The 71,152-nt window shown below is 40.0% G+C and overlaps 1 protein-coding gene across 1 annotated transcript; it reads left to right on the top strand.

Annotated features, from left to right (window-relative positions):
- Positions 1–38,376: 38,376 nt before the first annotated feature.
- GPR149 (G protein-coupled receptor 149) lies at positions 38,377–66,494 on the top strand. The gene is made up of 4 exons (XM_009634421.2): positions 38,377–39,351; positions 40,356–40,545; positions 43,445–43,905; positions 65,922–66,494. The coding sequence occupies exons 1-4, from the start codon at positions 38,383–38,385 to the stop codon at positions 66,492–66,494; spliced, it is 2,193 nt and encodes a 730-aa protein (XP_009632716.1). The 5' UTR covers positions 38,377–38,382.
- The last annotated feature ends 4,658 nt before the right edge of the window (positions 66,495–71,152 follow it).

Here is a 71,152-nt window from a genome sequence, read left to right as displayed (position 1 = left end):
CCCCCAATTCTTCTTTTCTGTGCCCCTCCTTTTTTTTGTTACATTTTCCTCACGCTTCCCTTAATCCACACCTGTCTTAAAAACTTCTGTGGTAATTTCAGTAGAATGGAGACATAATACACAATTTTTCTCGATGACTGTTAGTTCTCTCTTTTGTATAACACAAACTGTATAGTGAAGATTTGTTAGGTTCTACCCCCTGTGCAAGTATTCAGACTTTTTTTCCTCAGAAGCCATATGTTATTGTTCTAGATCTCATCCATAAAGCCTGGATTCAGCCCACTTAACTCTAGGTATCCTAAGTGCCTAAATTGATACTTGGGATGTCCTTGTATTTTGAGTGGAATGAGAGACAGGAACAGAATAGAAAACAAGTTTTGGATAAGTGTATTCCAACCTCTGAAGTTACATGGGATTAATTTTAGCCCTTTATTTGAGGATTTTCATGGTATAAAATTTCATTGAAAAGAATAGAGTGAAAATCATTTGCCATTGTCAGATGATCATTGCACTGCTGATCTTCTCCAGTTACTGATCATTTTGATCTGCAATAGGGCTATATTATATCATTTAGAATTGTGGCGTTACTCATTCAGACTATTGCATTAGGGCTTTTTTCTTCAAGCTGGACACTGCCAGCTCTCTCAGTCCCTCCTGGTACGTGAGATGCTCCAGGCTTTTAATAGCCTTTCTGGCCCTGGGCTGCACACGCTCCAGTACGTCCATATCTCTCTTGCACTGGGGAGCCCAGCACTGGACCCAGCACTCCCAACGAGTCTCACCAGTACTGGAGTAGAGGGGAAGGATCACCTCCCTTGACCTGTTGGCAACACTTTTCATCATGGCTGTTGTTGGCCACATTTACCATCAAGGGTCCATTGCTGGCTCATGGTCAGGTTGTCATCCACCAGGTCCTCTGCAGAACTGCTTCCCCGCTGGTCAGTCCATGGTGTGTACCCTGCCTGGGCTTATTCCTTCCCAGATGTAGGACTTCGCATTTTCCCTTGTTGAACTTCATGAAGTTGCTCTCTGCCCAGTTCTCCAGCCTGGCAAGGTCTGTCTGAATGGCAGCACATCCAACTCTCCTCCCAGTTTTGTGTCACCTGTGAACTTGCTGAGGGTAAAGTCTGTCCCAGGGTCTAGGTCATTAATGAAGAGGTTAAACAGTATTTGCCCCAGTATTGACCCCTGGAGTACACCACTAGTAACATGCCTCCAACTGGACTTTGTGCCGCTGATCACAACCCTCTTGGTCCAGCCATTTGGCCAGTTTTCAGTCCACCTCGCTAGTCACATATCTAACCTGTACTTTGTCAGGTTGCTTATGAGGACGTTATGGGAGACAGTGTCAAGAGCCTCACAGAAGTCGAGGTAAGCAACATCCACGGCTCTCCCCTCATCTTCTAAGCCAGTCACCTCATTGTAGAAGGCCATCAGGTTGGTCAGACGTGATTTCCCCTTTGAAAATCCATGGTGCCTACTCCCAGTCACCTTCTTATCCATCATGTGGTTCAAAATGGTTTATAGGAAGTTTTTATGTGTAACCTTCCAAGGGATTGAGGTGAGGGACTAGAGTCAATATTGCTTTCTCTGAAGATAAGGAAAATGTTGTTTGCTACAAAGCAACAAAAATTCCTAATAGATGTATTTCCAGTTTATAGATTTCAGAGTGGTTGTTTTGTGGGGTTTTTTCTTCCATAAAAACAATTAGATATGAATGATCTAAAATATTTAAAAGTGGCAATTTGCAAGGAAGACTAATTGCTAAATGTTGAATTTTAACATTTTCTTTCTGCATTTTCAAGTGGCTTGAAAAGATTAAAAATTCATAAAGTGAAACCAAAATGAGTGAAAATGTGAAATATATTGCTTTGAATAGCAGAGCTCTAAGAAAGCTGTGTTATTAATACAGCTATTCTGTCTTCACTCCATGAAATCCTAATGAAGCTTGAATGATGTGTTTGAGTTTTGTTAGTTACTTATAGAAGCAACATTTCATTCAGATCAATAGGCTTAGACTGTTTTCCAGTACGACAGGAACAAAAGCAATCATGGCTCATACTCACTTTTATGTTCAAATTAATGAATGTCCAGGGTGCTATTCCCAAAATCTTACGTTTTTTGAAAACTAACGAATGTTTAGAAATTCAATGCATGTAACTGCTATTAGAACTGGATAGTAAGGTGGTTCAAAACAACTGATTGGTCTCTCAAAGCTGGTTTAGATTACTGGCAATCTTGTTTTAATATGTCTCATTTTCTATGTTTATAAAGATAGTCTTTATTTATTCAGAGTGATTTTCTTACAGAGATTTATTTGCAGAAATGCATGCCATAAAAAGTAAGTAGTTTATAAGTCCATCTGTCTTGCCAAAAATTTGGTTTGGAACATTTTAAAAAGAAAAAATTCTTAAAACAACTATGCAAGGGCTGTCCTGGGTAGCGCCCACAATTCTCTTTTCCTAAGAGCTTTCTGTTATATAAAAAAATGTTTAAAAAGGGAACTTCTGACACTTCCCTCATCTCACCTTCCACCCATGTCTTTTCATTTGCTTTTTCAAGAAAAGAATAAAAGAAATGTAAGATACTGGTTTCTTTCTTAGCCCGTATAATTCAATTCTCTTTCTCTAGCTGTGATTTTTAGGCTGGAAGAGGATTCTGTCCACTGCACTGTCCCACTGCCTAGTTCAAGATGGTCACCAACCACTGCTGGAGTAGTACCCTTCCAATATAAGAGGAACAACTCGAAAACAACATTTTTCTTGCAGGACCACTGCAATAGCTCATATTTTTATGCAAGTGTCTAGCAGTATTTTGACTTGTTTACTTTTTTTTTTAGTGTCTAGATTTTCTGATTATTTGCCCTCACAACATAAAAGACAAGAAAATAAAAAAAGAATGCCAAATTCCTTATTTCATTAAAAATGTGGGTTTTGCAAGGCCTTCCACACTACTACTCTGTAATACCTACTGAAATTGGCCTAGTTTATTTTTAGACAGAATTAAATAACTGTTATTCTTTTGTTGGGTTTTTGTTGTTGTTGTTGTTGTTGTTGTATTAGGGATAAGATACAAAAGCTTTTGATTTTATGGAATTCTCTTTTGCTCTTCTACAGCTTATAGCTTTTATAGGTTCACACTACAGTTTCAGATGAAGCTTAGTAAGTAGCAGTATATCTGAATAACCTATCTTTTTTTTTTCTTCTTTTTTAAGTGCACATTGGGGAAAAGGAAAAGAGAATGAAACTACTCACTGATGCACAGAGCATATGGTCAATTTTTGTTTGGCAACTGGACAAACAACACAGCTGTTGCTGAAATACAATTTTTCAGATGTACTTCTATAGGAGTTTGCCATTAGACATTACTAAAAACATTTCAAATTTCTTTGTGGAATTCCTATATACACTGAACTTAGTATCTAATTTTCTGTTGGTGAACATAACGAGTGATTTTATTTTGATTTTTAAATCTGTGATAATTTTGATCAAGATAGAAGCAGATGCTGGTTCATGTAAAGTAGCTATGGTAATTATTTCTTTATTTTCTAGTACACTGGACTGCAATAAAAATGAATAAATTAAGTAGGATCCCCCTTGTAGTAGCGTATTGTGGGATCCCAATAAATGAAACATTTTTTAATTCTCTTTCCCCTGTTGGTCAGTGCAGCTGGTTTTTCATAGCTGTTCTTCTAGAATTCAGAAATTGTTTGGGTTTTGGTTTTGTTTATTCATCATGTCTGAGATAATGAATTGTCCATGAGATAAGTAAGTGTATCGAGGAACTGTTATCAGCTACTCTGCAGAGAGTACATGCAATTATTGAGTACTCCAGACAGTTTTGTTTTTCAGTGATGAGTTTGTAGTTAGGTGTTGATGATTGTTGACACAAAAAGGTCAAATGCTGTGGCTCCAACCAAGCAGCATGTGTAGGTAACACACGAAGGATAGCTGTGGAAGATAGAGTTAGGGGATAAAAGAAGACCTGGTATAAATGTGCAGCACAGTTTCTCAGGACAAGATACCACTAAAGAGTATGTCTGCTGAAGACCTCTGTCTCAGGTATTCTCTTGATGCATTTTACTGTATTGTCTGCATCTCAATTATATATTCAAGAGCCGGGCCATTTCGTTTGTAGCCATGAATGTTAGACATGCCACTTTTTTTCTTTTAGTAGAGAATTAGACTGGAGGGCAGCCACCACAGATTTTCTACTGTCTGTCATCTGGGCTCCATCAGACGGTTTCTACCACTGTGCTTGGCTTCTGTGAATGAACACCCAAACGGGATGTGTGCGCAGACTCCATGGGACGAATGGGCTGATCAAGGTGCATTTGGGGATGTGGTGGTTTCAAGAGGTTTACAGGATCCCCATATTCCTAACCCTGATACTCAAAGGGAAATTAAGGTGTCCATTTCACTGAAGACTCCGTATGTCTTGCCACAGGTAGAGAGAAAAGATGTGAATCTTCACAAGGATCTCCACCCTTGGTGGTGGAGAACAGTATTCCACAGATGACTATAAAGCTTCAGAGACTAGTGGAAAATTATACTAGATGTGCAAGGAAGAGCAGAATGCCAAAGGTCTCTGAAGAGATTGTTGTAGATTAATAAATGAGACATCTTTTTGTTTTTTCTTTGGAACCCAGGTCTCATTCTGGTTGCAGTATAATTAATTTCTTTTTTAGTGTAAGAAAACAAGACATAAAGTAATTCTGTGCCTGATACAGCAGCTTTTGCCACTGTGTTTTGAACTTGCCATATATTTTATATTCAGGTACAGGCAATGCCCTCCAAGAAAAATAATTGAATCCTTAAAAATGTGAGTGCATAAAGAGTACAGAGTAAATGCATTTACTTTTGGCCGAAATTCTGGACAGCACAGTACTTGATCCAAGGGAATGAGAAGGCTATTATCATCCATTATCTTTCTGTGCTTAAAGGCAAATTTTTCTAAGTGCCTTTCGCCTGTGTGAATGCTGATACTTTCAGCATAAACATAGATTTTGATGTTCCTTTACAGTGGTTGACTGTATCACTTCATGTTCTTAAATGTAGAATAGGCTACAAACTACTCATGGACAGCGACTTTTGTCAGGCAGAGCAATTTCAAGCTGAAAGGTTTTTAGAAATAAACAAAGAGTTTACGACGAATGGAAAAATGTATTATTTACAAGAAAGTACGAGGCCTCGGAGTTTGGGAACTTCAGGGATAAAAGATAATTGCAAAAGCCAAACAGTTGGATCTGGCAAAGAAAAAGAAAAGAATTACTATGAGAGTCCCTAGTCATGTAAATGAGAAGAGTGTCATGGAAGAAGTGAGGCCATGACCCCAGTAGATACTGGAGATAACTTAACTAAATGCTTTCAGAGATGTTGAATATAGGGACAGAACAATGGTAGAACAGGAACAAAATGTAGTAATACAGTGTTGGAGAGCACTCTTTGATTTGGATAGTAGGTTATAATCTGTTATAAATCTAATTCTAGGGGATTTGTCCAGAACTTGTGCCATCAACTTTAAGAATAACATAGCATACCAAGCCATGGATTATTTGCTCTGTCACTATCAGTATCAATCATATGGTAGTTCAATAGAAATTTAGAAGTATTTATGAATACTGAGCACTAACCACCTACCACTTAATGCTGCCTCTGATGGACTTGGTCAGCCATACCTTGTTTTCCTATTAGAGGAGGTAAACTCAGCAACTTATGTGAAAATGGCAATGTTTTTAAGGATTCAAGAGACCCCTTTGAAGCCTGATACAAGGGACATTTCAGACTCCCCCTCATGCCCATCCTATGTCATTGGCACATACTGCTAATGCCATAGCACTAATGCCATTTCATTCCTTCCAGGACACTTTGGGTCCTTGCTGAGGCCCATCTCTGTCTAGCCAAAGCTTTACAAAATAAAACTTCTCCCATTTGCAGTTAACGTTCCACACTGATTGAATCTTTGCTAAAATCAGTATAGTAACTATTACAATATTGTGTATCAAATTATATTGCCTACTGCTGAATATTAAAAATGTAATATTGCTTGTAATGCACAGCGATGATGTGTCACAGCTGCTCTAGTATAACCAGCTCTAGGTCTGTCTTTTAATGGTTTTTTTCTTTAATGCCACATTTTTGTGTAATTCAGAATTTACAGAAATCAGCATTACAAATTATCTCACATTGGTTTTAAAAAATGCTATTCGGTATCATGTTCTTACTACTGTTTTATTAGTCTGTGCATATTTAAGTGAGATTAAATGTATGATTACTTTGTGATTTTATGTCAGAATATTTATGTCAATTTGACTTTCCTGGCACAAAAAATGCAATGGAAATGAATCAATTATCATTTTTGTTTCACAGTGAAGATCTGCATATGAATCACAGAAAATTTCTTCTGGTCCCATGATTTCTGTAGAAAGAGTATTTTGTGAGGAGCATGAATGCGATAAATGGATTCCTAAGCAAATGCATGAATTACTTTGATAAAGCAGTGTATTTGATACATTCATAATGGACAGATTCCCTGCTGGTGAAGTGCATTGTAATGGAAATAAATAATAAATTGCCAACGGGAATTCAGTTTATACACCACAGTGATCTTCATACATAACCTTATCTGTGGGTCTTCACTGTGTACTTAGGTTGGAGTACGTAATGGCATCCTGGAGCAGACAAGTCTCACAACTGTCAGTGGTGTTTTCCCCTTTCCTCCTCCCTCGTACCTGTCAGCTCCTCCATTTGCATGCTAGCACACTGTGTTATTTGTGATTTTTGGAATGAAGAATGAGGTTCTGCAAGAGTAATGTTTGTAAATACTGCGTGGTAAAATTGGCGATGTGTATCTTTGCTCTGGTTTTGTGGGAGAAGTAAGCTCCATAGTAAATGGAAAGCGTTGCAAGTTTAGAAGGGAAAACAAGGACTGAGACTGTGTTTTGCCAGAGATGAGGCTTTGTGTACTCTGACAGGCGTTCAGACCACATTACCGTCCTCGATGTATGACTAACAAAGGAGCTTTGGGACTTTGCAGACCTAATTATTCTGAGAACTCACTGTCCTCATATGTATTCCTGCCAAATTTAAAGGTATGGCTCTAAATGTTTAGCATATAGGCTGCTTTCATTAAGAGCTGTGGTATAAAGAGCAGTGTAACATGAAGAAGCTTGGCTTAACGCTTAGCCTGATGGCTGCTGCACCCCTCCTGTGCCCCTGGAGGGTTGGTCACTGCTCCCTTTGGGCTGTAGTTTGCTTAAGCCGGTGTCTCACAGCTGGGCTGGGGAGACGGTCTTCATGTGCTGAGACACATCCGAGTCTTCATCTGCTCTGAGGAGCTTAACTTGGGTTTTATCTATGGAGTTCATTTTCATTTGGGAATATAAAGATTTCTTGGTGTGATTTCTCGGCCTGATTGTCTTCCAACAATCATTGTCCCTACCTGAAATGAACTCAGGGGCCCTGAGCCACAAAGGGGCCCTGAGCCACGAAGGATACATGCAGTTTTATGCAGATGCGTAGTACTTCCTGACATTGTTGCTGAAAGTTACACAGAAAATAATGGTGTGCTGGGGTGAGTCTGTAGTCTCGCGTTATGTGAGTGCGAATGTATGCACACACACATAGTCTGTGACCATGAGCTAATTTGCCACTGTAATCACTAATTGGGTGTCATAACCATCTGGAGCTGCATAGTGCATTACTGGGGCAGGGAGAGGTACAGACAGTGGAGTAAAGATTTTTTTTTGCTGTTCAGTGTCATACCTGTATGCTGACAAAGGTTTAAACATCAGCTGTCAATGTACGTTTTTTTCATAACATTTGCTACAGATTAAACCAGCAAGTTTTTAAAACAACCACCTGGCCATATTCACTTGAAGACTCTCTAAGAGCCAACTCATATGCTTTTCCACTCTTGAATTATTGCTAATTGGTTTTGCATTGGCATAGTCATGAGCTCCATGCATCCCCAAGGATCACGTTGGCCATTAAAGTAAAGCTCTTGCTTTAATATTCACTTAAATATCAGTTGCTTTGGAAAGGCTTGCTCTGTGTTCAGTCAGATGTCCAAGCTAATTACAATTTAGGAATGTTCTCTTCTCTTTTCTATACACATGTGGCCCAAATTCAACAGATCTGCCTCTGGCATTTGTATTTTAACAGATGGGATTTCCACTTTGATGGTGATGTCAACACCATGCTACACTACATGTTAACATTACAGGCTAACACTACATGTTAATTTTCTTAAGATAAATGACATGCAAAGTGTCTTGTCTTCATCATTCATTAGAGACATCATGAGACTTTCGTATTGACAGATACATTCATGTGGCACAAAGGACGTTGATATTCATTATTGTTTTGTGATTATTGGCACTTCACGAGGGGGATGAATGTAAAACAAGAGATTGTCTTTATGTTAAAGGGTAGAAAATTTTAACTGGAATTTGTTTACCCCCCGGACATAATGCAATAAGTTTTGTACTTCAGCTATCCCGTAAAAATTACTCTTGATTTATTCTTTGATGCTTTTTCCTGCAAATTAAATTCCCAGCAGGAAATTTGGTTTCAATCTTTCAATGCTTTGCAAAACACTATAACTGAATGCTCTGTTTTAGTGAGCAGAAGGTGAAGTATTTATTTTCAGATGGGCTAGAAGAATTTGGGAAAATCATCTACCAAGACATGATCTCTGTTTTAAAATAAAATAAAGAAAAAACAAAACCACTAGATTCCCAAGGCTGAACGACAAGAATTTGAGTTAATATTGAAACTAAAGGCATATAACTATTTTTGATACAAAGCATCTTCAAATTTTATTCTGTGGATTTTCTGTCAGTTGATTATCTCTATGCAGGGAGCAAGTGAGAGAACCATATGCCAAGTATATCCCATGTCAGACTTCATCTACGCTCCGTTCACTCTGAACCTTTCCTGTCAGGGTGAATGGGAGAAATCTCATACTGCTCCCCCTCAACTGACACACATACAAACCTGATGCAAACGTTACAATTTCAGTTACGTTAATTTACACAGGTGTTTTTTTTCTTTTGTTTCAGGTTTTGCTTCATTTACCAGCATTCCTGATTCTGAGGTGCTCGGATCCAGCTGTGAAGTTAGTGGGTAAGGGAATAACCATGACTGCATGAGAAAAATGATGGGAGGGTTGTTGGCTTGCATGCTTTATTTTAAACAAACAACGAATCTTTGGGTACTTCAGTATTTTAGGACATGTGGAGCCACTTCGTGTTTGTGTACAAACATTGTACAGCAGTTTGTGCAAGATCAGGTATGGTTTAGGTACTAGGTGAGGTCTGCAGGATTTTTTATTAAAATCAGCATTTTAGAAATTATTGATATTTAGCATCAAATTTTTTTTAAATGGGAGATAAAGAGACAATTAGGATTCATACTTGTTGTGGTTTAACCCAGCAGGCAGCTAAACACCACACAGCCGTTCGCTTGTTCCCCCACTCTCCCGGCAGGATGGGGGAGAGAATAGGAAAAATAGTAAAGCCTGTGGGCTGAAATAAAGACAGTTTAATAAAACACCGGAGGATAATAATAATAATAATAATAATAGAAGAATATACAAAACAAGTGATGCACAGTGAAATGGCTCACCACCTGCTGACCGATGCCCAGCCAGTCCCCAAGCAGCCATTGCTCTTCCCCAGCCAACTCCCCCCATTTTCTATAGTGAGCATGACGTCATATGGTCTGGAATATCCCTCTGGCCAGTTGGGGTCAGCTGTCCTGGCCGTGCCCCCTCCCAGCTTCTTGTGCCCCTGGCAGAGCAGGGGAAGATGATAATTCCCTGACTGGTGTAAGCACTGCTTAGCAACAACTAAACCATCAGTGTGTTATCAACATTCTTCTCATACTAAATCCAAAACACAGCACTGTGTCAGCTACTCAGGAGAAAAGTCTATCCCAGCTGAAACCAGGACAATACTATATCTGTAAGTGAACTTGACAATGCTCCATGCTAAAACACATTCTGTGATTAAACAGTTTGCAGTTATCATTGTCATGGTGACCTTTGCTGTCTTCCTTATTCAAATCCAGCAGCAGATAAAGATTCTGAGAATCTGAGGAGAATAAAAAAGCTCATAAATATTTCACTGAAGAGTGGTGAAATGAAAACACATAGTTACTCTCATGAATTCTCTTATCAGTGGGCAAAATGGAAGTGCCAGCCACCACTGGATTCTTAAAGGAATGTGTTCATCTTTTCATTGCTTGTGCCATAAAAATTACTGCACTAATCCATTTTAATAATGTAGAAACAGCAGTCATTTTACTTTATATGCACAATTAGAGAGATGCATTAAAAGCCCAGTCCCAGTGGAAGCAAAACTTAAAGTAATCATCAGCAGAGCTTTTCTACACTGAGTCTGCATGATCAAGTAGTTAGCAGTAAAGCAGAATTCTTGTCATATTTTTAAAGACTACAATAACTGGCTTTGCACTCATTTGAGAAAGTTAGAAGGAGCTTTTTATGTTACCAGGTAGTTGGAAACCCAGTGGCCTCATCTCCAAACACAGGCATGCAGTACTGCCTTCAAGCTATGGGCACGTGAGTGCAGTGATTTTATTGGTGTTCTTTTGTGAAAATTTTGTGCTGTTGACAGAAATAGCAGAAAGGTTAGGAAAAGCTACAGAAAGAAGGGCTTTGAAGAGACACCATTCAGTGTAAGAAAAGCTCAGGGGATCTTGTCAGTATGTATAAATACTTGATGGGAGGGAGGAAAGAGGGACCCTGGCCCTTCTCAGTGGTGTCCAGTGAAAGGACAAGCGGCAATGGACACAAGTTTATTCCAGACCTTACCGGACAAGGCCTTCCTCTAGGTCACCCTGCTTACATGTGAGTGAAAGGAGTTGATTGAGAAAAAGTGGGGGGGTTTTGGGATGGATCCTGAGATTGGCAGACATTTTCATGTAGAAAAGGATTAGATAATTTCTGTTTGAACAGATTATTTTTTTAAAGACTTGTTTCCATTGAACAAGGAAACATGCCAAATTTGACTGACTACCAGTTTTCCAAGGTGCCTGTTGCTGAAGGCTAGAGATGCTCAGTGAGCAATACCAAACTGTTGCCTTAAGACTTTTGTTCTATTTTAATTCAGTTAGAGGACTGAAGGGAAGCTGGGCATTGGCAAAGAAATATGAACTTGAATACTATCTCATCAAAATGCTTATGATAGCAGATAGTGCACTATTAGGGGGTCTAAAAGAAGTGATACCTTTACTGTTAAGAGGCTTGTGGCAGGTCTTTCAGAGGCATTGATATATGATTCAGTAAAATAACAACAGAAACTGATTCAGAAGGCAGCTCAACTTAGGAACACTATGCTTACTGAATGTTAGTTATGTGGTTGAGTACAGTCACAGGAATGAATAATGCAAAATCTGTAATAAAAGTACTGGCAAACCTGCCAGGAAAACAAAATCATCACTCCTTTTCCTAGAAAAAAAAAAGTTTCTGGGTTCTAGGGCTTGTTTTATGTCATCTATGAGAAAGAAAGGCACATTTTGCCATCTAATGCAGCTTGCACCAAATAAGTTTTAATTTTCTCTAGGCTATGAATTTATTTTTGCAGATCCTAAAAAATTCAGAAATTCTAGTAGAAAAGGCTTTTGACAGGATACTGAAAATGGTGTTGTCTAACTTACTTAGGTTTTGAATGAAGGACCATGTAATAGCCATGGTGATAATTTTTGCCAGAATATTCCAAGCTGTGATAAAGCTTGTGCTTTAAAAAGGGCTAGCAAAACAGAGCTCAAAGAAGGGAATGAACACACTAAAATCAAAGCACACTGTGATTTTTGAATGATTTGAATCCACCTGCCAAAATTATCTTTACATAATTACATTCACTCAATAACTGACATTTAAGTAAAAGCTTTAATTATTTATTCTAGTATGAAGGATCCAGATTAGTTAAGATTTTTCCCCAAAGCACATTTTCCAAGGATTTCCCAGGATATATTGTGTCTCACCCTAACGGGAATCCTAGACACACAGGGTGCATACAGGCTGCTAATAACAGCCCTCAGGCCGCCTGTGAGACTGTCTGGAGGGTTGCAATGTGTGTGGAGGTGAATGTGACCTTGGGCACCCTCTGGGGCACACAGACCTGGGCACCTCCTCGCCTGGCGTGCTGGTGGTGCTTGCAGGCAGGCAGCGGCCAAGCAGTCGTGACACTTGTGGGGGAGAGAGCACGTGCTGCTCTTACAAGTGCCGTAGAGACCGCCTTGGAGAGCTGAACCCCCTTAAAGAACAATATACACATTTTGAATAGACATTTTGAATATCATAGTGGAAACTGCCCACAGCATAGGGGTAAAATGAACAAAAAGTGCTGAATGAATCTCGCAAATAGAAGTAAATAGAAGGAAAAAATGCTTTTCTGCTGACAGACAAGTGGAGCTCTTCAGGCATGATCTTAACATGGCTCCATGCCTTAGTTTCTCTCATTCTTCATCTGGCCTGGTTGGCTTCATGCTCTCTGGGGAAGTGATGTGTCTCTCGTGATGTGTTCAGTGCTCACTGTGGTGGATCCCAAACCTCATGTCAGGTTTCTGGAGTTACTGTTATTAGAAGTAGTCATCATCTTGGGCTTTGAGTTAATAGTTTTCTAGTTTAGCTCTCAGGTTAGTAATTGTAAGCTAAAGGAAGTTTCATATTTGCATTCATTTTTACATACATAGCAGTGAAGTTAAATTTAGTCCTGCTTTAAAAAAAAAAAAAAGAGACGGAAAATACTGTATAAGCATACAAATCAGGCTGGTTTTTGAAGCTCAGTAAACATAAAGGAAGCAGCATTTTAATCAAAATGAAGAACTGCATCCTAATCACATCTCAGCACATGTATATTTCATAAGTACATTTTCTGCAAAGCAAATACCGTATAAGGGATTGCTGTTACACAGTTTCTGATCTCCTTAGCTTTTTCATCCCAAACTAGACTGTTGCTGCATAATCTAATGATAATGTGATCCATATTTTTTAATTTATGTGGAAAACAGTCTAGTAAGAAATTTTGCATTTTTGGTATTCTTTTCCCTTGTCATTTTTCAACAGACAAATCAATAGTTTTATGTTCAGTTTAGTCGTGTGCCTTTGAAACAAGTCCTTGTTTGTACCTTTAGTTACTAAAAACATCCTGATTTCTGAGGATGACATAGCACTGTGTGACAGATAAAAGGAGAAATGAGAGAAAACAAAGCATTGTATCTCTTGTGTTACACAGAATAATTAGGGAAGACAAGTCTTGCTTTGACATAGACTCTTCATTGAACTACATAGTAGCTGTCTGTGAGTAGAGGGCAGAATTGACATAAAGCCAACATTTGTCATGCTGTAACTTTAAAAACTTTTTGACACGCTGACAACTTAAAAAAAGTAGAAAGGGAAAATTGTCAGAGATCTAAAAAACTCTGGGAAGTCCCAGCCCAGTAAATGCACTCAAACTATGGAATACAGTCTGCCCTGCCTTTATTTTGTGCTGAATGAGTACAGGTAGACCATGACATCACCTCCTACAGCTTCTGATGTTTTAGAAATGGGTATTGGTCTTGACATCTGTTCTTTCAAATTTTCCTTGCATCCTAAGAAATGGGAATAGGCCGTAATGCGTGTTTTTTAGGTATGTCTTTGAGAAAACCCACAATTCCCTCACACACAGGCTTGTTTGAAATATACACACCTCAGGTGATTTTACTTCTAAGTAACATCTTACAGGCAAAGAGCGGCAACCAATTTTCTTAGCAGTGCTAAGAAATGGATGCTCTTTCTACCAGTCTCTTAACATTTCTGTCATTTGTCTGCTCTTTCCAACTGAAACTTAGCCATCAGTATTTGCTTCTGCCTGAAGACTTTTTAAAAGTTTGCTATGAGTAGGTGTTTATTTAGTATTTAAAAGAAGAGAAGTAAAACATTTTTTCAGCTGTGTGTTTTGTTTCTGGACCCTAACACAACAGATACAGGGCTACTAAAATATTTCAAGAAACGGAGGAGATCTCGAGGAGAGACGGTGTATATTTGCTTGAGGTCTAATGCTCATTACTTAATGGCCAGTTAGATTTTTGAGAGAATAATAAACTTCCTAAAAATGAGGCTAAGCCCTCTCAGATTAGTGAAGTCAGGTCAGATTCACTGGGCAGTTTAGATAGGAAATAATTTGCAAGCTAGGAAATGGAGATTAAAGAGTAGCGAAGCTGTTGGAAAGGTGAGCTGCATTTCCCCAGGGGCTGGCAGTTGGAGCACTGAGTAGGTGGCAGAGGGTGTTCATGTGCTCTTCTGTATCTGCTTGAGTGGATCTGAGGCCACATTTTTCAGCACTAGGCTCTGGAGCATCCAAGTCTGCCAACCTCTCCAGCTAAGCCATCCTGAGGATGGATGTGACCCTGCATCACCATCTCCGACAGTTCCAGACTGCCTAACCCATCCTGCTGCTGGGTGAGCCTTCAGCGGTGAATGGGCTTCCTGGCCATTTCGTTGGAGTGGTTCTGCTTTGTATGATAGAAACTGAGATGAGGAAAAAGGATGGCTTTACAGCCCGGTGATTCGGACATTCACCTGGGAAAGTGGGCATCTGTATTCCACTTCTCCCTGAAATACCTTTCAGTGTTTGAGGATAAAGACTCTTCTAAAATCAGCTTTGGGAGAATCTGTGGTCTGCCATTATAATCTGTGCTGTGGCTTTACTGGCTGGACCCCCGGAAGATACCAGACTATTGCATGAGTACTGAAGGAGTTATGCCTGGACGTAAAAATGGAAAAGAGAAGTAAAGAGTTTCTAATGATATATGTAGAAAGTCAATACTCATTTAACTAAATACCCTTTGGTATAACGATTATTATCTGGTAAAAGAATAAACCCCATGCTACCCCGTGTAGCTGAATTTTATGCTTTAAATTAAGTATATGCGAAAACTTTGTCAAACAAATTTAGAGTAGCTGAAAAATTTGAGCTGATTCTGATTTAGTTGTCATTTTCCCAAGTTATTTTTAAAACTCCATTTTTTTCACTGCATGCCTGGTAATATTTCTTTGCATACAGAAGGCAGCACTGTATACTGTTCTGGTGTCCTGAAATTTGCAGTTACAAGTTCAATTACCTTGCAACATTATTGCATTCTTAATTAGCTATCAGAGACAAGAAGATGCCCATTTCCCAACCACTCAGAAAGACAAGCTGAGTGGACTACAGAACACAGAAAAAACAATAGTAATCTTGCATTTATTGACTCTTTCCTACATAAGTTTAGTCGGTTTTAGTAAGTGGCTGTTAAATTGATTATGACTCTTTCCTACATAAGTTTAGTCGGTTTTAGAAGTGGCCTTCTACATACTGTGGGGTCTGAAATAGTATGTGACAAATGAGGGCAACTTGAAATGGGACAAATCAAGTACCTTCTATCATTGAATTGACACAAGGCCAAATCCCATGATTTAGTAGACTAGAGAAAACCTGCGTTTTCTACCAAGCTACTAGAAGAAGCTTTGTCTACTATTTTTATTGCTGTACGGAGAAGATGAGATAGAAATAAGCAGTAATGAAGTGCGTGGCTGACAATCACACATCAGCCAAACCCTTGTGCTGGCATCGACTAGCCCTCAGAATACCTAACTGTGTTTTGACTCCAACAAATTAAATTACCTTAATATGATTCTGCCACTTGCTCTGGAAAAAAGCCCAAACCATAAAAAACCCAAAAACTTTCAGGAAGTCCTTGAAATTGAAAGTTCTGAAACTAAAGCACTTTAGAGTTAGTTACCAAAAGGCTGGTAACTTACCAAAAGACTGGAATGTGAAATACTGTGCTCTGAGAGATTCATTAAACTTCGTTAGCATGCTGCAGAGTCTTACATTAGGGAGATGATCTAGTGCTTTCTCAGTCTCTTAAGTCTCACTAGGTTGTATTATAATTAATAAAAAAAGTAAAAAGATTCTGACCAAAACACTGAAGTGAAGCCAGAAGAAGTTATAATTAACTGGCTTTCCTTATTGTAATATAGTTACGCATTTATTTGCTCTGGTCTTCTGTTGCTGTCTTGCTGAGGTTCTTGTCTTCGTTATGTGAATGGATTTGTCCAAAACTTTCTTTACAAAATTTTACTTTACAGACTTTCTTTACCTGTAGGTAAGGTGCTGTTCCATTCTTAAAACAGATCAAGACATCACTCCGTTGCTGCGTGAAGAAAGAAATTTTAGACAATAGGGTATGACGTGCCAGGGAAGGGTACCTGCTTACAGAACAACATGTCAGGTACCTGAAATATGCCATACTGGTCTTAGAAAGTAGATATGCACCACAGGTTCGTTCATCTTTATCAACTTGTTCAAAACCTTCAGCCTTCGTTCTTGCTTCAGCAGTGAATAGGTGATTGCAATTATGTTTCTCTCATCTGCCCTCAAATGATTTTCCTTGAAAGTGTTCTTCCAATTGTCACTCACACTACCAAGAGATTTTTTTCCTCTTTAGGCACTTCATGGATGAAAAAATGTTTTTGGTATGATAAAAAATTGAAAGCTCTAAATTCCAGCTAATACTTTTGGGTTTGCTTCACATTCCTTTGATTTTTTAGTGATGTCGTGTTGATTGTGATTAAAGAGTATTTCCCCCTCGTTAATTTACCTTTCTCACAAAAAAATTACTGACTGATGTAGGTGAGAGGACCGTAATATTTCAAAGCTCGCTACTGGTACACCTACCTACTCATGTGAAGCACAGTGCAGCTGCCTGAGTCTGGGAACTGTGTACGGCTCCAACCTTTGCCCAGTGGAAAGATGAATTTAGAAAAGGCACTCAGGTCTTAGGGTTCACTGCATTACACAGCAGGACTCTCCAGTTATTGCTGGGCTTTTATAGACAGCTCCTCTGATTTTGTTTCAAGTTCTGCATTAAAGCATTTTAATTAAATAAGACTACAAAAATTTTCTTTAACTAATGATGTATTCATGTCCTTTTGCCAATTTGGCATCATAATAACACTCTAAATCATAGAAATGTCTGAGTAAGCTTCAAATCTGCAGTCATAAGTCTCTGCAATAAGCTTGAATGTTTCTGGTTTTATCTTCACTCAATCATGCTTTTATGAAACCTTGAGTATTTTTCTTGTTTATCCACATTAGAAAATCATCTTTACCAATATAAATCCTGTACCTTTTCTTACAGTTTCTTTAAACAAGTATGAGGATTAGGAAAAACTGTATCCTTTTTGTGGAATTGTTAATTTTTTGTATGGTCATATGGTTCAGTTTCATCAGTAGGAGAGAACTGTATTCCTCCTCCCCAATGCACATACGTGAAAGATAGTCTCAACCCTTCAATCTGTACTGAAATTAGTAACCTTGTTTATTTGAAAAAAAAATAATTCATTCATCAGTAGGGATGGCAGCATGGGCCCTGAATCCAGGGCTGCAGAATAAGGCTATAAATAATTTTACCCAGTTTATCTTTCTAGAATTGTATATGGTGCATGATGTTGGATTGCAGTTTTGTAATGTTTTGTTGTACGTAGATCTAATTGAAGGGGAAAGTTACCAGTTGCTGACCAAAGGTAACTGCAGTGTCTCTTTGTGCAGATGAGTGTGTTTAAATTATGATCAGGTTGTTCAGTGCCTTGAAATACAGGTTGTGGTGAACTGGAATGTGGAAAACAGGGAAAGCAAAAAAAAAAAAAAAAAAAAAAAAAAAAGAAGAGAACTAGATGTGTGGGAAAATGAAATGGAGGCATGAGACCAGAAGTCATTCAGAAGTGAGTAATGGAAAATCTATGAGAAAAACCACTGTAAAAAGATGAAAGTAAGAAAGTGGAAGGAAAAAAAGTCTGTTAGTATGTAAGGCTGAGAATAGGATTTTTTTTCCTGTTTCCTTTCTTGTTATCACCCCTATCTTCTAAAGGTCCCTCTCACTATGTTGTGATGTCTCCTGTTTCTTTTTTCTCTATCCTCCTTATATACTGTCTTCTAAGAACACTCAGAGCCGTGTTTGATCAAGGCAGATAGCTGACAGTAGCTTTTTCACTGCACAGTTGAGCTGGGAAAACAGCTGGTTTTTAAACCTTTGTTATTCCGGTTCGAAGACTGTTTATATTCTTAACAGAAATGGAAAAAGCTAGCATTGTCTGTCAGTCAGATCATGAAGAAAGAGAATCCTCAGCCTTTTCACTGGGAAAAAATGTTAATGCCTATTTTACTCTTTATCTTGCCAACTTTGACTTAAAACAGAAAAGTTTTTAATGGAAAATATGTGTAAGAGGAATCGATACTGCCTGGTCTGTTTGCTTGGGAAATGTTGTGCGTGCATTAAGCTCTTACTAATCCCAGTGACTACCTATATGACGTTATAAATGATACTTGAGCAGCAAGATCTGGTCTAATGCATTCCAGACTAGAAGAATCATGTGAAAGTGGGGAATGAGCTATCTGACTTAGGAAAAGACCTGAGGAAATCGTAAGACTGCTCTAGTTTTGAGGCTTGAAAGAGAAAAAAAAATCCTCAAAAAAGGGCATCTTTGTTTTCTGATGGTCACACATTTCCTGAGCTGCATTAGGAGTGTCACAGCAGGTCGAGGGAGGGGATCCTTCCCCTCTGCTCAGCGCTGCTGCGACCACACCTGGAGTACTGTGACCAGTGCTGGGCTCCCCAGTACAAGAGAAACATGGACATAATGGAGAGAGTCCAGTAAAGGGCCACTGAAGACAGCTAGGACTGTTCAGCCTGGAGAAGAGAAGGCTCGGGGAGATCTTGCCAATGTGTATAAACACTTGCAGGGAGGGTGTGAAGAGGAAGTAGCCAGGCTCTTTCCAGTGGCACCCAGTGACAGGATGAGAGGCAATGGGCACACACAGAAACACAGGAGGTTACCTCTGGACATCAGGAAACACTTCATCGCTGTGACAGTGACCAAGCACTGTCACAGGTTGCCCAGGGAGGTGGTGGAGTCTCCATGTTGGAGATATTCAGAAGCCATGAGGACATGGTCCGGGGCATCTAGCTTTGTGTGACCCTGCTTGAGGGTCACATGTCCAGATGCACCAGATGCACCCCAGAGGTCCCTTCCAACCTCAACCAGTCTGCATTCCTGGGGATGAATATGTCATCTGCTGTGGCTTTAAGTAAAAGGTATTAAATATTTTACTGATCATTCACATCAAAACTTAATTAAGAAACAGATTATGAGCCTGACCTTGAGTCAGTTCTTACGTTAATTACAGTGTATTTTGTTTCTGTTTCAACCCAGAAAACCCTGTTGTGTACTTACTGAAGAGAGGCACAATGAGCAGTGAAAGTCATTGTTTTTCCTCATTAGATCTGAATGCATGTTTGCACATAGACAACTGGAGGAATTTTTTAATATTCCTTCAGAATTATTTTAGCAAACCAAAATTAACGGTAAGATGCATATCAGAAAAGCAAAGTGCTGTCAACATATAAGAGGAGCCTTTAAGAAATTTCTTGCATACCAGTAACCCTCAGACTGGGACATTTATAATATATCAACCAAACCTCAACATTTAAGGCGTAATTGACTGAAAGTCAATCCATGGAAAACTGCATGGCACAAGGGACTTTTTAGATTGATATATCCCTTTTAAATTCCATGTATTTGCAGGAGAGTTTTCCCAGGTTGCCTTACAGTCAATATTATGACTTTATCTTGAATGTTTTCTTACTTAAAAGAAATTAGCTAGGGTAGCCTAATCTTAATGCATTCTGAATAAATGATTGCATAGAAGTGACTATGGTTTTGAACAAATAGACTTTTGTCTTCCCTATTATTACTGTTTCTAAATATTTCTATTGATTACTGTTTCTAAATATTTGTACTGCTCTAATTCACAGGCTTTCGGTAGATGATTTCACCAAATATGGTTTATTTAAAATTACTCTTGAAAAACAATCTTGGTATTCATCAAGTACTAGAGTGTTACAATAATGTTTTGCTGAATCTATGATGGTATGATACTGTGCTGTGTATTTACAAACAGGTAGAAAAAATACACTCTTTGATTTCTTTCATCTCAAAAATTTGAGTTCTTTCATAAAGCAGGCTAACTGCTACAAAGCCACAGGCTACACAACCAGAAGAACTTGACTGGTTAGAACTTAGTAAACAATACTAGATTTTCAGTAGTATCGAATAAGTACCTGTTGCTGTAGAAAAGAATAATCATTCTTCCTACAGAGTGGAAAAATCTGTGATCAAAATTACACTTTGTGATGGTTTTGGTTGGGATAGAGTCAATTTTCTTCATACTAGCTAGTACGCGACTATTTTGGATATGTGCTGAAAACAGTGTTGATGACTCGGGGATGTTTCCCTTATTGCTGAAGCCGGCTTACACAGAGCCAAGGCCTTTTCTGCCTGTCACCCCACCCCACCAGCGAGGAGGCTGCGGGGCCACAAGAAGCTGGGAAGGGGCACGGCCAGGACAGCTGACCCCAACTGACCAAAAGGATATCCCACACCATATGGCATCACACTCAGCATGTAAAGGTGGGGGAAGAAGAAGGAAAGGGGGGACATTTGGAGTGATGGTGTTTGTCTTCCCACATAACCATTACTGTGATGGAGCCCTGCTTTCCTGGGGATGGCTGAATGCCTGCCTGCCCATGGGAAGTAGGGAATGAATTCTTTGTTTTGCTTTGCTTCTGTGCGCAACTTTTGTTTTACCTATTCAACTGTCTTTATCTGAACCCACAAGTTTTCTCACTTTTACCCTTCCAATCCTCTCCCCCATCCCACCGCAGGGGAGTGAGTGAGTGGCTGGGTGGTGCTTAGTTGCTGGCTGGGTTTAAACCATGACACACTTCCTTCTAAGCAAAATGTAGCAGTCAAAGAGCTAAAAATTATAGATTTACATATTGCTGTTTAATCAGTTATTTTTTCTATGGTGTTTGAAACAGTTTTTAAAATGACTAGTGATCATGCTACATGGAAGCTTTCTGATTGTCTTGGCTGGATTTTTTGTCTTAATACCTTCAGAGAAAAGAGTGGCAAACATCCAGTGGTGAGAAATAAGGAATCATTCCATTCCCAGAACGTCTGTTGGTTGATGCCTTTCTGGTATTCACAGAGCACAAGCACTTGGGTACGATTTTGTCAACCACATAATACTCTCATGAGACCACATTGGGCATTGAGCTTACTTGGAGGAATAGGTGTTCTCTCTCTTGCAGCTGGAGATAATATACAAGAACCTTACTGCATTTTGTGTCACATATGAAAGGAAGCAGCAGTCTTTAGGTACATACATAATACATACATTCCAGAAACATACTGAAGTCGAGACATCTGCGATGAATTGGGATGTTAATCTGAAAAATTCTGACATGAATCAGAGGACATGAATGAACAAGGGATGAAAAACACTTTAAAAAGAAATGGACAATTCTCCAGAGATTAGATTTGACATCTGAAAACTCTTGATGATCATTTAACACAAGGGAAGAAATGAGAGACTATAACAGCTTAGGTTGCTGAATGTATAAAACCCCCTATTTTTGTAATATTAGGTAATGTAAGTGTTTATGGCATGATTGAGTGAAAATTGGTCTTGTGAGTCTAGATGGTTCAAGGGTCTTTTAAGCTGAAAGTGATACTGATGAGTCCTGATGATACAGATGGTCACACAGTTATCTTCTGGTGCATGTTCATGTATTACCTATATAAAATTTAATAGGAAATGAAAGACCTAGTTTAATACCTGGTAGATAGCTTGATATTGCTATTATGAAAAGCACTGTCAGTACTGTTGGTGGCTTCAGGAGAAAAAACGAATATATAAATAAATGCTAATGATAGCTACCTCTCCTCACCTCTTAGGTGCTGACCCTCCAAGAGTCCCCTCTCCTTATCTCATCAGAAGTGAGATCTTCCATCACTCTGTAGAGTCAGGAAAGCAAAAGGCAAAAGTCAAGGTTTCTTCTGCCGTTGGCAAAATAGCAAACTGTGATGGTTTCCATAGCACACTAACTGTCTGAGTTGTGAACTACAGAAAATTGTGTGCTGTTATTTCAGACTATGACCACTCTTCGATGCACTCTGAATTCTGTAAGAGCCTATGGTCAGAAGAGCCTGTCTGATGTCCTTGGGGTCACAGTGCCCGTTTAATGGGAGTTGGACCTTGGGTTCAAGTACTTTGGACAGGTGGAGCTTAGTAGCAGCTGGACTGTAAATGGTAGTTGCTGGCCTGCTGCATTCCTGTCGTCTCGAAAGATCGGTCTTATGTTAATGATTCTGTTCTGATTTTGAGTGATCACATACCCTCAGCAGTCTGTAGATGCTTACTTGATGGAATGTCAGCTTCTCTAGTGCCTCAGGAGGAGGACATGGATTTCTGTAAGATGCTAGGAACGGACCCAAATCATTGAACACTTCTGAGATGAAAAGTAGTATTCACCAGAAAAAGTTCCATTGCGCACCCTGAAGTGCCTTGCTTTCCTATTGATTTCCTATTTTCTTTCATATTAATAGGAAGGGTTGTAGTGCTTTCTCTCCTCAGAACATAGCTAGACATTCTCACAGAAATTGAATTTGGTGGAGTTACCAGAACCTAAGAACATGAATCATGCTTCCTGTGATATGTTTTTTACTAGATAGTGATAATCAGTTATTTTATGGACTTTACTGAGCAAATCCCCAATGTGTTTCACTGAGACATACACCATTCACGTTCATGTGAAACACACATTCATGTTCATCTGAAACACGCAGAAATGTAGAGCATAGCAGAGAGAAGTGCTTTTAGCTTGTGATTGCAATCATTAATGTGTATAATTTTTCCATTAAAATTATCCAATGAGAGTTTTAAAACCACTGAGAATGCAAGATTGAGTGTGGAGGGAATCAAGATGATTTATTCCTATGTTATTATTAAATAAGTCAACCAGAAATCTGCTCACTTTACACCTGATTAATATGCCATGCACTGTGACTAAGTGTGCTTATTTAACCACACTTGTTTTCACTAGGAAAGGATGGCTGATTTATACTGAGCTTTGACTTTTCCAAGCTAATCACAAGTGTCTGTTCACTAGAAAAATACATGGGTTATGTGCATTTTTAGTATGTGTTTCCTGGCTCTCTTGAGTGTCACGTGGTAGAAAAAGTACTGATGATAGCTTGAAGCTCCAAGTGTGATTTACGTACTCCTCCTGTGTCTGGCCACCATGGCAAAGCAATTGGGATTTGGAGCATCTATATGAGAGGCCTGCATTTAAATTCCTGTGGTGGCCAGTGGAAGGAGTAGGTACACAGGCATTTTGAGAATTTGGTCACTTTTGGTGTATAAATGCAGACTTTTCAGCCCTTTGCATCTGATGCTTCCTCAGTGAGCCAGGGTAACAGAACACAGTACCCAGTTTTTGCAGTGCGAGATATTTCAGACTTCTGCTGCAGTTCAAAATGGCCCAGCTGGGACTTCTGGGCTTGGTCGATGTCTGTGTACAGCACCTCTGCACATAGTTCAGGGGAACTGAGCTGGCATAAGCTCAACCTGCTGCAGTGTTTTCCCTTGTATTGCCAGATCAGCTGTGCCGAAATACACTGTATGGATCACAAGCCAGTGTAGGGGGAGTGTGGTGTTCCCAGTTATGGTTGTTATACCAATAGCAACGTTAAGGAAAACTCAGCCTTGCCCTATGAATACGTAGTTAAGCTTTGCATCAGTCCCAGGGTGTAAGATAAATACATGAATCAAAAAGACTCAGTGTTAGAAAACAATCTAACATTCTTCTCAAGCATTTTTCTTTTCTCTTTCTCCGAAGCCTTAATCTCTGCATGGTTTCCATCTAGCTTGATAAATTAGTATTTCTATGGCAAGGCTTTCCATAGTATCTTAGTGTCTTGATGACACACTGCGTCCAGTTTATGCTGGCACTAAGCCTGGATTCTGCAGTCTCTTTATCGCAATTTGCGTCTCAGAAATTGCAGATCAGAGAGGCTGGACCTGTCACTGCGTTTGAAAGGCTGTTTTCTAAGTGTGATTTTATCTTGTTTGGGAGGTTTTAGTTCACAATGTCATTAAAATATTCATGAGTTCTTTCTCTTGACTAGAATCATTAAGAAAATGCTTGATGCCCAGTGGCGTAGCTCTGCAATTCCCTTCTTGCTGGGTCTTTTATTATTCCACATGTTCCTAATCTGATAAATGTTTTACTTCTGTAAATTAGCAGTTTTAAATACCATTACTGGGAAAGATCAAACTGCAATATCAGAGAAGAAAGCTTCATTGTAAGTGTGCTGAAAATTCTAGGAAATATGTATGCCTTTGTAGTCTTGTTTTTCTTGGAATTACTATATCTGTAATTTGGTAGTAAACATGACATTTTAAAACCCTGCTGGGCTTTCCTGGCTCTTATTTCACCAAAGTTGATAAACAAAACCTCCCTGCTTCAGCGTGTGCAGAATTGAGCCAAAAAACAAATTATGACAAAGGAGGTGGAATTTCCAAACCTAAGATTTAACTTCATTTATTAGCTTTCTAAGTCATATAAACAGAAGTATTTTACTTTGAGCAAGGCAGAGGAATAAAACCAACTCGTCACTAATGCCATCTTCTGGAGGACACCATAGAAATATGCCATTTTGTATTCTAGATGTTGTATTTCAGCTACACAAGTAAGTTGCAATATTCAAATGAGGAGGTAATTTCTTACCTGAGACTGGCACTGAGGATCCTCATGATAAACCTTCCAAGATTTATGTGCAGATACTCTGCAGCATGGAATAGAACTGGAATTTTTTAGGATTTCTTTTATTTGACATGTAACATGTCCTTAGGGCTTATTGTAACCAGGGCTGAGCTTAGTATAGTACTGAAACATTTGTAAGAAAATTTCTTTAATTACTTCCAGTTTACTTCTAGAAAAACAGTTTGCAGAATCAGGCTATAACTTGGAACATGCATTTGGAAATACCTGCTCCTCCTTTTACAATGCATAAGAGTTTATTTAGTAAGGACATGTATTTACGGTATAGTTTTATTGCCTAAATGATGTCTTGTTCTTGTCCTTGCCAAACTGAATTCTACATAGACTGTTAAAATTTGTTTCCATCACTGAAAATTTAAAATATTAAAATAGATTTCAAAGCTGAATTAAAATATCCATGTAACCTATAGTTTTGTGAACTGGTGGTAAAATTATCCTGTTAGTTTAGTCAGACTATTTTAAAGCCTCTGAAGCTCCTTTAGTATTCTTTATCTTGTACCTGTTATTCAGCAGTTACATCCAGAACTTCATGGTTTGATTACAGTACTATCATTCATTATTTGGGTTTATTGCTGTGTTATGAATTCTAATATAAGGTGTACTATTTTAAAAAGTATTATTTTTAAAAAGTGATGTAGGATCCTGTTACCTTTTTTTCTATATTTTTTTAATATATAAATTGACTTGGTGAATACACTGGTGGCCTTAATTTTCTGTTTCACTGGGTTATGAGCTTCCAGGAAAACAAGGATACTGGCTGCTTGCCTTATATTCTGTACTTTCATTTCCAGTGGGACATAGCTATGCTTGCCACCTAGAAACGAGCTCTGTGAGTAGAGCCCCATGCTGACACCAATATGTCAGTCTTGCAACAGGAACAGCTACTAAAAGCTGGGCCAAATGAGGCTTGGAAGTGTCAGAGCAGGTAGCTGTCTTGTCCCTCATTGCTGCAGGGTTCCTGTGCATGGTTTACTTAAACATCTTAAAACATTACCTCGTCCACTGAAGTACTTGTCGTTGCTATTCATTGTCCTGCTGCATTCCACAGAGACTCTCTTGAGCCTCATGGGAGCTGGGAGCTGGCAGGCTTCTAAAATCCCTGTAAAAACAAGAAATACCAAAATAAGGGGGTCTGTACGCTCACTTGGATGAGCACTTTTAGGAACCCAGGCATCACAAGGAGTTTGGTTTGATTTTGTTTAATCTTTGTTACTAAAGAAATGTGGTTTGTATATATGTGAAGAATACCTCAACTTCCTGCTTTTATTATACTGTGCTAGGTGCCACATCTTCCGTGTTACTTACCTAACCATAAAAGTTAATGAGTAAATGTGTAAACTGTAAACAGAACTTTGCAGGTGTGTGACAAATTTTGAAAATTAGTCCATATTTATTTAGATACACAAATAAGGACTTCAGATTTTACATTTACTTGAAAAAATTTGTGACTGTGTTTGGTGTTAATTCAGTTACGTTAAATTTGGAAAGTTAAAGGTTTACCCCTTTTAATTCTACAGTTCAACATTTGAATAGTTTTGTACATAAAATTTTAAATATCTCATTAATTTCAGTGAGCTATTGTGGCCTGTCTTGAGGGCTGTTTCACTGGCTCGGATTGCTTTGTACATGTTAACAGCAAGTGACTTGCAATTTAGACACCATTCAATTATTACAATTAAAGTTAATGTAACTTTCCCAGAACACTGTTCTGAACCTCCACAATGATTTTACCAACAACTGATATAGCCTATCCAGTTGGAAAGGACAGATGGGTATTTAAGTCTTCTATTAATCATGGCATTTTACTTAGCTAAGTAAAGATAATGAAACTTCTTATCCTTGGTCTCTCTTCCTTACATCTCTCTTTAAAGAAAAACGCATATTAACAAGTTTATGCAAGCTGGAAGGACTTGAACTGTACTGTTAAATTAAGAGGTAGAGGTGGCAATGCAGGAGAAAATCTGGGGTGATGTGATTTTGTGGAGGATTTAATTCTCAGGGAAACATCGGCCCTTTTAAAATGTCTGTCATACAGCTGAGAGAGTAGAGGTTAGTAATCTAATGACTCAGTGTTTTCCCAACATCAAGAGATATTAATTATCAGCTGAGAAGCTCAAAAGACTAACCCTAAACTCCTTTGCTGGTGATATCAAGAGAAAATTGAAAAACCTTCAACTTCTTGCATTGACAGATACTTTAACAGAGGCTGCATTCATCTGTTGTGACTACTTTCACCTCCAGGTAGCTCTCCAAAGTAAGAGGGCTCACTGACAATCACACTTATGTAGACTTTTCTCAGTTGGGATATTTTGCTTTTTTAGACAATCCTATAAACTTATTTTTTCATAAGCAGTTTCATTGTTGAAAATTTTGTAGGAAAGGCTGGCTTGAAGAGTGGACGCTGTTGTTAAAGCTGATAGAGTAGTTTTCAAATAGATTATGAAAAGCAATATAATTGCTTTGAAAAGTGTGACACGAGGGAAACTTCTCTGTCTTTCTACAAACTCTAGCTGCAGGAAAATGTCTTGATAGGCCTTCATCCAAAGCTTACTGAAATCAATGGGAATCTAACAGGCTTTGGCCACATTCTGCCTTTGGTATGAATTAGTACACAAGTCCAAATTAATTTCTGACTTGTCTTTATAAATTTGACTGGAGCTATCATAGGTAGCTATTTAAGTCTCTATTTTAATATTCTTGGTTAAAACATATTGCAAGCTATTCCTTGCAAGAAAGAAAGAATGCAAAATACTTGTGATATATTGAGCTAGGTTTTTTTTTAAAATCAGGCTACATAAATAACATCACAAAACATAAAACTGAAAACAGTAAAGAGGAAGAAATACAAGTTATATCCATAGCAGTGGAAATAGCTTTAGGTGGACCTTGTGGTGAGTTCTCAATGAAGAGAAATAATCTCTGAATACAAGGACATGCACAACTTGCACTGGCTCCAGTGGGGCAAGGAACAAGCTTTGCGCCTGTCTCCACTTGTCACTTACAACTTCTGTCAGACTGATTAAATGTTTCCATGAGCTCAGGTCTGCTGCTGACTCACTCTGCTGTAACTGTTACGTGTCACTGGAAGCGGCACAGATCATCTGGGAATCCACACTGACAATTCTTTTGTTTTGAAAGTTGCATCTGGTTTGTGTAATATATTTAGTACCTTTGCTGGTGATTAGTTTATTTAAACTATTCAGTATTAATGCTTTTAAAATGAAAGATGAGTTTCTTTGTCAAAGAAGTATGGAAGTAAGTTCTCTGTGACTGCTTCTACCAAAATCACAACCTCAGCCAGAATACTTTTTAAAAGGTTGAGCATACAGCTTAGGTCACTTAAAGTTCAGCTTAGTGGGGTACAACACACCAGGGCAGAGAGTTTTGTCTAACACTTGCAGGTGCTTGCAAATCAGAAAACCAGCAAACAGCCTAGTGCATTTTTTCATACCATGAGCCTCCCTTCCTCCGACAACGTGTGGGAGTTTGTCTTTACTGTGGAGAGCAATGACACTGACCATGCCAGGGTGCTTCATCAAGGCAAAGAATTGACGGAGAGTTGCGGCTGGCAAGCAGCCTTGGAGCTTCCCCATCCCGCCCCTGCAGGGTCAGTGATAGCCAGCTGCCCAGGACCGTGTCTGATCTGGAGGTCTGTATCTCCAACAATGGAGATCCACAGCCTTTCTGGGCAACCTATGCCACTGATGGAACACTCTCAAGTAAAAAAACTTTTTCTTCTTGAAGCAAGAATGGGAAGAGTGAGAGATATATTAACTAACCCTGTTAGTTTCCATCTAGAATTGGAAAAAATAATCAATTCAGGTTGTTTTAAGTGTTCCATTTTGTGGTGTCTCAGATCATCACTTTTCCTAGGTGCACTTTTCTCTCACCAAGTGTCAAGAGAGTTTACACCAAGCAGCTCTTCATGTTGGGACGACAGATGACATAGCATGACAGATTGATTAAAGAGAATAAAATAATTCCTATAATGGTTGTTGCTGAAATACAACTCAGGTCCATTTAATTTTGTTGATGCAAGTGAAAATATAACTCTACATTATATGACTGTACATATGCAAGGGCTGATGTGATCAGTGGATTAGCAGCACCTTGCCTCTGAGAAGACTTGATTCCCAGGGTTTGCTCAGTTTGTAAGAACATTCTTAATCTCCATTCCATAATGCACAACATAAGGAGACACGCTGCCTGTGCAAGGGTTCTAGTACCTGTTTTATATCTCTTGTGCTATGTCTGCTTGCTTTTCTTACAGCTACCTTCCCTCCCTAAGTGACAGTGACAGGAAGCATTGCTTCAGTAACTCCTGCTCCATAGCTTATTTTATGGAGTTTACAGTGCATTTGCTGGAGATCTGTGGTGAGACACCTTGCCAGCCCTTTTGACAGCAGGCATGAACTCGGCTCCATAACATGATGCCTTTGCAGCACCAATCAGTAGTGATTTTTGATACTGTTCAGCAACTCCCACTGTGGGGTTGAAGGTTACTCATCAAAGCCATGTGATTAAGAATCTTTAAGTCAGTTTAGTTCTTGGGTTTTGCTTTATAGGCCTGCAGGATGCTGACTGTATGAAGGACATGAGCCTATATCCATCCTTTGTGAGTATTGTGTTAAATTTGTCATAATCTTCTTTGAAATTATTTCGAGGTTTATGAAGATTTGAAATTTTTTTCCTCTCTTCTAAATGCAATATTCATATTGACGGTAAAGAAAGAGGAACATTTTTCTTGCTCTGTTCCAAGACTGAACATAGAAAATACCAGACATCTCACAAGAGAGACGGGTTTTGTGGTAACTCTGGTGTTATTTTCAGCTCCCATATATACATATCATTTGGTGTGATTTTAAGTAACTAATGTAGAGCTACTGACTGAGTCCAGACAAACTCTTTGAAAAGTTTGACCTTCAGTAGTCATCATGCATGGGGTGAAACAGTTCTGAATGACCTTCCTCTTTTCATTCTGTCTTATTCAGAGGGCATCTCTGAAGCTGGTGCGAAAATGCCCCACTCTCTCAAAATTGGGCGTCTTGTCCTTTTCTATATGTTTATTTTTCTCTGATTTCTCCTCAGTGCCAAAATATATTCTTCACAGTTTTTACAAAACAACAACTGTCAGATCTTTTAGGTCACAATACAGAAGGTTTCTGCCCATGTGTTGGAAACTTGTCCTTTAGTTAGAAAAGGCCTCAGAACCTGGTGAGCAGTTGATAAAAATAAGAGTTTGTTATGAAAACTAGGTAACGATGAATGTATTTACAGGAGACCAGTGTGTTTGTTTCGTTGCTTGTCGGTGTTACACTACTAATTCAGCCTCTACTTATGTGAGAAATAACCTTATTGAGAACCACTAAGTCCCTGTAAGTAACTAACTCACAAATGATGTTGAACTGACTGGAGAGGGAAATGGGGTTTGGGAAGAATGTATGTTTTTCTCTTAAATAATTAGTTTTCTTAAGCTCAACTAGTAAAGGTTTGTTATCAGTGCCCATCTTAGTTTACTGAGTTTGTGCAAATATGTAAGATGATACCAAACATCAGATTATACTGCACAGTTTAAAAGGGAGGGTCTTCTATGTGACCTGAATTTTGAGCTGATGATTACAGATAAAGGCACTCAGGCAATTCCCAGCATCGCCAAAGCAAACTGTTGATGCTGTTGCTCCCCTTGGGGTAGGATCAGCCCAACGCTGGAATATTAAAATTGGTGGTAGTATTGATAGGCTTAAGGGAATATTCCTGAGGAGTGAAAGTAACACAAGATAGCGTTGGGGTTTAATTGTTTGTGTTTTAGCAAAGGTTTTGTGGAATTCATGGGGGAAGAATGATAGTGTCCATTACCCAGAATATTAACGTTGTGCAGAAACACCAGAGCTAGAGACGTGTAACCAGCAGAGCAGGATGTAACTGTCTTGGCAGAGTGCAAAATAGTGTAGGCTGCCTCGCTTCATGTACCTGAGGGAGCCGATAAAGAGGAAGCCCAAATGCTTCTTCGTGTGATCTGATGGCCTTGCACAATGGTTTTTGTAAATACTTTACAGACAAAAATCCACTTAATGAAAAGTGAAGTTTGTTTGGGAGAATCTGAAACTAAAAACCATCATAATCTGAAGCGAATGTTTCCTTTCTCAAACAAGTACCACCTAGTGAGAGAGAGTTGGAAAGTACGACTGATTTCTTTTGTATTCTGCAGTATTCCTGCCTTGCCATGCTTCAGATTTCATGAAAACACTGTCCTTTTGATGAGTTCATACTTCAATTAAACCTTCTCATTAAAAAAAAAAAATCTTTCATAAGAGGAAAGATTCCATTTTATATTCCAGTATCCTCTTCTACTACCTTTTTCACCCTTTCCAATACAAACTCAGTCATCCTTTACGTCAGCAAAGCTAATAGACCTTTTTACTGTCACTCAAAATTAATTAGCAGCCCTTTCTTTATTTAGTACTCTAAAAACACTTCAAAAACACATGCACATTTGGTTACCCTTCGAGGAAGAAGTTGGAGGATATGGCAGTGCTGTGATTTTTAGGGACTCCAGAACACAGCTATTACAGAAAGCAGCGGCTGGAGCCGGCACATGCTTTCTCTGCCCATATGACTTTTTGTATCTTTTCAAATTTATTAAAGCTATGAAAAAGATACATTTAGCAGGGGTTTTTTAAGAGTCATAAAGAATATCTGAAATCCACCAATTTTTTTTTATCTCCTGTATTTCTTTTACAGTATCAGTTGTGGGTTTTTTCAGCTTTACCCCACACCCTCTTTTTTTCCTATTTTTCCGAACTTCTCCAAAGCTTCAAGTCGGAGTAGAAGTCTTCCTAAGTAAGTCCCAGAAAAACCCCTACACTTTAAACAGCCTTCTCTAATGCACGAGCTTAAGAAATTTCCCTGTAGCCTTTTTCCATTCAGGCTGGCGAAAGGCTGCCATCTTCCTGCAGAGCTGCTCCTCTCCTTGGCGCTCCTCCTCTGGGAGAGAGCAGCACATTTCTGCTACTCTGCTTATTTGGAGAAGGAGTACTAGTCTGCTGTACAAAAATCATCTCTTCCCTTAAAGTAAAGCCCCTTAAAGTCTCTAATGTATGTGCAGAATAGAGAGAATTTCCTTTTTGTTAAAAAAACCCCATGTTTTCTTTGTTTTTACATGAAGTAAGCTGTGCCCTATGCTTTGTCCACATTTTTGGGGTATCATTTATGATAGCATTTATATTTGTGGTTTCAGGGTAAAGCAACACTTAAAATAGTGGTTTTCTTGCAAAAATATTTTCAGGAAATGCGTCAGTGCTAGAAAGGTAATAGTTTTGTTGGTATAGGTAAAAGCAGTGATAACCAGCAAATACACATTCTTAGTCCTCTAGAGGCAGAATTTGGTTCCAGGGCTTTCAATCTTCACTCATTAAAACTCATCCTAACTCCTGGGGCTGAATTTCCTGGTCTGCTCATTCAGCCTTCCTTGAAGGTGAGTGGGAGAAAAGATGACGAGGAAGTAGCAATGGAAAGAGAAATGAAGGGCTAAGACAACCGACTGCAGAGCTCTTGAGACTGTACAGCAGGCAGTGAAATGTGCAAACAGTATTACGAATGGCTCTTGTGGTCATTAATTTTATTACTATTGGAGAAAGTTCTACATACACAGCTGATTTTTCTGCTGCTTCCAGATGGGGTCATAGCTGGGTCACTCAAAGTCATATGCCTTCTTCCTTTTTTTTTTTTTAAACTCCCTTCAGAAAGGGATAATTATTTCTTCCCAGCTGTTTGGATTCTCCAGTTAACTCTCACAGTGCAATTTTCCACAGTAGTGTGGTATTACAGCTGCCCAGCTCCCGCTGGATTGCACAACATTTGCTTTTTCTCCAGTATGCTACTTACATTTCGCAGTGTCTAAAATAAGAGTGATTACCGAGCACAATGTTACATTTACTGGATTTGTTCCGTGATTAGGTATGATCGCGCTAATACAGCTGCATTACGGGTGTTCTACTGCTAGTAGAGCTGTGCAGCAAAATTAAAAGCATTCATATCATGCTGTTCCATGAGTTATATTCATAGCCTGCTGTGCTCTCTATTAGAAAGCAAACGGTAACTGTGAGGAGGTGTACTGAAGAATTGCTTCCCTGCTAGCTGTCTGTCTCCTCTTATCAACTCAGTGAGCCAGTGGCTGCTCAATAAAAGTGACATTTTGAAGTGTCTTGTCTCAAGAGAGCAATTACGCCACACCTAGCAGAATGTCTTACTCTCCATGCTATCTAGAATTGAGCTTCTCTCCGCTTTGGTAGCTGCATATATTGCTACCACCTCTCTGTCTTGCCATCCAGTAGAGCGATAAAACCTTCCTGACGAGAACTGTCCCTTTCTCCTCCTTGTATATGCTGCATACTTAATATCTCTTCCCGTTCAGCACTGCTATCCTGGAATTATTATTTTATAATTGCTTGTTTCTCTTCTAGTTGGTCCCACTTTGGACATTTCCTGAATAACAGCACATAATCATCTCTGATGGTGTGCATACAGCACAACCCGGATGGATTCATTCTCATCTCTCAGCCATCTTCTTTATTGCCAGCCTCACACTGAAGTGCTGCCACTATTTTCATTTTTCATTGGCATGCTCTTTATAGACTTCTGAAAGTCTTGGGGAAAGATTCAGACCATGATTGTACCTCAGTGACACTTCGGGGCTTACTCTTAGCTCCGTTTGTCTCTTACAAATTCTGTAATTCTCCAAAAACGTTCAGTTCATTGCAGTCTCAGTCTACTGTCTATGTTTACAGCACGGCAGCAAAAACTAAAGTTAGGGAGCTCTGACAATGGGCACTGCTTGATACTGGCCCATCCGATCAGAGAGACACTACCTCATGGAGGGACAGGCTGTGATGTGCTACTGCGATAACGATAACCTGTTGGTTTCAAAAGGAGCATCTGCACAACAAGGTTGTGTTTCGCTTGAATTAGAGCTGGTGCAGTCCCACCCATAATGAGCACATAAGTTAAATCATACTTTTAGGTTTGATGGAATTACTCCTGATTTACATTGCTCTAATTGCTCCTAATCAGTAAGCACCCTTTTCCTACAGCACAGCAATACAGCTGCAGTGGAAGTAGGTTAAGTATAAGAGTATCTGCCTTTTATTAGAAGCCACCATTGATTTAATTCATCCGGGGCAAATAACTAGATGAAATAATTAGCCTCAGTTCAACCATCTTGTATCTGAGAGTGATTTCTAAATCCAATAGACCAAAAATGATCATTTAGTTTGACATCTTTTTAAAAGTCTGTTAAAATAATTCTAGGAAAAAAGAAAACCTTTTATTTCACATGCTATTGAGGAATAAATTACAAAGACATTTATGGAATTTTATATATATACATTTACGCCTGGCATGGAGGTTATATCACCTTCTGAAATGAAATATTTGTACAGCTGCTGTAATAATCTTGTCTCTCTTGAGTGACAAAAGGAAGCAAAACCATAAGTCAAAGCTTAGTGCAAGGTATGAAAATAAAATGTGACTCATATGCTAAATAGGATAAATTTTTAATACCCTGTTTGTTGATTGCATTTTATGAATGGTGAATATTTGATTCTCTTTACAAGCATTTCTGAATTGTTACATGCAATGTGTCTCTCAGAAATTCTTTCATAGACTATCAAGTAGGGCTGACTCTTCTTTTAAAGAGATGTTGTTGTGCAGTGCTGTTTGAAATGAAGCCAGAGAGATTTCCATGTCTAATGTATTTTCTCTTTGTGATCATTCCTTAGCAAAGAGAATTCATGCCAGGATAAAGAATATATACCTATATTGGAAGGGACAGTATTTGTATTAGGAACCTCCCATAATTCAGGAGGCTCAATGCAGAGAAGAAAGGGAATAGGTAGTAAGGATCTTAATCTACAAATTGATGCTTGCCTTGACACAGTCCAAACCAAGGACACAGCTGCAGATAAAGGTGTCTTTTTCTTTCTCTTGGTTTCTGCAAGCTCATTACCCATGGGTTTTTGGCAGTGCTGTATTATTCCATTCTAGCACTGTTTCTTTAGAAAATTTGGGAGAAGGGGGGTTGTGATGACACTGTCTACCTCTCTGCTCACTTACCTGTCCTTGCCACCCCCAGCCCTAGTTGAGTCCATTCATAAATTTCAGGCAGATTTGGGAGTGAAATTAAAACTGCAAAGATAGTGTTCCTGTAAGTTTTGAAAGATTGCGATATAAACTATCCTTTAAAAGAGATCAGAGAATCTAGTTCAGATTTATTTGCCCCAGCCACAAGAAAAGTTTCAGAGCTTAGACCTTACTGGGCATTGCAAGTCAACGACCTGGAGGCACAGCTGTGTGGAAAATCATGCTTCTCTTTATATAGTTGCTGTCTCTTACTACAACCGAATTCTCTCTTTAGTTTTAAGATTAAACTGATCTTTCTGTACATGTTTTATCAGAATTTATCAGTCATGTTAAGGATAAATAAGAGGGGAAGCTGCTTGAATTCATTGCTCCTAAGACCTTCTGTTTATAACTACGAAATGAGCAGAGGAAAGAACATTTCACCATATTATAAGTTCTGGTAAAAGCTGCCACAGAGAATGGCAAGGTGCAGTTCATACAATAAAACACATTCTGTGGGAAGACAAACTGAAGCGAGTAAATATGTCATCTGCCTTGAATGGGTATGGCAATAAATAAAAATTACTTTCTTCTTAAAACCACTGATGAGCATTTCATTCCAAATACAAAGGGAAGGCACAGAATGGACTGCTCTTACCGAAGTGTCCAAAAACCTACAGAGGGGCGTAGAGGCTGTATATGCACAGCCGATGAAACAAGGTCAGTAAAGCATGTGAAGAGGATTGTTCTGAGGGAACTTTCAGAAAATTTGTGGTTGATATCTGCCATCAGGGTTATTGGACATCCAGTGTAAGTATAATGACTCAGGATACAGGAGAAAAAAATTTCTAAAGTAGGGAAATAAACTTCCCAAGCATCATTAAAATTGCTTCTAAACACCCACCCGTAATGTGGCAAGAGCAAATGAAGATGACACAGGCAATGGAAACAGGGAATTTAAGAATGAAGGCAACTGATCACATATCAGGAAGCACTAGGACATGCCAGAGTGAATGAAGCTGGTTTCCTGCAGTTTAGCATCCAAGTTAATTGAAATTTCAGCTGAAGCTTTCTTTATGTTTGGAGTTTTTATAAAGCCTCTGCTTCATGTTCACTAGTTTCCAGTGCAGAGGGAACTCTGCTGCAGCCTGTCTCTTGTCTAGGGACCCTGATGCAATCCGTTTCCTCTGATCAGCTGCTCATTTTCATAAAACTTGTGGGAACTCAGTAGCTTTGACACCACCAGACTGAGATGAAAATGATCATTTTTTCAAAAGGAATTGAGGGATGGGGAGTGGAAGAGAGAGACATGCGCACCCATCTATGCACACTCGGGCAGTGTGGTTTTGTGTCCTGAGGAAGCCAGGCTAAAGAATAACGGTCCAAACAAGGGTGAATGATGCTTCTTTCTCTCTTCTTATCTCTAGACTGTACTTCTGACCAGGCTCACACAGTTAATCTTCAGATTTAGAACACTGTTCTTAATTTAAAGTTGACTTGCGGGGCAGAGGTGACTGTGATTTGTAAATAGAAGGAAATGAGCCCTGGCCTTTAGCTGGCACAGCACAGATTAACAATCAGTAGTCCAGCAGGACAGATAAATCACAAAAGCCAAGTCAAATCCTGTACAGTTAAAGGCCAGATGGATGGTCCAGATCCAGGACTGTGCCTTGTATGGAAGGCAGGATGGATGCTCCTCTCTTTTGCAAATTTCTGATGTGAGGGTTGACAGTTGTTCCTGATAAATAATTCAGAATCCTCAAAACAGAGGCAGCTGCAATGTGAATGGGAGAATGGAGAGGCAAAGGCTCCCAGTCAGGCTGTGCAGGAGGAGCGTGGCTTTACGACAGGTCCTGCAATGAGGACAGTTCTCTGCCTCTAAGGGGCACATGGGGTTGACTGGAAGACCTAGTCTGTTCTGGGACGTAAGCCTTCCCAGTGCCATGGCAGGGCAGCTTGGAAATCGGAAACGAAGGAGGGGTTATTCAGATAAGTTGTCATTGCACTTAGCTCTGATCCTTGTATTGTGGACTCTTGTCACACGATACAGTTGCGGACGTGTGTTCTCTTCCACTGCTTGTCCCGTTTGGAGCTCCCACACCTGTGAGAATCGCTGCCTCCAACCCTGCTCTGCCCTGGTGGGAAGGAAAACACCCAAGCAATCCAGCTGTTGGCTTGACAGAGCTAATGCATTTCAAAGTGGGTAGAATTGAGCAAGGATCAGGTTGTTAATAACACAGGTTTCTACCTGAGTGGATTTGCAATGTCACCCAAACTAGCAAGTAATTGCAGCAGCCTTGCAATATTACCCTTAATCAGAAACTATTTGTCCTGCATCCCCATTGCGTATTTCAATGCGAAGTGGTGCCAAAAAGAAAAAAGAGGCAGAGTCCTCCAAGAAGATTGCATTGAACCTGTCTGTCCAATTCGTATCTGAGTGTTGGAAATGTTGTCAGCTTATAAGTTTCACCAGTATTGCACTTTCTCAAGAGAAAACATTCATAACGTGCCGAAATGCAGTGTGTGCTCAGCTAGAGCAGGCAGTCAGCATTTGATGCAGCTCAGATTTGAATCATGCGGGGAATGAAAGTTTTATAAACCCCAAAGTGAGTTGCGATACCGCATAGGCAGGCAAGACCTGGCTAACATGCGTGGCAGTTGCCTGTCACTAATGAAAGGTTGTCACTAAGTAGCTATACGGTTGGCATCCATGTGCAGTGTGTGCACGTACGCGCACACTTGCAGTGGGAGTAGGAATACAGAAAGGCAGAGCAGACACACCCCTTCTGTTTCATCTTGATAAAAACCTCCTGCGGCTTTTCCCCTTGCTAAGCTTTGGAGTACAGAAGCGCAAAAGAATAAAAGCAGCACTCTAGCTCGTGATGCACAGCTCTGGAGCAGCCATGGGCTTTACGGGAATGACATTTACGGCTGACATCAGATCTGAGTATTTGCATTGGATTTCAGTGTCAGCATCGGAGGTGTGGCTTAGCAGGGACACTGTTTCAGTCCTCTGATCCAGCTAAGAGGCAGCTCCGTCTGAGAAGATACTCACTCGCCTCGGCTCTGCTATCCTGCTTGCATCTGACTCCTCCCTCCTGCAGCTCAGAACAGCGCAGGGTGAATCCAACAGCCTCTCATTTCTACTATGTTTCTCCCTGAGCTACTAGAGCTTGAACATACCTGATATTCTGCCTTCGTTTCAACTGAACTCGTGAGTAAGGCATATTGCCTGATATCTGTCAAAAGTGAATGGCATGTTATTATCTGAAGAGCCTAAATTAACCATCTTCCAGTACTGAAAGGATTATGAAGAATTGCATTTTTTTGAGCACCTTTGATACTTTGTTGTTGCCTGATTTTTGTTCTGGTTATCAAGAATGCTTCCACCTGAATATTCCTTCATCAGATGCCACAAAAGAGAGTCTAGGAAAACAAAGAAACTTGTGATGTGGAGCTAACAGTTCTGGTTTCGGCTATTGAAAACTTGCAGAGTCAGTGACAAGGTGAAGAAAAAAAATTGCCAAGGACAATGTCGGTAACGCCTAGTAATTTGTCACTCAATGGGACAAGCTTCTTCACTGAAAATCATAGCATTATGGATAAGCCTAGCGAGCAGAGAACTTTGAATGTCTTTCTGTTCTGCTTGACTTCTATCATTGCATTCACAGCACTTTTGGGCAGCATTTATTCACTAGTTTCCCTGCTGAAAATGCAAAACAAAACCACAGTTTCAATGATTGTGACCTCTTTGTCAATAGATGATTTGATCAGCATTGTGCCAGTGATTATTTTCATGCTCACTCAGTGGTCAAGTGATGTCCTCCCCCAGCCTCTGTGCACCACCTCAGCACTTTTATATTTATTCCAGGGCATTTCTAGCAACCTGAAAGGGTCTCTCATAGTTTCTTACAACTTCTACACCATCAACAAAACTGAGACAATGAGCTGCAGCGCTTCCAAGCGACAAGTGAGCATGGTATGGGCCGTTCTTACCATTTGGATTGTCAGTTTGCTGATCTGCATTTTGCCTCTTTGTGGTTGGGGCAAGTACATCCCCACCTCCTGGGGTTGCTTCACTGACTGTGCCAGTTCCTACATTTTGTTTTTATTTATTGTCTACTCGCTGTGCTTTTGCCTCCTCACAGTGCTGTCTGTTCCTCTCACTTACCAGCTGTTGTGCTCAGATGAGCAACAGCTACTACACATTGATTACCAGGAAATCTCTCGAGGCTACATCACCCCCGGGACACCTGCAGGCTGCAGTACTGCTACCCCATCTCTGTCACCAGTGGACCCTGTGGATAAGACCCTGAAGCATTTCCAAAACGCATGTCCAAGCTCGGAGGCAGTCTTTAGGAAAGATGTGGCTGAGAGCAGTGCACTCGAGCCCCGTTGCATGAACAGCATACAGAGCAGGAGCTTCACAGTGGGCTTTGCCCAGAAACGATTCTCACTGATTCTTGCATTGACAAAAGTCATTCTCTGGCTTCCAATGATGGTAAATCGTCAGATTGCTTTACTTTCTAATGTTTACTTACATTTAAATGGCATGTGAGTTGGTGTGCCATGAATTCAAACAGATGAACAGTAGCCATTGCAATTGCTCCTTATAGTACAGTTTGTGCTGACAAAAGTCCTTTTAAGCAGGTCTGTGTCACTACATGAATTTAACTGTCTTTCAGCAGGTTTGGCAGAGCCTGATTCATCAGTATGTTTCTTTATCATCACATCATTTGTATCACCTGAATACAGGGATGAATAAGGTTCACCCTTCTGTATTGCCAGCTGTCTGACAAGCATTTGCTCAGCATTACAGGGTCTGTGAATTGTACTAAGCTAGCTCTTCTGCCCCTCCTCACAGCTGTGAGTCACGTCCTTTGCCAGACTGGTTAACAAACAGGAGTTTGTTAGAAAAACGAGGTTTGCTTGCATCTTTTAATCTCTGTAGCATTGGTGAGGGGAGAGGGGAGGGAGGGTGGAAGGGCTGACCATGTGCATGCACTAGTATATTTGGGAACAGGTACATTCATGTATAATTAGAAAGGAGTCTGTTGAGAACATGGAACGTGGGTCTGGGCAGTGTTATCCCTGTCCCCGGGATGTGTATAGACTCAGCACCTGAGGTTCTCTCAGTGGAAACAGAATGTTACAGAGCATCTGCAGCACAGCCCTGTGTACTGCTAAGTTCTCTCTCCTGTTCCCCGTCAGGAGTTCGGGTTCCTCTGTACCATGCAGGAGAGACTGTAGCAGCCTCTTCTAAGTTGTTTGCATTGCGAGTTGCTTGTTTTAGTAGTGCTCAGGCATCTATATTTAGCTTAAGCAAGGGTTTTTCTGAGAAATGCAGAATGAAGAGGAGAGCCTCTGTCAGTGTGTTTTCTCCACTCTGTTAGAAACAAAATTGTTAGGCTCAGCAAACATTAATGACAACCTGTGTCTTTTACTTGTGTCATATTTGTAGTGAGATGTTCTGTTTATTCCTGGAAGTATCTCATGTGCCTGAAGCTATTTAAATTTCAAAATGCTCTGCCTTTCAGATACAAATGGTTGTCCAGCTTTAGCTTCCTGCGGCTTTTGCTGGCTGCCACAGTCACCCCAGTATTTGTCCTCTCAAAACACTGGATCCACCTGCCCTGTGGCTGCATCATTAATTGCAGGAGGAATTCATATGCAGTGTCTTCAGAAGAACTCAAATGTAAGTATGGAAGGGTGACACACAGCTGGAATATGTCTTGTAAAAAGGATAGGAAGTTAGTGTCAGTAACGATACTTCATACTCATTGAAATCATTTACCTGAATTACATAGGCATTATTCAGAACAATAAATGAGTCTCACAACATTCATGCAAGACAGCTGGATGGAAATAGTGAATACTGAGGCACAGAAGCTTCACTGATTTTCCCAGGTCACTGTTGGATCTTTTAGCAGAGTTCAGTGGACTCTGAATCCTAGTTTTGCTCTCCTCTTCTACCCTGGGAAAAATGTATCTGCCAAAATCTGACTTTTATTAATCAAGTGCATAGACTATGCTAAACATGTTTAATGTCATGGGGGAAAAAAACCATGCCAATTGTGAGCAGATTCTAAGAAGAAAGGGAGCTATGTACACCTGCGCTGTAGCTACTAACCAGAAATCACAGCGACACCAATAAGCAAGTAGCGAAGGATGTGATTCATGGGAGGGGCCTGTATCTCAGTGCATTCATGATGCTTGTTGAAAGCTGAGGAACTCCTACACAGTTTTTGCCTAAAAATATTTCCTTGTATGTTTATAAAGTTTACCTCGGTGTAACAGAGGATGCCAGACATTCACTACTAACCTCCTTGGAATCTTCTAAAGCCCTGTTTTTCTCTGGGCCTCCATGTAAAACCAGCTGGAGGTATCCCTGCACACAGCCTGTATCCTGCAGTTACACGACTTTTGTTCTTTTCATAAAGACCTTGATCATGTGGTAATACTGAGTCAGAGAAAGAGAAGACAAAGAAATACAGCTATCACTCCATGAACTTATCTCTAGTGAAAAACACATTTAGGCTTCTGCAAACATGAATAACTTTGTCATATTTGTGCCTAAAAGACTGCATCAAGTTTTCCTGTAAATTTCCTGGCCACAGTTATGAAGTACCTCAATCTACAATGTTCATGTATGCACAAAAGGATTGCATTTTGAATACAAGTGAAAATATGTTTCCAGTATTCTTCTGAGAGAAGTATTTGTTATTAAAATGTTTTATTGAAGCTTATTATACCTACTAATACAAGTTCAGTATCTTTTTTAGTAACTAATTTACATCCATTACAAACAAATGCATGCATATACGTTCATACATGTTTGCTTTCTGGGACAATGAAAATGTACGAACTTAAAAAAATTCAGCTGTTCAACAGTAGGTAATTATGGAAAGTTCGAAGGACAGAAATCTGCCACAGGATATTAAATACATCTGTATCTGTTAACATATAGTAAATACATTCTGGTAAAAGCATCAGTGAGGAAGTCTACAAGGAGGAAAGATAGAGCAATAGCTGATTTTTTTATTTACAATTGTAATTATTATAAATAATAACTTTAACAGAAAAATAATTTCAATCTACTTATAATGCTGCAATTATATTTGTATATAAAAATGCTAGATTTATGCATTAATATTTCAGAAGTGAGAGTTGCAGTGCTAGAGTTTGGTGCAGTTGTCCCTTGAGGCCTGGTCCAAGGGTAATTGAAAGTGCTGGCAAATTCTATTTAGAAAGTTAGAATTAGAGTAGAGTAGAATAGAATAGTTCGGTTGGAAGGGACCTACAAGGATCTTCTAGTCCAACTGCAAAAGTTTAAGAGCTGAATACTTCTGAGGATCTGGGTGTTGTTTCCCATTCTCTGGAGTGAACGTCGTCTGACATGAGTGGATGAATTCCTGACATTCACTGCATGTTTAGGGAGAAAGAAGGCTCCTGAATCCTGGAGAAAAGCCATTTTCATTCATGGCTTTCAAACATGTTCTCCAAGTACAGAATAGCTTGTGCTGCAACTGATGCTGGTTTAAACAATTTTCCAGAGAAGATGTCTGCAGTTCATCAAGAAGGCAATTTATTTCAGATATATTTAATAATGTCATTTAGAGAGATAAATGTACAACAGACGGAAAAGTAGCAATTACAAAATAATTTTAAATGTCTGTGACTCTTCAGTCTTTGTACTAAAGACGATTCTCAAATTCTAATGCAATGACTGTTAAGGTCAGAATTTTACCCATAACTATATATGATCAAATAAGCACATAAACTGTTGAGTAGAAATAAAGGTTGTGTAAATGTATCCTCATACCTTTTATTTTATGATTCAGCATTAAATGTTTGGTGGGAAGATGATTTCGTTAGCTGAATAAAAGGCACTTCTTTAGTTACTACATAATGTAAGATGAAGAGGGGGAGGATTAAGAATCTCAGGTGATGTGTGTTAGAAAGGAGGAAGAAGGAAAGGATATAAATAATGATTGGGAATGTTCAATTCTTCAATTACTGTATAAGATTAGTTGGAGCACTGATTATAGAATGGAGAATATACAAAAATTTAATTGTGTAAATACCTCAAATCTCAAATACTTATTTCGTATTGTAGAATTCTGTTCTGTTATTCTGTAGAATTCGTGCTAGACTATTGATATTGAAGGTTAGTTATCAATTCTCAGAAATGTTTTATCATTTTGTACGATTTTTCCCCTTTAGGAACATAGCTGCAACAGGCTGTGAAAAAAAGAGTATTACAAAATTTAAATATTTTCTTCTTGTGTGTATCCCATAAAACATCATATATCATGTGGTTTTGAAAATGGCAGATCATCTACCAGTTCCTGGGAATCCATTAACTTTGGAATGTATAATTTCTGACTTCATTAATGCAGTATAATAACATACTACCTGAGAAGTCTTTCTTCTCAACAATTCATTCTTTTTATGGATAGAAAATTGTCTGTTTCTAGCAGTAGTTAAATAACTTATTCTGTGTTTTAGCATGTCATTTTCATTGTGTATGTAATGTCATTTTTATTCTTGGTTTTGACTCTCTTTAATATGACATTTCTTCCCTTTCTGTTTAGCCAAACGTAGGGGTTTTGAATTCAACCTGTCGTTCCAGCAAGGTTATGGAATCTACAAAATATCCCATGAAAACCACCACCACCACCACGACAGGGATGGTAAATCCACGTCCTATCATAACTTGGTGAGCTACGACTGTGGTAACTCGAAAGAAGCTGGGAGGGGGCCCGACGAAGCCCCCCGTGCCGGGAACGCGGGGTTCAGCACCACGGCGCTGGCGGACAGCTCCCGGGAGGCCCCGGCAGCGCCCGCGGCCCGGCCAGGCCCGGGCAAGGAGGGGAGCCCCGACCGCCTCCTTCCTGACAAACCGGGAACCTTTAAAAGAGAAGAGGTCAGAAATTTTGATAAGTCGACTTTTTCCGAAGGATCAGAAAGGAGGTTGTCTCATGAGGAAAGCCATAAACCCGAACTCACAGATTGGGAATGGTGCAGGAGCAAATCAGAGAGGACCCCTCGGCAGGTAAAATACAAATTTGCCCTTAGCTTTTTTCTGCTCATAAGAATTACCTTACAAAAAGATAAGAATAATTTTTACTTACATTGAAATTACTACTAGTCCTATTGCTAGTGTAGTTACTATTAGTAAAAATCATACTTAGCATTGTATATTTTAGTAACCACACACCTGTTTGCAGATTCTGACCCTCCAATAATTTCTCACTTGCCTTCCTAATCATGGCATTGTTTATTATTATTATTATTATTATTATTATTATTATTATTATTATTATTATTATTTGGTGTGCACCTGCATGATCTGTATAAGGTAAGAATTCAGTATGAATTACATTAATTCATCTTAGTGAATAGGAATTTTCTCTGCAAGACTCCAAAAGATTACATTTTCAAGAGTATTTCCAAGCATCTGGTGACTTTTTTTTGTCATGCTTACATTTTGGGTAGAGGTGAAAAAAGAGAACTGCAAAACCAAACATGAATGATAACTCGACAGATAAATGCAGATTTCAGTCTGGGCACAAAGATTCCTATTAGATTTAAAAAAAAAATATTCCAAATATTATGTTGTTCATCCCTTTCCTTTAGATTGTGGACAGTTATTGGGAGGAAGAAATTCTGAGAAATGTATTAGTTTTCAGGAGTTCTGAGAGAACAGTGAAGGTGGAGTCTTAATACATCAGCACTTGAAATTGAAAGACTTGTTAAAGGTGTCTGTAACCTCAGCTTGTGTAGTTCTTTTCACAGAGGTTCTGATTCTGCTCTCACATTTGCTGTGCTCTGTATTGAAGCCAACAGAGCTTTTCACAGCTTAGTAGAAGAGGAATATCAAAACCATAGCCTTTAAGACATACTGTCTAAAATTAATAGAGAGAGCTCCAATCTTGCTATGTGACTTTCATCTAAAGGTGTGTCCTGTTGAATGTACCACCATTGCCACAAAAGTTGGGACTTTCTTTCAGTTACCAGGTTGCAGAGTCTTCATTTGCCTGTTCCTTGCCATGCCAATAGTGGCATATCAAGACCAGCAGGATCACTGATTTCCTCAGCTTGGAGGTGTTTTGGTTCTGCCATGACAAACCTTGTTAGTGCCCATACTGGGAGGGTGTGCACTGACTGCTGGCTGGAGTTGGGTTCCACACTAAAGAAGAGCTGTGAGAGAATTGCCCCAAACTGCCATTTGTAGAGTAGCAGACTGAAACTGGATCCAGCAAAAGGACAGCTATTATCTCATGTAAGAACATGGGCTTAAAGGAGAATTGGCAAGCTTTACTTTTATTTTTTATAATCAGTGTTTGTTTAAGGGGCAAAATGTCACAACTACTGCAGGTTGAATGCTCTTAATGAAAGAAGAGAAAGATTGTTAGCCATTCCTTGTCAAATGTCTGTTAAGCAGGCAATGTGTATGAGGATTTTGTGTCTCCTAAAAGTTCACAATTATAAACCAAAGGCCAAACACTGGCGTGAGGGACCAGACGACCTTGCAGCGTGGTATCTGTAGTGGAAATTAAAAAGAGCAGCAGCTATTTATCCCTGTGGAATTTACATGCTGCTTTCATCACACACTGGACTCTAAAAAGTGTCTCAGAGTGGCCTAAGGAGAGAAAAGAGGTAATACTGTATCACGCAGTTATCTCCTCCTTCTGTGTACACCTTTCCCGTGCTATGGCATTTATAGTCCAGTACACAGTTTTAGTCTGCGTTAACAGTGTATATAATAATCTTCTGGCAGCATAGATATATACACATTTTCAAGATAAACCAGGGCAGTTCTGTGTACACATAAGTATGGTTTTAATGTTTTATATGTGACACAGTCAGAGGCTCATATTGCTTCTGTAAATTGACTCTGAGACAACTTAAAATGACAGTTCTGCCTGCCCACCTTTGGAAGTTTCCCTTGGTGGAATCCAAAAGGAGCCAGTATCAGCTTTTCAATTTATCATGCATGAGCAACCAGGAAGCACATGCAAAAGGACTATACCAAAGAACACTGAAGTATTTTTTAAAAGTATTTTATTACTATTTGAGTAATAAATAGTAATGCTATTTGAGGTTGATTTTTCATTTTATTTGATTAAATTTCAGGAGCCTTTGTAGTATGTGGCAAAATTACTGCTTTTCTTCTGCTCTATTTGCGCAGTGAGAAGTTCATATTAGCCATAGGAAAAGCATATCTTCAGTTTTTCTCTAGGACTGTGACATTGTGACATTCCCTGCAGAACCATGGCTTCTGTTAATCTTTCCAACATGTCACTTCAGTGAACTCCACAGTCAGTACTGTGTCTCCTTGTTATTTGAATTCTGATACCTGCTGATGCCTAGAACCTTAATTCTTCCTCCCACCACAATCCCGAGGTGATGCAGGAGGCAGGAATTTGGGGCATGATGAAGTCAGAAGCCAAAGCCAGTCTGCCTGGCTGAGTGTTAACTGAACTGTGAGAGTTTGAGTGTGCACTGTAGAATTCAGTAGACAGTTGGCATTACAATTGGTGGGAGTGGGGTAAGGGCCTATGTGATGTCCACAAGACAGGAGCTGCAGAAAGCTTTAGGTTGGAAAAGACCTCTGGACGTCACCTAATCCAACTTCCTGCTCCAAGCAGGGCTGACTTCAAAGCCTGATCAACTTGCTCTGGACCTTTGGCACATATGTAGGTAAGATGTATAAGATGTATTTTGTATCTAAATAGGGGAATCCCATCTCCCTCTGATAAACACAATTTTATACATTGAGTCAAAGTAGGAATTTGTTTGATATTTCAGATCTGATTGATCATCGCTTTCATGAAAAAGCAAATGTTTGCTCTGTTGCAGTGTGCAGTGATGAACTACTGTGTTTGTGGACAAAAGTAAATGATGACTCACCCTGGTTTTAATCTACTAGTTCTAGCTAACCCCTTGCATGCCATGTATAGCTTAGTTAATAAAGTCAGTATATCACTGGGTTCCTCATTAGCTGTGGCTTTCCTTTCAGTAGTTGCCAGATGGTGTTTAAAAAAACTTTTTTAAAATTTCTTTTCCCATCTCCCATGGCTGTCATTTCAAATTGCTAGACCTGTGACTTCCATTACAGCAGGTATGAGCATCTCTCTGTGAAGCAGCTGGCAATGACTTCATGTGGATGGCTTTATTTGCCCTGGGGCTTTATATGTCACTTTTGGACATACTTCTTCACTACTTGCATTACAAGGAATCCCAATTTATCCTTTTCTGAGGATTTTCCAAGTTATAACTCAGTGTGCAGTTGCCAGGTATTAAGGCTCCTATGGTCTAAAAGTTCAAGGCTTCTAAGTTACAGCTCTCAGTGTTTCTGACATTCAGCATGAGCTTCCAGAGCTTCAGAGCGCTGACATTTGCTTTGCTGCTGAAAAAGGGCAGAATATGAAACTCCAACAAGCAGTGTAAAAATAACTTTAATGCATTTCTCAGATGTATGTTGGATGAAAGATCAATTTGGGCCAAACATTAAATAAGTTGAAAGCCACCCCTTTTATATATCCTGTCTGGAAGTCCCTAAGTATCTAAGAAAAGTCACTTTCTCCTCACCACTCTCCATTTCTCTATTGGCCATGTACTTCTGCTTAATTTGTCAATTAAGCTATCCAACTAGGGAGAAGATACCAAACCTTACAAAGAAATGGATCATTACCCTAATAGGATAAAAGTTCCTCATCTTTAGTACTTTCAGACTATAAATGCTTGATCACAGAAATAAATATAGATGTTCTTATTAGAGTACTTCCAGCTTTCTTTTCAATACGCAGAACTTGTAATAACCTACAGTAGGAGGAAGAATAGCAATTACACATGGATTTTCAGCTTAGCTGTTAAGCGATGTGGTAAATGTGTCCTTACATGCTGAATTTCTCCATAGCAAAGGGCATAGATGCTTGGCATGAGAACTTGAAAAAAACATAATCTCAGTCCTTCTGCACATACTTGTTGAAAAATGGACAGTGAGTTGTCTTATAGAAAATGAGAATGCATTTTTCTCACATTAAAGTTCTTTATCATTTCTGTTGTACTACCTGGCTTGAAAGCTTTTGAAATTAAGAGCTCCCTGAGAGCAGCTGGGTTAGGGGACTTCAGTTCCCTGATGCTGTTATTGGTGTTCCCCCCCCTGCCACTGTGCCTCTGTGCTCCTTTACGTTCAAGGAGAGAATGTTTTACTCACACAACCAACCAATTCGCTGATCTGCAGCAAAATGGAGAGCATTGTAGCAATCAGGTCTAGAAAATACCATGCTGACTGAAGTCACAGTTGGGAGAACTACAGTCAACTTCATCCAGGTATTGAAGAAATCATTGTGAGAGTTGCTGCTGCTGAATGAGTAATATGATGTGCAGTGCTGTAGCTGACAGGTGTCCCATTTGGAATAAAAACTGTTCTGCCAAGTGCAATAAACCAGAACATTTTGGTCAGGGCCAAAAAGGTGCAGTAGTCTCATCCTGATCTCCAAGCAGCAGCTGGCCAGGCACACAGATTTTTCACAGAGGACAAATATTTCTTAGCAGCAGGACAAGTAAACCCTTTATAACATAATCCTACTGCTTCCATCAGTGCATCAGCATTGATTTTGCTATGCAGATGAAGCACCAGGTAACTGCCTCAGTCTTTGCCTGATGCTGGCCACGGCATTTTCCTGTGCCTCACAGGTCAGCAAAAATGAGCTGGGTGTCACCAGCTCTCTAAGGGCCTGCTGTCATGCCTTTTTATTAATCCTTCCCATAGCCACTTTGCAGATTGAAGAGGAGAGGAGAGAGAAAAAGGAGATGAGATGTAGTGTGCAAATAAAAGCAGGCTTGAACAAGCATCATTTTGTGAAAAAATAATTGCCCAAAGTTTGTCTGAGAAAGGTTGGGAGGAACAGAAGCGACATACTGGAGAACAGTCCAGTCCGAGTGCGCTGTGGTCCAGAAACAAACCCAACACCAACCCTGTGGCAGAAGTTTTATCCTTTACAAGGTCACCTACTACTTCAGCCCTTCAAATGGCACAAGTTACCTGGGGGACAGCCTGGTTTGAGGAAGCTATTGGCACAAGTGGCAGTGACAAGAATCAGAGCGGGCTGTGCAGAATAGTCTGATCGCTGTTTCAGTAGAGGGATGGGTATAAGGAGAAAGGAAAGGCAAGAAGGGCTTATCCCACAAAAGAGAGTGCAGCGTATGAGGCATGGGCCCCAGTTGGAGGTGCAACCAGAATCAGCTTTATTCAAGAAGAGCATGCTTTTATACTCAGTGCTCAAAGAAAAACTTCTGTTAAAACTTTTCCATCAGCCGTGCTCACAGCGGTCCTGGTGACCCACATGATTTCTATTCCTTCTCCCCCACGAGAGAGCACATCCATGCAGGTGTTTTGTTTGAGGGACCTGTCTGAAACACACAGACGTATTGCCTTATGTTATTTAAAAAAGTCATTAAATCATTAAAAGGTAAACTGTTAACTTGAAATAAATTCTGCTTTCTCTGTAGACCCTGTTATTTAGTATTGCTTATGTAAGGAGATGTGATTAGGATGTATACTTCTGCCGGAGAACACCTTAAGGCCATGTCGAATTCCAGAGTTCATTGGGGTGAATGAGATTTTTTCTGGCACTGAGTTATAAAACATTTTTTAAAGAAATTTGTGTGTGTGTGTGCACGCGCACACATGTTGATTTATCTTAAGCTGGTTAATTAGCCTATTTTTTAGGTATCTGTAATGATCTGGAGGTAGAAATACATTAATCTGATAACACTAAAATGATGATGCTACTCGGGAGATGGAGTGCAGCTGCATTCCATGTGGTGTGCTTGGCCGGCACATTGCTTCTGAGAGGGCAGCAGGGATTGCACCAGCTCTACGTTGCCTTGCAAGTTGTGTTACCAGAGAACTGGTGACGAGATCTTGCAGCTATTAGTTTTGTGCTTCTGTTTACTCAGAATGGGGATAAAAAGAGAGAAAAAGCAGGACGGGAAAGAAAAAGTTCAGTCATATGCATGAATGTAGTTTAGAGTGAAAGGGTTTCATGTATGCTCTGACAAAAACCACTCTCCAAAGCCACTGAAATAGTGCAGGTCAAATGCAATACAGTTCAAGAAAGATCTATCTTCTTATTTTAACCTTCTTTTTTGAGAAGTTTCTAATTTACTATATACCATCATTTATTTTTTTTTAGCATTCACTAATTTATTCCAGTTCCTCACTCTTGTGCTATTAGCCAATTCTAGTGACTGTACAGCAGCTGCTCTTCAAGCTTTTAACAAACCGCAAAAGTTACCACAAGAGCAGGTATGAAGCGCCCTGTTTTTCATTTCCAGAAACAACCTGCAGACTGTGTTTTCCCTTCTACTTACCAATAAAACCTCTGATTATTTTGCAACACATCTGTTATAAGCTCTGCCTGTACTGACAGTACTTTAAAGTCCCCTGCAGTTTTTTTGCAGACAGCCATCAAACAGAATTGACCTCATCTCATGGAAATTAGTTGGTCCCTTGCCTGATCATAGGCACTGCTGTTCTCACTGAGAGTTGATCCCCATTCTGGTCTTAAAATTTCTTAGGAGTTGATGTAGTGGGTTGAGTTCCACAGGCAGCTCTTCTACCCCTGCGGATTTATGCTGCTGACAATCTACTGGTTTCTTCTGAAACTCAGATCCATGTAATACAAACAATGTGAGGTACTAAAACTGGAGGTCTAGGCTCCTGGAACTGCAGTGTCTCTAATACGTTCCCTCTTCTAGGGAGGAAAACGGTGTGTGAAGTAGCAGGCACTCTGTAGTGCCCAGTTCTCCTCTGCTGAGCTGGAGATGGGAGTCTGCTTGCTCAGCCAGTACTGAATCCTCTTGAGAATATAGAGGGAAAGTGGAATTTAGCTCTGTCCTGCACATCATCTGGATAAACTCTACTGAGCTTCCCACAAGTCAAGCTGGGGCAAAATACACATATAGCCCAGCAGTGCTATGACCTCCTGCTTGCTGCAATCTCCAGTCACAGCACAGTTATAATATCCAGCAAAACTCAAGCCTGATATGGCTCTGAATGACAGCAGATCCTTTGCCTGCCAGTTGCCTGTTTAGAGACAGTTTTGTCTTTGCTTTCTGGAAGGAGCCCAACACCAATGCCACAAAAAGCCAGTAGAGATGCAATGTTTGTTTGTGACTTTTTTTGTCCTATCGGCTGGCAGTCCATTGGGTGGAGTAGGAAGAAATGTCGATCAGATAAGGATGAGGCTGAGCCTGAGGCAGACTTCAGGAGTTTTCCTGCCAGGACTTCAGTGCTGGGAGGGGGATGGGGATAGGGATGGGGTGGGAGTGGTGGGGACTGGTGGAGCCTTTCTGTGCTATAGGAGAGAGGAGACATACAAAAGGAGGTGCTAGGAAGGAAGGGGAAGATGCAGCTCCTCTCTTAGGCTGCTGCGGTAAATCCATCCTTGAAACGCCTTTTAAAAATGCTTTTGTCCGTATTGTATCACAGTCCTAAAGAAGTGAACAATTTCCTTGGTTTGTGTTTGGCCTTTCTTCTACTTTTCTTTGATTTTCATAGCCAGAGCCTGATATATTGCTCTACTGTAGAAGTACTGGAAGTGGCAGTACATTCATTTCAGCAGAATAAAACCTGATGGCAGCTGAAGGGGACTTCACAACGTGGCTCCCAGTGACTGAGAAGCAAGTAGAAGGAGCAACATGGCATAAGTGTAAAGCACATCAGTGAGGACATATATTTCTTTACTACTGTTTTACATATTATAAGACTTTGGATTGACATACCTTCCTGAATGTCAGTATATGAAGAAGTGAAAAATGTCACCCCTCCCCCCAAGCAGCTTCCTACCACGTTACATCCACTTTTTTCTTTTTTCTTTAGCACTTTCCAGTAAATTTACTCAGCCCTTTCACCTAGAAGCTCTGAATTTGCCTCTTTTTCAACCCGGGGAAGATGAACGCAAAATAAAGCTTCCATAAATCTTGTCCTGCTGCAAAGCTAGCACGTGGCTGTGGTTGTGCTGATGAAATGAAGGCAGAGGTGGGAATACCGGGTGCAGTGCTGTGTACTAAATTGTAGCATTTACAGGCAAAAATACCCTCTTGGGCTGCATCCTGAGGGTAGGGACATAGCTGTGTTTTTCCCATTGACACTAATGGCAGTCAGGAGGCTGAACCACACGCCGTGCCCTGGCAATGTGCCCCCGTATGTTTCTGTCCTACTAAGCCATCTTTCCTCCCAGTTCTGCTTCTATAGTGGAAGGTATTCAGAGGTGTTAAATGGTTATGGTCATCATGCTGATGGTCATATGTGCTATTCTCTCCGTTACAAAGAAACATTAGATTTCCTATTTTGCTACCCCAAACTTGCAGCATATGTTGGGCATATTGGCCCAGTGTGCATACCACTTAGTAGTAAAAGAAACCTGTGAGGCAAAGGACTTGCTGAAATCTTAACTGAATTTTGTGTGATGATTTCCATCTTACTTGAAGGCAGCTTGCACTGCTCAGTAAGGGTAACAATCCAGTGAAAGGCTTCGCATCTCTGTTGCAAAATTAATGGAGTAAAGAACCAGGACTGCTGGTCTCCTCTCAGTGTTAGGTCAGGTACAGTTGGAAAGATTGTCTGGTGTTCTGGTATGACCAACCGCTCAGCTGCACTATAATTGAGAATTAAAATGTGAAAACCTGTGTGCTTGGCTAAAACCTGGTCAACCACCTTGAGAAAAGATAATTAGTTTCAGCTGAGAGCAAATTGGTCAGCATTTAGGACTGTGGTTTGATATTTAAACCCTGCCAATAACACCTGCAACTGGATCGTTGTGAATATGACTTTGTCTTTGCTGATTTTAAAATTATCTGATTCTTACAGTGAGATAAAGGCATTAGGATTTCATAGTTAAACACACAGTCCTGCAGTTACTGTAGAGGTGGTCCTAATTGACAGCCTCTTCACGCACTGTACGAGGGGTGAGAGTTGCAGGCTGACCTGCTGACTGCATGTCAGCAAACAAACAGGCGTGATATTGGAATAGTGTTAAGAAGTACAGCTCTCCCCAATAAAATAAACCTCTTACCTCAGGTAATAAACTGGGTGCTGGCTTTGGAAGTTGGAAGGTCAGAAGCAGATGTGGGTAGGTTACCTTTAGCAGCTCAAACTTTATCAAAATGGAGAAAAAAATTCCAACCACGTTTTACTAAAGTTTGTAAAAAGCAAGGTTAGTCAACAGTGGTCTGATCCAAAGAGCCTCCAAGTCCAAACCTCCCAGCTTTTAGTCAGGTGAATATTCCATTATATTTAGTGGGGCTTTGTCACAGTCTGCATAAAGCTTTTATTTGAAAAACTGCTGGTATTTCAAATGTCTGATGCCAGCAGCCACTCCAGTACTTCAGGGGAAGGCAACTCTTAGCAGACCTGAATATATTTCAGTGCTGTCTGCTGAGAGGAGGGATAGCGCATGCCAGCTGGCCTGCACTGCTCACTTGCCTGAAGTGATTCAGGGAAACAAGGGATAAGAAGTCTCCCTACATTACTTTTTTTTCACCCTCTGAGTGACAAGTGATACTTGCAGAAGGCCGCCCATTTTAATTGGTATTGTGAGAGCAGTATTTTTATTCTGTTATTTTCAGACCTTAAATAAGCAATGAGAAAGTTATCAATTCCTTTGATTTAGCTTTTTGAAGAGTAGGGTGCCAGACAATTTGTGTGATGCCTTTGATTTTCTGTGTATTACTTGGAAGATGGCACTACCTTGGAGTGATAGTAATGATGCTGTAGCTGGTTGTCTCCTCATCGTCTGTTCTGTGAGTAAAGAGTTACTCCATCAAAGTGATTTCTCTGGAATAAAACTGGCATGAAAGGAGAATGAGGCAATGGGTTTTATTTAATACCTATATAGGCTAGCTATTATTGAGAGACAGAGAAAAAATGGTACTTGTCATTTCTAACTCTTGCTTAGCTGCGTTTTTGAAAGATACCTTTAACATCTCATAAAATACCAGTGTATCTCCCTTTCCTAAAGAGATTGAGTGTAAATATGTCATGTATTTTTTTGCCTATACTTAGGTGCCTTCAGGCAACAAAAATCTCCCAGGCTTGCAGTATGTTACAGGCTTTCTGATTACTTTTTTCTTTGGCTTGATACCTCATCTGTGGGTTGCCTCAAGCAAACTCTTTCAAGAGGCTCCCTGTTTAGAACTTACTTATGCCCTGCAAAGAGAAAGAGGGGGAGGCTGTGTAAATTATTTCACTTAGGAGGAGTCAGCACTGTATCTCTGTATCTCTGCAGTTTGAAGGTTTTTTTAGCAATGATAAATACACAGGATCTTTCTCACTCCAGGAAAGTTGTAAACATTCCAGCAAACACCAGGCACAGCACAGAAGCTGCGTTACGAATGGATTTAAGATTGTATTTGCTTTCCACTGGCCTATACAACTGTACCTATGCTAATCTCCTGTGATGTTCTCATCTGGTCTCTTCCTGCAGGTGGTGTTCCCTTGGTTAGAAATTCTATGTAGCATTTCACCATCACCTTCTAACTTTGCTCCAGGTGGGACAAAGTGGTGCAGTCCTTGCAATGCTTTCTGACGCTTTGCTTACAGTTAAATTTCAGTTGGCACTCTGTTGAATTACACAAATATTGAAATATTGAGAGTAGGAACATTTGCCCGGCAGGGCAAGGCTGAATATAGGCAAGATCCTATAGCGCTTCCCTCACTCTGGCACCCCAGTGTGAAGCAGCTAGCTTCCTATTGGTGCTGTTTATTCTGTTTGGTTCAGACAAATAAGCAACAGCTTTCAGATCTGTTGCTTAAACAGGTTTTTGTGAATGCTAGATACAAGTATACATGGACACATGGAACTAGAGAAAAGAAAGAAAAAAATGGGCTGTGGAGAAGTAATGAGGATAAATAAGCCTTGTGAAGCTGACCCATGACACTGTATGTCAGAGAATCTTAAAGGAATCAATCCTGCAAAAAGCTGCCACTGATTGATATCAATGTTCTTTCTCTGAGAGAACAGGCAATGCTACAAACAAAATCAGTATCACACTGACCAAGGGATCCTTGTACGTTGGCTCTAATGCCGCTTAATAGAGTAAGAGTTAAAAAAGCAGTGCAATTTAGACACCTTCTAATAAAGCCATTACACTGTAGGCTGATGGATTCTCCATTTTTTAAAGGCTTGTGCTGTTCTTCAACATATTTTTCTTCATTATATTTTCCTAGTAAGCAAAAACACCATTTCAGTTTAACTTTACAATACTTGCAGCTCAGCAGACAGCCTGTTAGTACGATGCCTGCAAATGAACTCAGAACTTTTTTCCAGGACTGGCAGTACACAAGTCAAATAAACTTTACCAAGTCTGATGAAAAGGGTAAGGCCCAGTTTTGCAGCTATTACTAAAAAGAGAATGCATGTTAGCAGATTCTCTCCTGTGCAAAGAGTGACACTACAACTCCTGGTAGCAACGTGATGGAGAGAGCTGGACCAGACATCCCAAGCTCTGATTTCTGTCCCCACCACATGCTGCCCAGTAGACCTCTTCCCTCTTCTGCAATACTGACCTTCTTCAGACAGTTAATAATGCAATTAGCCCTGTCAGTCAAGACTGTAAGAAGTAATTTTCAATTGCTGATGGCTGGAAAGCTTTGGCAGAAATACATAACCACGCAAAAGCCATGTTCTTTAGAGTGTGATATGTAGATTGCAGAGTTGCACCTTTCTAAAGCAGGAAATGTCAGTTCTGTGGGCGCTAGCGCTGCTTTAATTGTGGTCCAGCTGACAAAACCCTTATTACTTGAGACTCATTGACACAGTGCAATGGCGTTGCAGGGATGGAGCGCTCTTTACAGCTAGGAGCGAGCTGGTTGCCTCAGTGCAGTGCTGGCCTCGTTGTTCTGCTTTTAAAACCTCAGGTAGCTTCCCTGCCTACCTCTCTATGTGAACATGGGTATGTCCATAGACCATGACCTTAGCCTTCAATTGCATGGTCAGTTGTTGCCCACATCCACTGTACCACATGAAGAAACCACACAAGATAGAAATACAACAGCCAGAATTAATTTACCCAGGTAGCCACAGCACTTTTATACTTTCAGGTGCATGACTTCACAAATGTTCCTCTAGTGTAGATTTTGAATAATATCTGTTTCTCATGCACACCCCAAATATTTATCTTCATGCAAATAATTAAAACTGAAATTTTCATTCTGCATACTGTTTTTTACCTGAAAGTGCAAATAAATTATTAGAAATTGTCATAAATATCTCACACTTGTGTTGTGAGAACAAATGCGCAGAATTATATAAGGATCAAGTCTGTACTTGTTCTAAAAATCTTATAACAAACATAAAAATCAAACCAGGCACTCCTGTTTTGCCAGTTATTTTTGAAAGGTCAGTGTAGGATGTGAGACAGGTGTCCAGAAGGTGAGAAGTTTGGTGAAAGCCAGACATTTCAGCAAATCCCGTCAGGCAAGCCTATTTCCATATTGAAAAGAGTTGTTTCTTATAAAAACAGCTATTCTGTCTGTGAGGAAGACTATTTAAATGTAATAGATTTGAAACAGCAAATCTTTACATGAAAATATAGATTGGTCATAAAAATTTTAGCATAAGTAGGTGCAGAGCATCTAGACTTCTGTAGGACATCAGTGATTACAGACCACAAACTGAAGCTCATGGCAGATGACTCCCATGAAGCCCAGCAGTAAGGAGAGCCATGGAGTCATCTGAATGGCCTTAAAGCCAGGCACCTTCTGAGCTTCTGTCCATGCAGCACCCATACTGCAGGAAGTCACTAAAGGTGTCATAGGCATTATTTGTGGAATATTAAAGGGCTTTCTGTTGAGCTCGTTCACTTCAGCCCCAGACAACTGGGTACAGAAGTTCTGGTATGTAGATGCAAGTATTCTTACCTTGGATGCCTCTGTTGCACTTTCTGTTACTAATTTGTTCCAAATAAAGGTCTGTCCACATTGGGCAGGCCAATGACAAATACTGGTTTTCAGGTCATCTGAGGTGAGCTTGTCTATTCTTGTCATACCCTGTTAGCTCTAAATTTACTGCAGTCAGTTTCTCAAAGGGCAAATCATTGCAGTAATTAATTTTACTGCAGCTAATTCTTATTTTTAGGGAAGTGGAAGGCTAAGCCTCTATTTTAAAATAAACAGAAAACACATTGTCTCTGGAAAGAAATGTCGGAATCCTTACTGGAAACATTCTAAAAATAGTACTTTTCAGCTAGAGCTGTATTCCACCAAAGTAATTTGGAATGCAAACTCATTAAAGCTTTATTTAGATTGCTGATTTTTCTCTTTGGGAAGGCGGCATGGCCCAATGGGGGTGGCATTGGACGGGGATGCAGCAAAACCTGCCATCTGTTCTTGTCTCTATCGCTGCCATTCAGGAGGCTTGGGAGAGTCTCTCTCCATTCTGGGACTTTGCATCAGAGCCTACCTTTTCTAGAGAAGAGATACACACTCAAATACGATCTCTACTTTACTGTAACACTAATCATGTTACACCTACTATTATTCCAGGGCCTTTGATTCACGACATTTGAAAATTAGGAATTGTGAGGGAGAATCTACAAACTACCTTGTGCTTGAGTCCATTGCCCAGCCACTGGTATGTAGAACCAGTTGAGATGTCTTAGGGTGTCCCACTTGGCCTGCAGCTGCTGCCTCAAGAGGCTGCAGGTCTCCCATTAGTCCTCTGTCATATTTGAAAGTTTTTTGAGGATATCTTGAATCCTCTATGGCATTTCTGATGGCACTAGGCAACCATGTCTGGGCAACTAGTTGAAACTTCAAATGTCTGAGTACGCAGCCTTCTTGCATAGTCAGGGAGGCTCTGAAGAGTTTATCTTTGATTTCAGTTGCTGACAAGCATTACCTAGTTAAGGATCCACTTCTGGAACAGTATAAGCTTTGTTCGTAGGAGATAAAGTATTAACTGATAACTGTCTTTGGAGAATTGAGCCATTTATGCTTTCCTTTCCCTGCTGTGCAATTATCTGCTCCTTGAAACAAAAAAATTACCAGGAGATCCTGGGAAGTGTGTTCTTATCCAGAGTGGACAATGGTTTCTGCAGGTGCTAAGCACTGGAGAACCGAGACTGCTGAGTTTAAGACCCTTGTAACAGGATGAATCCAGTTACACTTAATATAAAAGGTGAAAAATATGTAGCAATGTTTGGTACTTGAAATATGAATGTGTTAGCCTTAAAGAATTTTCCAGTCTTCTTCTAGCAGAATAATTCTTGATCACTTGTAAACTAGAGTTTTAAATTATTTTGAACATCACACGTAAATACATCAGAAACAGTATTCAAAGAAGTTGATTACAGTCATACACTCTTGGCTTTTCCATAAGTGCCCAGTTCTGCAAATTGCTGATCAACTGCTGCAGGGTTCCCTAACGGGAAGCACAGGGAATGCTGTACACCCTTGGGAGGTTCTGCTTTGGCAAGTGATGAAATTAAAATTTTCTTCAAGTGTACTTGCAGCTTAATACCCCTTTATTAATATTTCATGTAAGTGTAACTATTTCATGGCAAACCAGGTAGAAAAGGGTGTTTTTCTTTGGTTTCTGCCAGTATGCAAGGAGGAATACAATAACAGATTCTGTAAAAGTTTCCTTCCCCTTTCTTTCCCTTTCCCCTCAAAAAAGTCATAGGGATTAAGAATTATTTTCTATTCAGGGAAGACTGTGGTGTTTCTAGGTTCCGTAAATGGCCTTAGTAGGATCATTGAAAAACTGTAAGTCAGATGGCTCTTGGTGGGCCCTTTCTCACTGCTTTGAGCATTTCCAAATTGAAACCTTTCTGCCAGGGCCTGTTGCCCAGCTGCTGTGGGGCTCAGTTACTTCCTCCACAGGGGCTGAAGCCTCCCCTGTGTGGCAGTATCCTCCCCCCGGGAACTGGCTCCAACTCTGCTCAGGCAGTCGGAACAGGACAAGGGAGCCCCATCTTAAACTCCAGTGATTACGAGGAAGGTTTGCATCATAGCAACAACAACTACTTTCAGTCTTCTGTGAAATTTGGAAGGTGGATAATTTAATTTAATAATGAAAGGATTTGCGTTATCAATTATACAGAGATTTCTCTGTTCAGAATGCATGAGCACTCCTTAAGGAACAAGAACATTTCTGATTTATTTCATTGTAATTTTTTGTCTCTGCTTGTTAAAAATGCATGTGCTGGTACATGTAGTTCTCCAGTGAAATCTCTGTCCCAGATTCTAACAGACAGAATAGCCTCCAGCCATCTTGGGCAGGAGCTACAGAGGGTGTATGCCCTGTAGTAGGACGTGATGAAAATAAACAGTCTCCACAAAAAGTAAAACTAGGCAAGGAAAGGGTCAGCTCCTGTTGGCAGGAGCTCTTGGCAAACGTCATGGCATTAGAGATCCTGCAGCGTTCCCGAGTGATGAAATGCATGTGGATATATATTAAGCAACTTTGAAAATTACCAACTTGCTGTTTCTGTGATGGAAACCTGCAGAAAACAGCCCTGCAGAGGCATAGCTCAGATTTAGAGCTAGACTGCAACTTTTATGAGGCCCCGCAGATATTTTGTGGTATTCAGTTAAAGCTGGCCGCAGCATAAAGATAGTGATTTTGGCTTACGGAATGTTTTGTTTGGGGAAATGCTGTGATTTTTCTAATTGAAACATTTGAGCATACCCAAATTGAAACCTTTCAATCCTACCAGAAATTAAGAAATTAATTGTAAAAAGGTAAATATTATATATATGTGTATGTGTGTGTGTGTGTGTACAATGAATAAATACTTGTATGCATCTATGCATGTGTGCCTGCAGAGAAGAAGTATCTGTAAGTGGATATAAGAACCAGAACAGTTTAAATTTTAAATCTGCTGTTGTCCTGCTTTTGGCTGGCATAGAGTTAATTTTCTTCCCAGTAGCTGGCACGGTGCTGTGGTTTGGATTTAGTATGAGAAGAAGGTTGACAACACACTGATGGTTCAGTTGTTGCTAAGCAGTGCTTACACCAGTCAAGGACTTTTCAGCTTCCTCTGCTCTGCCAGTGGCACAAGAAGCTGGGAGGGGGCACGGCCAGGACAGCTGACCCCAACTGGCCAGAGGGGTATTCCAGACCATATGACATCATGCTTAGTGTATAAACTGGGGGGAGTTGGCCAGGGGGCAGCGATTGCTGCTCAGGGACGGGCTGGGCATCGGTCAGCGGGTGGTGAGCAATTGCATTGTGCATCACTTGTTTTGTATATTCCATTCTTACTACTACTACTACTATTATTATTATTATCATCCTCTGCTGTTTTATTCAACTGTCTTTATCTCAACCCAGGGATTTTACTTTTTTCCAATTCTCTCCCCCATGCCACTGAGGAGGGGGGGAGCGAACGGCTGTGTGGTGTTTAGCTGCCTGCCGGGTTAAACCACAACAGAGGTGTTCATGCAGATAAGTGTCTGATCCTTCCTTCACCTTTCCTAGTTGAGAGTGAGTAAGGTCTCAGAAAGACAAGTCTTCACTTTACAGGATCAGAATTGTTGATAGCAAGGCTTCCCTCTCCTGTGTAGTTGCCATGGATGCCAAACTGGTATGGGATGCATGAGAGTTAGAAAGAATGCACCTCAGCTGTGGGGTGTCTTTGTGATAGTACTACAAATCCTCATATAACTAATTCTGATATAACAAACACAGTATTGGAGCTGTAGAAAAATTTCTACATTTTATTCCAGAATAATGATAATCATGAACGTGTATCTAATACACTGCAGAACTGCTGGGACACAAAAGCTGCAAAATGGCATTTTGGTTGAAAAGACAGGGGTTTATTTTATTTCACAAAGCTCTCTACCTTTATGATAGTGCCTGATTCCTGCATGCATTGTCAAGAAGGCATCAAAATGTTGTCTTTCTGAAGATGATCCAAGAAACAAGTGGCTGTAAGTTTTCTGTACCTTCTTAAAAACGTCTGTGTAGAAGTGCTTCAAGAAGAGAATGCATAACATAAATTGTGTGGGAGGAGTTAATATGTGTATTTCTTTTAGAAACTAGGCTTTCTTTTAAATACAGGAATACAAACTGTGTGGGGAAGGAGTGTGGATAGAGGTCGGTGGAGCAGTACCCTTTCAAAAAGCATTTTGAGCCCAGGCTGTGGAGAGTGAGATGGCAGATGTTCAAAACCAGCATGGTGGATCTCTTTCTATTTTCACTGAAGTAAAAATGAATCAACTACAACTGTGGATGCTCTTGTTCATGCTAAGACAATGCAGAGATGAGATACAGGAACTGGATGGATGAACTGAAGGCCACTGTTAAGTGCTACTCAAATTGCTTCCTCTTCCTACTGCTTTAGAAGTAAATTGCATTGTAAGGCTTAAAATCAGAAAACTGAACTGTAGGCAACAATGGGAGTGGAAGATAAAATACTTCTTCACAGGATGTACCAGTATAGTCTGGTTTGCTAGTAGATTCCTATTTATTGCCATGAATGTGTCATAAGAAGCAAAAATAGATATCTAGCAATGATATCAAGGACAAGATAAGGTCACATTCTGTTCACATTAATAGTAATTTATACGGAAAGTAATTCCAGTAATAGTCAATTTTACCTGGCTATACATAAAACCAGAAATACATTCTTCCTTCTTTTGGGCTCACAGTGTTTTCATAGCATTTTTCTGTTGGGCTGCTTGACTCCAGAGCGAAGCTTGCAAAGCCAGCACAAGGTGAGTGACAGCTCTGGACCCAGGAGGGAGCCTGGCTGTGGTCAGTGCCCTGTGCATTGCTGAGGAGCTCAGGGGCTGGATCCAGTTCTTGGTCGCTAGCCCCTTTCTGGCTCTGGTGCAGAGTCCTTTCAGGTCACCTTCTGTGGCCGCAGCAGCTCCCCTCCAGCATGGAGCACAGAAGTCTTCCTGGGGCTGTGGCACTTCGGGGGCAGCCAAAGTAGTGCTAGCTCCCCTCAGCGCTTAGCAGTGAATTTTCAGTTTAGTGGCTCAGATCTTTCTTCAGGCTTTATTGCTGCCTTCCACTATCATGGATTTCCAGGGTTTGATTTAATTTTTAATAAACTCTGCTTATTGAGTTCTATAGTATCATGCAAATGCTGCTTACTTTCTTTAAGTAATTATTGGGATTTTTTTAAACTTTGAACATTTTGCATTGGTGATGAATGGGGTTGTTTCACACACATGTACTTTGTCAAAGCTTGCAGTTAACAGTCTGGTTTCCTTGCACCTTGCTTGCTGCATTGAGGGAGTTGAAGCTGTGATTTGGGGGCAGCCCCCTGCCACAGTCACAAGTGCATGGTGTTGTGGTGCACGGTTTGCACCAAGAGACAAATGGATTTTCTACTTGCAGAAACAGGTGAAGGTGTCTGTAATTGAACACTATTTCTACTGTAATTGTTCTAGTGGAAAATGGCATAGCTTACTGGCTTCCTGGTTAGTGACTGAGAAGTGGCATAGACGACTTGGTCACTTCTAAAAGTAAATACTGATTTCTCAACAGAAAACAGACTTTCAGAAAGAGTCACTAAATCTGTGGTCATTGGAAAATTTCTTATTCTCCAGAACTGGAGTATTCATTCCAGCCCGTGAGGATTATTCATTCTCCCTCCAGGTGCCTCAGACATATTCTCCATCTTCTTGATGTTCCGTCTGACAAATCCGCAGTGTTTTATTAAATAGAAGGTAACCTTGCACTGAAGTAATAGGTTCTTACTTAACTTTTTTTTTCATACTCTTTAGATGTCTTTCTGTGTAATCTAAGTGCTGTTTTAAACTGTTCTTCAGACTCAGTTTGGTTAACAGGCAGAAATGCAGACATACTTAACTGACCCCGAAAAGGACTTCCAATGTTGATTGCAGAAACTAGACAGGGGGCTGGAAACAGAGCTGTAGGGCTTGTGTCCAACAGAAACAGAAAATGTGTGTTACCAAAATTGTTAGGTATCCAGGCTCTATCAATTGCAATATCCAAGACGCTAACCTTGTGCCTCTGTCTGTGCTGCCTAGAACAGTAGGCTTTGCCCCCTTCATCTTACCCAGAGCTGAATTTGTGGCTCTGTCCTCTAGTTGCTTTAGTAAGCACCTGGGATGGAAGACAAGTGGACAAGAGCTTCCTCAACCTGAGAAAACAGTTATTCTCACATCTCTCCTTTCCTGAAGGAGTGATCCTAATTACTAATTACTACAGAAAATGTTTAAGTGCCAACACCTAACTGTGCTTTAAAGAAAAGCTCCCTCATCACTGCTTTGAAACAAAGGCTGCTGGTGTTTACCCTTAGGAGAGCTACCCTTGAGGGAGCCCGGGTACCCACCATGGCTCTGTACTCAAACTGCGGCCAGGAGCTGACAGGGAGCTGCTGTCATCTAACATTCACCGATCTAGGACCTCTGCTGGCTCAATGACACAGCATGATCACTGCCTCTGTAACTGCATGTTGGAAGAACACTTGAGGACCATTTTTTTCTGACAGATCTATTAAGGAGACTAATACAACTTTGATTGCCTTCCAGCAGGGCAAGCCAGCTCCTAGAGTTTTGTCAGGCAAATTCCTTGGTCAAAGGATGACATTAAGTCACAGTCTGGCAAGATTTTTCTATGCAATGAAACCTAATTTCCTTTTTGTGCTCTTTGGCACTTCATTTAGCTGTGTGGTTGTAAAGTTGTGCCTAATTCAATTAAAGTCTTACAACAGCTTCCTTTAATAATCAGCAAATAATTGCCCTTCCCAGCTCCCTATGAACAATTTCACCTTTCCAGTCAGTATCGTAAACCCCTCTGTTTTTACTCGCTTTCTCAGTTTTACTAGAAAGGAAACATTAAATAGAACTGGTCCAAGTGGAAGGGGTCCTTTCAGTGCTGAAATAACGCTAGCACTTCTCCATACTGCCAATTATTAGACTTGGTCTTTCTGTCACTCCTTCTTTTCTTCCTCTCTCTATTCACGGAGTTTGCACAAGACAAATGAGCACCCAGGAGGACAATATTGGAGCTTGTGCTTCCGAGGGTGAACTCAGGGCGTCCCCCTGTAACTTGCCTGAGCAAGACTTGTCCTTTCCAAAGCCCAGGCTTTCTGTGGTTTGTTCCTTGGTTGCAGGTAGATTAATCACAACACTCAGAGAGGCATATCCTGCTCTCCTAGACAGCTGCCTCCCTCTCTTATCTTAGCTCTCCCTTGCATGAACAGGAAGAAATGTGAGAGCTATCCGGACTCCTTAAATGCCTCAGACTTACACATCCTGATAAGTCAACTGTCATTTTTTCGCTTCATGCAGTGATTGCTGTAATACTGTTTCTTATTCCCACATCATCCAGAAAGTGACATACTATTAGGGAGGGTCTCTGTGCGCATGTCTGTGTGTGTGTAGAGAAAGGACAGGGGAGGATGAGGCTTGGGCTGGTGATTTGCCCTGCCGGGCAGCAGCAGCAGGAGGTAGGGAGGCACCTTAGCTGGAGAGGGAACTGCAGTGCCATAGGAGTAAGGTTGCAGTTCACATAACAATGTGATCTAGAGATATTTGAGGTAAATCCTCAAAGCAAAGGGTCCTGAAGGCAGCATAGCAACAGCAACACAGAATACTGTACAGGGTGATTCACCTTGCTACCTGGCAGCTTTTCAGTACCTCAGTGCACAGTTCTCCCTAGTGTCTGTGTGGGTGCAGAGCTGAATTCTCCAGCTTCCCCTGTTTTCCGTAGTCTTTTGGGCATTTCTCTCTAAAGGAGTGCAGCCCTTCCTCGTGAACTGCCCTGTTCCAAAGTCAGCACTTCACTGCCTGCCAAGGAGTCTGCTTTTGGCAAAGCTGCCGTTCATTTTAATAGTATTTTTTAGTGAGTAATAGCAAGTTTTCAAATGGTAATCACTGCCCTTGTCAGTTAGCAGTCAAAGCCCAACTATAGCAAAGCAGATGGGGATGGAGCAGTAGATGAGCCCTCAGTGAGATACTCTAGAACCTGAGTCTGGTGTTTCTTTGCTGTGTGTGTCTGCTTCTGCCATCACTTTTGTCTGTCCTGAGTCTACAGAAGGGAACATAAAACAACCTACCACTGAGTCAGCTACCACCGTCCACATAGGAGCAAGCCATGTCCTCTGTTCTCCGTGCCGGCACTTGCAGGGATTTTTTGTGTAATGCCTTTATTTATTTACAGTCTCTGATATTTTCATTGCAACTGGTAAAAACTCTTGGTTTGAGCATGACCTTTAGTACTGCAGAGCTGCAACTGAATTTTCTTTCTCTGCTTTCAAGTGTGTAAAAATTTCTCTACTGATAAATTCAGCTTTGTTCTAGAAGAGATGTCCTGTATTGGCTTCTAGAACCACCGTGAAATGTGTTTGGCAGCAAAGTTCTGGATGAGCACTCTGGCCATCAGGGTAGTGGTGGTATAAATCCTTAGTATAGATTTTCAACTGATAACGTTGAAAGAACATTATTTCCACTATAAAAATAAAATGCACAAAAGAGTTCCTTGAATAATATCGGACAAGTTGTTTTGGAAAGTTCAGCTTGGTAGCTAAGCTATCTAACTTCAGGTACCTAATTTAGTTAAGACTAATTAAGACAGGGTGCCCAAGGGAGATAGATGTTGTCAGTTTAGGGTCCTGGTTTTGAACAGTCCTCTGGTGTCATTTCTCTCCATTTGGTCAGTGTATGGGAAGCTTTAGGAGATCAGTATCTTGATCTGATTTAAGCAGAGTGAAAACACTTTTAGAGGTGACTATGAGTAATAGCTAGAGAGGTGCCTGCTAGTGCTGGCTGTCTCGTTGTGGACTGCCTGCAATGAAACGTTAAGTGTAGACTATTCTAATAACGTGTATGTGTCCATAAGCTGTAGATGAGTCACAGTCACTTGGGACTTTACTTTTTATACTAAAGTGTATAGTTACAAAACACTTCTTTCTACCCTTTAAAGTCATAAATACTAGGTTTCTAAAACTCTGCAAAGAAAAGTCTGCAACAGTAAAATAAGTTAGCAAACTAAGCATAATCGTCTTATATATAATGGATTCTAACTTCATAAATTAGCATTAGATAATGGTCATTCTTTCTCTTTTCAGCGATCAGGTGGGGCCCTAGCTATCCCTCTGTGTGCATTTCAAGGAACTGTATCTCTTCAGGCACCCACGGGAAAAACGCTCTCTTTGTCTACATACGAGGTAAGCACTGAAGGGCAAAAAATAACACCCACGTCGAAGAAAATTGAAGTATATCGATCCAAAAGTGTTGGTCACGAGCCAAACCCAGAGGAGTCTCCTAATACGTTTGCTGACACAAGCGTTAAAATTCATTTAGAGGTACTTGAAATTTGTGACAATGAAGAGGCCCTGGATACTGTGTCAATCATCAGTAATATCAGCCAGTCCTCCACACAGGTAAGGTCTCCATCCTTACGTTACTCACGGAAAGAAAACAGGTTTGTGTCATGTGATTTAGGGGAAACTGCCTCTTATTCCCTCTTCATACCATCAAACAATCCGGACAGCGATATTAACATATCAATTCCAGACACTGTCGAAGCTCATCGACAGAATAGTAAAAAGCAGCATATGGAAAGAGGCGGTTATCAGGAAGAAATACAAATGTTGAATAAAGCATACAGAAAACGGGAAGAAGATGGCAACAGCAATTAAAAGGCATTTAATCTAGACATTTAAACTGATCTAACAGACATTGCTCCTCTTGACTCAAGTTAACCCTAGCAAATGCAATGTTGTCAACAGTTTTTCCCTGACACATAAATTAATTTTATTTGGGTACACTGTTAGGTTAAAACTTTTAATGATATATGAATGGAATAACAAATACTTAAGTGCTTTATAGCTTTGCATAGTGAATTTCAAGTTATTTATGTACCTATTGATTTGAGGAACTTGTGGGTCTAAAAGGAATCTAAATAGTCTTAAACCCCAGCTTTGGTTGCTTGTTGGCACTGGGCAGTATGTCTGTGGGAACCCACAGAAAATGAGAGAGCAGCTCCACAGGTGGGAAGTTATAACAGTTTTGGCTGACTTGTGATTCTGCTCTTACTGATGTGCCAGACTTGAAACATTTATCTGAAAAAATGTAGCCCAAACCTAGGACTAGCTCATTTAGTTGGCTAAGTAGAGGATTAAGAGATATGTAAATGGTTTAATTTTCTACTGCTCTATACATGATTCATATGTAATACCTGTGTAAGTGGCCATTGTATAGACCTTTGAATATGGATGGTTGAAATGTAAGCATGCACATTTTGTATATATGACATTGTGAAACTTATGAATGTTCTCATGGTTGAAATTTCTTTGATCAAATGTGACAAATGTTGGTTAATTTTATGCCAGTTACCCCTTTTTTTTGCCTCCATGATCTCTTAGGACATTACGAAGTTTCCCAACCTTACAGAATATTTGCAACTCAATCCAGATAAAGGCAGCATTTGAAATGTTTGAAGAGCTAGGATGTCAAAATTAATTTGAATAATTCTTCCTGTCTGAGTTGTCCCTAAGCAAGGAATAGTTTTACAGTGTCATTTTCCTCCTCAAGGCCCATGTGAAGCTAATACTTTTCTCAACACAACCACGAGAGTGCATGTAGCTTGCAGATAGTTGCAGGAGTCCCACTGGATCACGGCAAGAACACTACTGTTTTTTCTGCCACATATTCTGTCAGAATAATATATATATAATTAAACATAATTCAATAATATGTATAATTCAATATAATATATATAATTCTGTCAGAAACAGTGAATGGAGTCCTCAAGTCTTACATTAAATATGCTGCATATGCTTGAAATGCCAGTGCATTTTGACTGAGAGCTCTTTTTCTGAGGGTTTGTCATTCATTTCAGTTAAACAGAGGTAAATACACTCTCAGGACTTCCAGCAGTTCGATTAAAAATTATGCTGCTTCTTTAATGAATAGATCTAATTTCCAGAGGTATGCGTGATGACAATCATTTAAGTATCTGCAGTCACCCTGTTTTCCACTCAGGGGGAAAATGCAAGGGAAAATAAGCACAACCCTATTTAGGATTCCTTTATGGGTTTTGAACAGACAGAGCAAAAGGGCCAAATACTGTGTCTGTTTGCACTGAGCATTCGATGTGGAGGCATGAAAACAAGCAGATGACTTGCCTTCTCACTTCACCAACATAAATCAGGCCAGCCGTCGCAATCAGCGGGGCTGTGCTGGTGTGACAGTGATGTAGCACTGAAGAAAATCAGGGTTGAAGACTGCGGGTTGCTGTGATAGAGATGGATCACTGCAAGTTTTGCTTTCCATGTGCTGCCTTTCCAAGGTGAAAACAAGGGCTCTTGAAAGATTTGCTCAAGGCTCTTAGTTTCACTAAAATGCTGTGTGATAATTTCAGATTTAACAAGAAACTACAGTAGAGGGAATAATCATTGATAAGTCTATTGACTAAACCTATATTCATACACGTAGAGCAGAGAGACACATTCTGTTGTCTCTGAATATGCTGCTTTTCTTTGTGTTCTGTAGAAGGAACGCAGAAAGTGTCTTTATAGCAGCAGACACACTCAATCCAGATAAAGGTAGCAAAGTTGTGATGGAGAATGCAGTCCATCACAACTTTAGTTTGGTCAGGTGTTCTGTTTTCCCCGGAAGTGATTTGGACTATGTTAACAAGATTACGTGCTGCTGTGTTAATCTCTGATGGTTGTATTTACAAAGGGTTAAAATTTGGAGGCATTAAAATTCTGCATAGCAGTGACCCAGAGCTTGACCTAATTGTAGAGTGTTGTCTTGCTGCTGTAATAAAACAGATTTTATTTAATGAATCTGTAAATTTGATAATGTACAAATGTCTGATTATTTTATTTTTTGCTCTAAATGACTCACATCATTAAACAATTTAAAGTGTCTGAAAACCCAAGTTGTAATTATTGAGTAGATATCAGTTCCTTCCGCAATGCATCAGAAAACTTGCAGTTTGAGAAAATTTGCTCCTGGTTTGTTTAGTCACATAAGTGTCAAGGTGTCTTCATTGAAGGAAATTTTTTTTCATCCTCCTCTGTTGTTTTTCCCCCGTCTGACCTTTTAATGTATTTCAGCGACAGCGTGACATTTGAGGGCAAAGTGTTTGTCAATGACCATTTGAAGGTGACTTGAAAGAGACTCATCTCTGTTCAGACACCACAGCAACTGACTGAAAAAAATCCCTTGGAAAATGTGACTTGAATCAGTGTCCAGACTTCCCCTACTCTTAGGATGTGGGTTGATGAATAATGCAGAGGATAGAAAACAAGAAACTGGGAAATAATTTTTGAGATAATCTTTGGTAAGCAGTATATCCAGTGGGTCAGAGTTTCCTTTCAGTGGCACTCATGTACACTGAGAATAACATTACATCAACACAGTAACAAGAAAAATAAATCTGTAATATGCAGGGCCAGGCCCAAGAATCCCAAATGCCTCAAAGGACTGTGCTTCTTGAAATAAAAGGTATAGCCAGGTGCTGAAATGTAAATTTTCTACGCCAATCTTGATAGAAAATACATCATACAGCATCATACCATTTCAAAATACAGTAATTTAATCAAAAATAATAAATGTTACTTATACATTATTTTACCCTTATAGATTTGTGGTTGATGCATAGATTCGGGAACATGATTTCACTTACCGGTATGTATCACTATAATGATTTCCAAGATGAATGTTTGAGTGTTATGTTCCTCTCTCTTAATGAATTTTGCAGATTTAGATGTCTCAGAGCAGAATAAATTCTGCTTTTCTAGGCTCCAGCAAGAGCTCCTATAAGAATTACAATACCCATATCTGTATACTCCTGTATGTTGTACACTCTATGTTTTATAAGACAAACTAATTTTAAAGACCTTCCGTCCTTGCACAAACAATCTTTATTCATAGAGACAGTCCTATTGACTGCAGTACTGCTAGTGTGTGGTAGCAAGATTTACTCATTGGATTGAGAGCTGTAACCTGGGATCCTCTTCTATTGTGTCTCCCCCTTCTCAGTGTTTACCTGACGGGTTTTGTGTTTCCTCATTAGGAATTTGACTTCAAGGAATCTCACTTTAAAGTACTGAAAGGAGAACACTATCTCCTGTTCTCTCTGAGAGCATGCTGCTGTGTACAGACCATTCCGTACAGCTGCATTACTTCACATCATGACGGCGTGCTACTGAAATGGATGACAACTGAATGTGAACAGTGGTTAAAAGGAGTTGAAAAGGCCCAGTACTACGCAAACCACTGAGATAATTTCAAGAAATACATCTTTTCAGACATAATAGAAAATTATCTTTACATGAATAGATGCACATTTACTATCTTTCCAACATCTAAATCTACAAATCTACTAAAACCATCTGAATTTGTAATGTTTTCTTTAAAATCTGTGGTTTTTTCACAATGTTAAAAAGACAGGGCTGAAATGCAGTAGCTACATGCACATGGAAATTTGCTCTGGCACTAAAATCCTATTCATTTCAAATGTGTGCACTGCTTAGGTATCCAAATGCACTATCATGGAGAGATAGTGGATCAAACAGAATAAATCTGTTGGAGTCACCCAAGTGATTCAAGGTAACCCTAGAACATTTTTCTTCAATAATTTTAAGGAGATGCAACAGACAAAACCAGCTTTCTGACAGCTTGCTTAGGCGTGCAGAACCTAACACAAGATGCAATGGCATCAAGCCGTGTCTAAGTCAAGCGGCGTCAGAGAGTGTGGCCACACACGTTGCTGACGGGATACGTACCGTAAGCCCTGGCTGCTGGTACGTGTTACCGATGGTCATCAGGGGCCTTTTCATTCCAGGCAACGCTAGTTTCAGATTAGCATCAGTCACGTTTCCTATCCTGGTATATCTAAATAACAGAACTAGAGATAATAATTGCCCCAATTTATATTCACTTACAGGCTAAAGAAAGCCTGGAAAGCAAGCTCGTTTGTGTGTGGGTAATGTTGTGCCGCCGACATGAAAGTTCATACCTGAGCAGCAGGAGCTTTTTCCCATCTAATATCCTACACCCTCCATCCTTCTGGAAGGACTTGTGCCACTCTCCCTTGTTTGGCCTGCATAGGTACGCCAGTGACATATTTCAACAGGGAATCTTTTAACATTTCTTAAATTTCTGAGAATTTATTTTGTGCTAATTTTCTTTGGCTCTTTTTGCCCCCTTAGTTGGTTGTCCCTGTGAGACTTTTGAAGAATGCTGTGAAATTACTGTTAGTTTATGTAGGATGACAAATGCAAGAAGTTGTGGAGTGTGCTTCCCTAGTCTGCATTAAGCCACAGATGCAGGATGAGAAGTA

This window comes from Egretta garzetta, unplaced genomic scaffold, assembly GCF_000687185.1.
Source record: "Egretta garzetta isolate BGI_Z169 unplaced genomic scaffold, ASM68718v1 scaffold172, whole genome shotgun sequence".
Taxonomy (NCBI): domain Eukaryota; kingdom Metazoa; phylum Chordata; class Aves; order Pelecaniformes; family Ardeidae; genus Egretta; species Egretta garzetta.
The sequence above is the reverse complement of the archived record's forward strand: the minus strand, read 5'-3'. Positions and strand labels throughout refer to the sequence as shown.

What these genes read in the sequence shown, in the direction of transcription:
- GPR149 (XM_009634421.2), top strand. Translation starts at nt 38,383, where the DNA reads ATGTCGGTAACGCCTAGTAATTTGTCACTCAATGGGACAAGCTTCTTC. An exon ending in GTCTTCAGAAGAACTCAAAT is followed by an intron (nt 40,546 to 43,444) that starts GTAAGTATGGAA and finishes CTTTCTGTTTAG; the next exon opens with CCAAACGTAGGGGTTTTGAA. An exon ending in CAGAGAGGACCCCTCGGCAG is followed by an intron (nt 43,906 to 65,921) that starts GTAAAATACAAA and finishes TTCTCTTTTCAG; the next exon opens with CGATCAGGTGGGGCCCTAGC.